The following is a 72,089-nucleotide window of genomic DNA, read 5'->3' on the forward strand; positions in this document are numbered from 1 at the left end:
ACTATTAACTAGTATATGTTTAGATTTGGTGTATTTAATAAAATAAAAAAGGGAAAACCCTAGAGATTAAAACATGCTTAATCTTGTGAGATTAATAATGTATTACATGAATTCATCTCTGTCCTAATTTTTAGGTCACAATAAAATAAATTGGATTATGTTATGTATTTGTGGGTAATACCTAGAGAAATAATAATCTATTTCTAAAAAGGTTAGTTTATGTTATAATTCATGTTATACTTTGATCTCATTATTCCTTATTGTGTTTTAAGATGCATTCCTATGTTTGTACATGTTTGGTGTGCTGTTCATTTGTACTTTCCAAATGTATTGAATGCATGCTTGCTTTATTTGGACAACGAGCAGTCCGAGGTTTCTAAGTGTGTTGTTGGAGACCTTCCTGAGCAGCAACCACATGAAGGCAAGTGTCCTCTGACCTATTATGTCCTACATACCTTATGATTTACTGTCCCGCATTACATTATTTAAACCTAAAGATTGACTAGTTTGTATTTACCTTATCCTTGTTTACCTTTTTGGTTATCATGGTTAGCATTTTGCTATTGCCTTAACTTTAATCAATGAACATGATGTGAACATTTATGATACGATACTATTATCTTGATTATGTTGATGGTCTTGTGACACTCTAGGGGACTCAGGCCATTTTCCTGAGTACCTCTCCGTAAGGACCTGTTCGTGGAGTGACCACCCGGGATAACAGTGCAACCATGAGGGTGGAATGGGACGCCCTTAGCTGAGTAATTAGATGAACCTGGGGGTGTAGATGGCTTTGCCGGAGGGCCATCAATGGGGGTCAGGGCGTAGTGCTCGCTCTGCCAAGGGGGTGCAAAGTTCATTCGATTTGGTTTTGTTAGTCACCCACCTTGGGGAGGTGTACCGCGTTTGTACGACTGGCGAAACCTAATGAGCAGCTATGCACCAGGGGAGTCTTTGTAAAGGCTACGTAGTGTATCCCCGGCCATTCACCTTGGTAGTGAAGATCGGGTCTGTACAACCCAGGCTGGAAAGGGATCACGACTCGTGGGTAAAGTGTGCAACCTCTGGAGAGTGTTAGAAACTAGTATATCGGTCGAGCTCATGGTTAAGAGCAGCCTTGGGATCCTCTTTGATTAGAAGAACTTTGGATATTCTTATGATGATGGTTAACAATGATGTTATAAATCTGATCTCTAGTATTTCCTCTTTTGAGGGAGTACTTTCGGGTAATAACTGGTTTATTACTAAAACTTGGCTCTACTACTAATAATAAATACTTGACCAACTAAAAGCAACTGCTTAACTTCAACCCCACATACAACTAGTCCACTTTAGCCAAACATGACATTTGCTGAGTACGTTGATGTGTACTCACCCTTGCTTTACAAACCACCCCACCCCAGGTTGTCCCCATTGTACTAAGTGCTCAGAAGGTGATGCTGGCAACATGGAGGACTTCGAGGAGTTCAAGGAATACGACGAGTTTTAGTTTACTTTAGTGGCAAACCCCCAGTCAGCTACCTGTGTAGGCTTATCATCTACGTTTCGTTTCTCCGCACTTTGATATTTATGTTGAACATTATGGCTATGTATTAGACTCTGTGGATGTCTCTGACATCTTGATGTAATTAAGTACTTTTCCGCTATTTATTTCAAGCATTATGCGATGATGTCCAATTATGTAATCGCTGTGTACGTGAGTTTCTGATCCTGGCACGTACATGGTTCGCATTCGTTTTACCTTCTAAAACCGGGTGTGACAAGTATCCTGGTGCTGGGCCATCTGGAGTTAATGCTGGCGCGGGGTATCTTCATACTGTTGGTCTATGATACTTTGTTGCATTGCCTTTGTTTTTTCTTGCTCTTCTTGGATTAGCTGCTTGATCATGAATTGGACTTCGCTCCTCTGCTTCTTGGCTGCGAGGGTTTCTTTCTGCCTCTATAGATGGATCTTTCTCATGTGAAGGATCTTTAGGAGGATGTGGTCTTTGGCATTAATTCCAAAGTCCTCGACCTCGAGGAGCTCCTCCTCAATGTGAACTTTCATCGGAGGGGCGCTTGTTGCTTTTTTGGAAGTGACTAATATTGGGGTGGATTGGAGCCGAAGGCTAGGCTCTTGGAGAGATTAGGCCAAACAACAACTTGGTATGGTTGGCTTTTGGGTTGGTGAATGATTGGGAAGGGGTCTCTGAGCTGCAAGTGCGGAGACTACCCTTAGGAGTTAGAGGGTTTTGGTGGGTGGGTGATGTTTGGTTTTCAGTGGGTTCGACGAAGGTGACCTTGTCCTTCTCACTGGCGTTAGCGGAGGTGGCCTTCTTGGCCTCGTCAGCAAGGGAGAGGTTGGTCCTGGTGTTCTTCTTGGGAGCCATCGTGGGCTGTTCTTTGAAGCCAGCACGATGGACACCAAATGTTGGGACTGGGGATAGTGGGCCCAAGCACTCGCGAGCGAAAGTGACAGATAGCACGGCAAAACAGATGGCGGAGAGCTCAAATGTCTTGTCATGTGTGTCCCATCCAGCTACAGGTCGGGTGTAATTATAGGGTAATTGGGGGCAGGTAGGCCTAAGTACGGTTATGCCTGCTAGCCTAAGCACACCAAGTATTCTACCCTCCTCAGAGGTTTACAAGTGGGACCACCATCGCCCGGTCGGAGGTGGGCCCTTTGCAGGAGGCCTGGACTTCGCTTACAAGGACACGTCCTTCTAGGCGAAGCACCAAAGTCGTTTGACTTCCCACCGGGAGTTAGTGCAAGGTCTTCGGTTGCCACCGGTCGGGGAACTTCGCTTGTTGACGCACATTCGTCCGCCCGTATCCTCACCGTAGGGCTTCGCTTCTGTGATGCGTTGTCTTCGTTGAATTAGCTGCTTGGGTCCCTGCCCGTGCGATCTGAGCCCCCTAGTTTGCTTTCGTCTCCCTTCGCCGGTTATCATGTATCAGAAATCTTGGTGACTGATGAGTACGAGGGGTGATCGAGGGTGGGTTCCGTCTTTGCTCCACCACTTAATCTTAAATGTGGAGTTAACATAACTTAAATGCAACCCTAGAGTAAAGGTTAGTTCATGAAATTGTCAAAGTTACTAATATTAGAGAGAGAGAGAGCGCGCGCTCAAACTTCTTTTTTCCTAATTGATTGAAGCAGTAAAATTTACACCAATTTTGCTGCAGCATTCGCTCTTTTACTCACCTCCTTGGGGGAGAGAAAAGATGAAGCCAAAGATTGAGAGAGAGAAAGAGAGAATTTGGTACAAGCTGGTAACAGCATGCCCCCTATCATTGTCGAACGAAGGCGGTGTAGACGGCACCAGCTCGCTGGGCACCTTTACTTTACTTTTCTTTTCTTTTCCTTTTCTGCCTGATGATGGCGGTCTCCTCGCCGCGTCAGTTTCACACGGTAAAGCGAGCCCCAAAGCGCGACGATCTGATCTCCTTCCTTCGGCCGGGAAGCAAAAAGATGAGAAAAGGTGCCTCTCTGCCATGGGCACAACAGCTGGAGCCGACGGCTGCGCCATGTGCGGGCCGCGTACAGTGAGCATGCAGATGCAGTGATTTTGGTTCAGTGTGAAAACTGACTGTCGTTGGTTCAGTGTGAAAACTGACTGAATGACGCATGCAGATGCAGGCAGCAGGTGAAGAGCAGAGATTGACCTGGTGGAGTCCTGGACGGACGAGGACGATCTCTCGTCTCGTCGCTTGCTGGCCAGAGTCGCATGCAGCTCCGATCCAGGTCGGATTCACTTCAGGTTCAGGTTGGTCGCCCTTCTTCGAAAACACTATCCAACAACACAGAATGTGTTAGCTATCGTAGATTTTGGTCTTAGGTTCACATATGTGCTAGCAGGATGGAAGGACCAACTCATGACTCCTTTGTACTCTAAAATGCATTGTCATGTCCCTCGAGCTTAAAAATAAGGTAGTAGACAAGACACATAGTATATCTTTTTTGGCTTGTAAAGTGACTAGCTAATTTTAGTTAAATCCAATTGTAGGTCATTTATTTCTAGCCGATGCGGGTTGTGCAGCATGACCTAGCATATTACCTCCATAGAGGGATGTTCGGTACCATCTTAAGAATATGCTTTGCACAACTTCATAATAGAGGATGTCACTAATATTTATGTTTATGAAGATGAGGCATGGTTTGGAAGTCTTCCAAGAAGCAATCATTACCATGTTGATATGAATAGAGATAATCAACTTTGGGCGGCCAACATGTGCGATCAGCTAGTTCAACAAATGCGGGACGATTGGAACCAAAGTTGATGTTTTTCTTGTTGCATGTAACTGCATTCAGACCTTATTTATGGTTTTAAGTGGTTGTTTTCAGACCATGTTTACGTTTTAAAGTGGTTGAATTTAGACCATGCATTTAGACCCTATTTTATGGTTTTAAGTGGTTGTTTTCATATCCTATTTTATAGTTTTAAGTGGCTGTATTCAGACCATGTTTATGTTTTTAAGTGGTTGTATTGAGACCCTATTTAATGGTTTGAAGTGGTTGTATTTAGACCCTATTTTATGGTTTTAAGGGGATATATTCAGACAATGCTTATGTATTTAAGTGGTTTTAAGTGGTTGTATTCAGACCCTATTTTATGGTTTTAAGTGGCTGTATTTCGACTCTGTTTATATTATTTTTCATGTTATTTTGTACATTTATCAATTTATATATGAGTAAAGGAAAAGATAAGATTGAGAAGACCATTGTGTGGGATAAGGATCAAAGCAAGTTTATGCTTGGTTGGGTTACTGACTTCATAAAAGAACAACATGTTGGTTTTAAGATTAAAAAACAAAACCACTTCAAGTGTGCGGAGGCATTGAACAGACAATTCAATATGGGGTCAATGCTACTCAAGTTGAAAGACATTATAGTCATTATAAAACGAATTGGAAGTCTGTTCACTACAACACATTTGACCTTCTATGACATTTAGATTGTATCACAAACAATGGTATTTTTGTCATAGCATAAGTGTTTGTGACGACTTAATGACAAAAACACTATCGTCACAGAAGTGCCGTGTTAAAGCAACTTTTGTGACGAACAATTAAGAAACGTCACAAATTTAATGACGATCACCGTTTTCGTCATTAAATCTATGACGCTCCAAATCATCATAAATAAGGCGAAAACGTCATTAAGTGTAGCAATGGGTCGGCTGCCACGTGGCTAATGACGTGGCGATATGACATTGCAAGTGACGTGGCAAAGTTTTATGACGAATATATTTGTCATAAATACGCTTACGTGGATGGTGATGTGGCCATAACTTCGTGACAATAAATTTTGTCATAAAATGGATGACGTGGCAGATGACATGTCAAATAAACTATGACAAAATTTATTGTCACAAAAACACTTGTGTGGTAGATGGCGTGGCAATCATATTATGATATTTTGATTCATCACTAAATATATTGAGGCCCACAACCATCCAAAACATAATGCATATATTTCACAATCATACAAAGTGACAACTTTTTCTAGCATTCACATATATTTCAAACATAATACGTCCAACACATAAAAAAACATGATTCATAATCCTTTAACCTAACAAGTATTAAGAGAACACATAATAGGGAATGTATCTGGTGCAAACCAACCCCTCCATGCACCCGTGCAAACTTCTAATCTGAACCACATGATGTTGATCTAATGGGGCGTGCAGGGGGGGTGGGAGGGGGATTTGAAAAGTGTGATTAGCAGCGGGTGGTTAAGTGTAAAATTATCCATGCCCCTGTGTCCCTTGGATCAACATCATGTGGCCCAGATTAGAAGTTTGCACGGTTGCACGGAGGGGTTGGTTTGCACTAGATACGTTCCCCACATAATATCCAGAAGTTGCAATTCCATACAGAAAGCATAAGGATAAAAACAAGTGCAAAGTTCTGTGAGATGGATCTTCAGGATGGTTGACACCAACACCTTGGCAAGTGTTGGAACTTGCTCTCTTGGGCAAGTAGATCCAACGGGAAAGTGGAAAAGAATACAAGCAAAGGTGTAACGTGAGATGGCAATAGCTCTGTTAATCTGACATCTCAAGGGCACTGTACGGGGGTATTTATAGGTACTCGAGCGACCACCCATCCCTTGTTAAAGACGTTTATGCCCTCGAGTACCCGGTCTATCCCTAGAATATTCCCACAAGAGGAGGTTATAGACTGTCATTACGGAAAAGGCTATTACAAACGCGGCCCGTAATACACTTATCCGCGCGGGGCCCGTTACAGTGGGTCGAATCCCACCTGGGCCTCCCAACGCGGTGAGGACGTGGGACTAGTAGACTTTGACAGAGCCTTCGTCTTGCCACAGAGAGGACGAAGGGGGAGCGCGCTGGTCTTCATCCGATCGACGCCTCTAGCTTGCTCGGGTGCGTTCTGTGGATGTGGTCTTTGTCAGTGCGGCGGGACAACGAAGGTATCGAGCGAAGGGTAGCGTGTTCGCTTTTGCCCCAACATTTGCCCTCCAAGGGGCCAGTTCGACGAAGTCATCTAGTGCCAAAGACGTTGCTAGATGGTGGAACGCTGCCCTCGCTCGAAGTGGTCGCGCGGGGGTTTTTGACATGTGACTGTTGATGGGCGTGTTATTGTTGGACTACGGGTTTCCCGAAGCGTCGCGTCCTGTTTATAAAAGGGGGCGTTGCGGCCGGGACTATCTCTTACCCGTTGCGTGCGCTGTGGAAACCCTAACTTTTTCAACCCGCTCGCCTGCCCTCCTGCTTTGGAAATCTGGCCCGCGTAAAGCAGACTGCACACCGCCGCCGATGGTACGTAGCAATGTCTTCTTCCTCATCTGCTGCGAGTGCGTTGTCGGTCGGTTCGTCGTTGGAGGATACCCTAAGTGATTTGATGGTGACGGAGTTGTAGCCGGGCCACACCGTGGAGTTCGGCACGTCGTGGATTTCCTCGGTTCGTGTGCAGGAGATGCAGTAGCTTGGATACTTCAGCGACGGTGTTGGGCGGGCTCGGGGCGCCGAGGAAATCCTCGAGCCTGAGGGCGAATTGGTTGTGTTCGAGGCGTTTTTCCTTGCCGGCCTTCGCCTCCCGGCGCATCATTTCGTAGTGGAGGTTTTGTGGAGGTTTGTCGTGTAATTCCACCAGTTGACACCTAATGTCGTGGTTGCCCTGGCGAAGTATGTTTGGGCGGTTGCGTCGTACGACAGTTAGCCGTTTGTGGAAGTCTTCGCCAAGAATTATTGTCTGCACTGGCAAAATAAGAAAATAGGAAATAAGATTGCACAATTTGGATCGTGCACCTTCACACCGAGGACTGGGAAGACTTCGGCGGAAGTTGTGGAAATAGTCCCTTGTGCTCTGAACAAGTGGAGCAACTGGTGGGACTATTGGTTTTATGTCTCTAGTGGGGAAGTTGAAGATTTCCCTGGGCTGCCTGTCGCCATCATGTGCTCTCACTGTTATGTGGCGTTCCCGCCGTTCGAGGTGGCGGAGGACGACGAGGACAAAGGGGCACTTCGATATGCTGTCCGCATGAGTAGTGGACGCGATCTTGTTGAAGAATTCATTGGATATTGTGACAGAACCTCCCAAGTCATTAGGCCCACCTACAGTTGTCCTTGTCCATCGGACCTCAGACAACCCTGTAGGTGCACTTGATCACTTGACAAGTTTGGTATCTGTAATATTTACCTTGTCCAAGAGCGTTTCACTCGTCACGCAGATATTACAACACATCGGAGGTACGAGTTTGCGGAAGCAGTTACAACAATTTTATTTTATATTAAAGTAGAGAAAGAGTAGTATTATTACAGACCAGTAAACATATAAGAGTGCTGGAGTAATATTATTACATAACTTGGGAGGCAAAAACCCCTCCCGATAAACAGTAAAAGTTTTTAAAGGAGGACACTTCCTCCCGAGGCTTCAGTCTTGGTTTTCCTCCTTAGGCACCACCTTGGAACAAAAGCAACAAAAATTTGCTACTTCCTCACCTAAAACAACATGGGACAAAGCCCTGTGTACGAAGTGTACTTTCACAAGACTTACCCGTCAAAATAAAAGACTCTCAAGGATATGTTGGCTTTAAGGGAGTCAAGGTAAGGCTTCATCAAGAATCAAGACTCTGTTTGCAAAAATGCTTACTAATAGTGGATCCTTAAAAATTTAATTTTATTAGTAGGTTAAGTCATTACCTGAGTCTAGAGTTCTTTCTACCCTAGTTCAAGCACTTGACCTATACTAGCCATCTTTTTATCAACCCTTCATGTTCACTGGAATGCTACGTGTATGGCAGTGATCAAGTCTTCATGTCCGAGAAGTAACGGCGATCCGAATCGATTAATACTCAGCTGAGGATCTCCATTCACACGACATATGTAGCACTTAACCCTTGCATATGTCAACTCGCCACCGGAGTTCTTAAGACCAGATCAGGTTCACGCCAACCGAGAGCACAGATACACCACCATCCAGCCTCTTGCCATGATGGGTACATGCTACTCTCGCCATCTCTCCACTCCCATTGCGTGTTATCTTATTCTGGTATTAGTCTGCCCGAGGCAAAGATTACCCATGATGAGGCATGTGACTAGTTAAAAGGTCCTCGATCAGCAAGCCTACATCGAGAAGGTCCTTAATCGACTCAGACGGAGACACTACACCGAGACTCTCCTCTCGTGCAAGTCACCCGCCCAGTCTCAACTTTATCATTTCAAACCCAAAGTTTGGTACCTGGCAGAGGTACATCTTTTCTAATGTTGAACCCATCACGGCCATGATGGATCCACCATCAAGTTTTATTTTTGAAAACATCCCACCCACTTAAAGTATCATCTTTTGTCAAAACAAAACATTTTTTTCTAGAGCAAGACTAAGCATAAGAAAAACCTTTTTATAAAACAGGGGATCAAGGAAAGGTAATCAAATTCTCAAGGAAGGAAATGCAGCAATTTGTTTAGCACACAACTCCTATCACCTAATGCATCAAGCAAGTGAGAAAGTTTTTAAAATAGCAAGAGGGTGGCAAATGCACCGGGGCTTGCCTTGTGTTGTAGGTGAGTCAGGCTCTACTCCACAGATGTCAAAATAAAAGCAGTTCCCTGCCTGAGGTTCTTCAGGTGGTGGTGGTGGTGTAGTCCTTGCTTCTTCAACTTCTATCTCTTCTTCGTTTTCTATATATAGCCATATGTAATGATGAATGCTCATGTAATGCTTTATGCAAATGCAAAGATAATAAAAGTACATTATCTTAGGTCTTGAATACAATTTTCCTTCACGGATCTCCAGGAAACTAGGGTCTTTGGAGTCAATAGTGAAGTTCATAGGGCAGAAGACTAGAGTTTTGGGTTCTAGGTACCAAACATGGTCCAAATTATACCAAACTTTACCCAAGGCTTCTAAATAACATTTAAAGCTTTTCTCAAAAGTTTGGAGATTTTTGGGATTATTAATTAATTTCTAAAATTCCAGGGGTATAGGTTTTGGCTAACTTAAATACTCCATAATTCCCTAATTGAACTAAAAATCATGAAACTATTTTTATTAAATACTATAGAAAATCAGGAGCCTAGCAAAATTGGTCTTGCATTTTTAGCATTTTTCTACAATTTTCTAGAAATTCTCTAAGTCCAGAAGAAAAAGAAAAAAGAGAAATTATGAATAGTGTTGGACTGAATCAAGTCCAAGCCGGAGCCGGCCCAGAAATGAGGAGAACGCGCGCCCGCGCCCGCTCGCGGTGCCAACTTTGCGTAGAGGCCCCTGGCGGATTGAAATACCTATAAAGAGCCCCCCATTGTTCCTCTGTCTCGCTGACATGTGCACAGAGGTCCCTCGACTTCTGTTTCTTCTCTAACTCGACCCCTTGGCCACGACGCTCTCACCGCCGACCACCCTATTGCTCGAACCAGCCAAGAATAGTCTCTAATTGGATTAATCTGGCCCTAAAGTTGCCTGCCCATGATGACGGCGATCACCGAGACCAAATCAAAGCGTTCCCGACGGGTGGATGCCGTCAAGCTCAGTTAGTTGAGTCAACAAGCATCACAAGTATGTGAGGGTGCTAAAACACGAACACGGAGGGTGGGTGCGGACCTAGGAGCAGCTAGCCGCGATGGGGTGATTCACGGTGGCGCAGTCGACCAATTTGGGCGAAAACCCAAATTCAATGACTGTAGTGGCTAATCGAGAGCAGGGATGGATGCTTTGGCTTGGCGATAACATAGCGAAGCAGACCGTGTCGTCAATTTATAAGGGCGCTAAGCGGTGGTGTCCAATTTTGAAAGGGGGAGACCGGCGGTCGAGGGGAGAGGTGAGTCACCGGCGTGAACTATTGTGGCGTTCCCCGGGGTAGTGTCTCCGGCGACGAACATACCTCCTACGGATATCTACTGCGACGTGGTAGCTCTTCTAAGCACGTGGCGCGACTACGGTTGACGGTGAACTCCGACGAGGACACCACTGTCCAATGCGCGGCAAGTGTCATAGTGAATAGTCCGGCGATAAGTCTCTACTCCTTTTGTGAGTTGAGATCTTTCATTGTCCACGATTATCCGCAAGCCACGGCGCACGAATCGTGACGATCGTCGTCAATCGCGGCGAAGGGTCACCGGCGGCGAGATTCACGGAATCTGTAGATTTTTTTTGTCACTGTACCATCAGAGGCTTCATCAGTTGGTTTGACAGAGCTTGTTTGGGGCAAATTTTCTCCAGATTTTGTATGGTGACTAGATCAATACTCTGCATCAAAGTTGTAGCTTATCAATCCAGCTCAAACTTTGTCATAGAGGTTTTAGCTAAACATCCATTTAATCGAGCTCCACAAGACCCCAAAGTTGATCCAATCTACTGTCTTTTCTGAATATCAGGGAGTTTTAGTCTGACAGCCAAGCTTTAGGCCTAATTATCTTCACTTTTTGTGTAACAACAATGCTTAATCACTTAAGCAAAGTTAGGCTCCTATAGTAGCTCTATAATCTTGATGTATTGACCTAGGGTAAATTATTCATGGATTAAAAGATATAAGGCTCCAAAGATGCCCTAAGTTCACTGAATTTCAGACTTAACCATATGAGAGGAATGGGGTGGCTTTTTGCAAATAAGCCCATTTCATAACTTTTGACTTGGAAATCCTCATATGTGTGAACCATATGTTTTAGAGGGTCCTAAATCCATCGTTTTTGCACTTAGGTCCAAAAGTGGTCAAAATTTACATATAACCCCCTAGGGTTTCAGTCTAGGGTTTTCGAGGGGTCTATTTAGGGTTTCTGACACTTCTAGGGTTTGAATGCCACTTAAGCCCATTAATGGTGATATCTTATGATCATTTCTCATGAGTTTTGAGAATTTAACTCATTTGGGCTTTATTGACACCCTAAGCTCAGTTTAGGGTTAAGTATCCTACCCTAGGGTTTCACCCAAGACTAGTCACATCAATACAACTTATTTGAAATTTTTGCCTAGTGAATGCATTCTAAGTGTAACAATCACATGATATGCTAATTCTCATGATGTTATGGTTAAGTTTTAGTGGCAGTAACACTAGGGGTGTTACAGATATGGAGTGCGGCCCTTGGCGCACGAGTGGGTACTTGGCAAAGTATGCCCTTGCAGGATGCCGTCCTTGGGCGATCAGTTGGTGTGAAGCCCTGCCTTCGCCTTGGATTTGTGGGGTCGGAACCCGGCCGCGTTTGTGCGTGAAGTGGAGGCCGAGGCCTCAAGGATTGTAGGGCGATACGTGTCGAGGACAGAGACCTTGCGGAGTTGGGATATTCGAGGTTCTAATGTTCGTTTGAACCATGTTTTTGAGTTGAACCGTCTGCCATATGGTGGTTACCCGGGAGACGACGACGCTGGTGTTGTCGACCGCTGGGGAAAGAGGGCGGACGCTGGGTCGACGAGGGCCCTTCGCGGGGAGCTGCACCGACCGCGACCACTAAAAAGAGGAAACTAAGTACTGCAGCTGAGAGGTTGGGGGGTCTCCGATCATTTTGCTATTGATTTGTTGGGAACTTGCGCGGCCCCCGGGGGGAGGATGTCTTCGCCTGAGCTCCGGGAATCTTTGGCGCGAATGCTGGAGGTTACTGGGGGTCGCTGACCTAGGAATGTTCCGATCCTCCGGGCGGCCGGCGAAGACATGTTTACATCCCGATTAGCTCGTGACTTGAAGATTTTTCCTTATGGACGGAATATTGCTGCTGTTGTATCGGCAGTGATGGATAAGGATCGCCAAGACACGACGCGGAAACGCCGGGCATTCGCGAGGGTCGGGGACCCTAGTCACGAGGTCAAGAAGGCGCGAGGAGTCGCGAAGTCTTCCGTCCCTGGCAGCAGCAAGCCACCGCCGGTTGCGAAACCCGCCGCCCCGGCCCCATCAGGCCTTCGTAGGGCGCGCAGTCCGTCGCTTCTAACTCTGGCAAGCTGCTTCCTGCCGAGGACGCACAGGAGCAAGGGACGCTAGCCCCGCCGCGGACTGCCGAGGCTGTGGTGGGTGGGGGCGAAGTCTCCATGGATGTTTGAGTGGATGACTACCTTGTGGGCGGTGTCATGATGTTCTACGCCCGTACAGGGCAGGGAATTGTTGGTGAGTGTTTTTTTGGTCTGGGTCTTTGACAAGATTATGATGAAGGGTCGGATGCTAGGCAACTGGCTGTTGTCCCGGCGCCGGTGGCGGCTGCGTCGGTCACGGCGACGGCCGAGGCGAAGGGGTCTTCGCAGGACCCCTGGTCCAAGTTTTGTGCCAGCGGCGAGATTACTTCGGCCGCCGCCGCCAAAGATGTGGCGGGCTCGGTTGCGCGGCAGCTGAAGGATGTAAGACGTCTTGGACTTCGGCAATTTGTTATTCTTACATGATTGTGAATTTGACAGAATTTTTTTTGGGCCAAGCGGCCGTCTTCGCCGAACATGTTGCGTCGGGTGCCCTGACCTTGGAGTTTGCTGCCGAGAGGCGACGACTCGAGGGTAGGATTGAACGCCTCCAGGCGCAGCATACTGAGGCGGTGCGGGACGAATCAGCCGTGGAGAACAAGATCTGCAGGATGAAGGAGAAACTGACGGCTGCGGAGGATGAAAAGGAGGACCTCGGCCGCCAGCTGGCGGCAGAAAAGAAGGATGCGAATAGGGCCTGCGTGGAGGCCCAGGCCGCGCGTGTCGAGGCCAAGCTTGCGCGCGCTGAGGCCAATCTTGCCATCCAACGTGCCGTGGAGGCGGAGGCGAACCACAGCAGCCTGCGTGGCTGTCTGGACAGGGCGGAGGCCTTTACCCGCACAGAGGTCGATCGAGCGCATGCATTGCTTGTGGACACGTACCGGCAGCTTGGTGCACGTACCGTCCCCTTCGATGCATCTAGTAAAGAAGTGGGGCTCCGCTTTCTTGGGTGGTTGCAGGAGGAACTGGAGGTGCTGCCGACGATTGTGACGGGTCTCATGTCCTTCGCCTCGCTCGTCACCTGTGAGGGGGCCGTGAATGCCTTGTCCCGTGAGGGGTGTAGGCACTTCAAAGTCTTTGACCGATTGGACGAAGACTTCGAACGCGGAATCTTCCAGGTCGAAGACCCGATGTTAAAGCGCTCTACTGGGGCGCTTTATGATAGGATGTGGGGCCCTCATGGCCGTGATATTGTCCGAGAAAGGTCCGACTGGGCGATGGAGCAGGTACGTGTTTTTTAATATGTGTTGCTATTTTTGTAGATGGCACATGATGAGGAGGTCGAAGACCTCGGGGACCTAGAGAGCATGGTGCCTCTGGCAGTGGGTGCGAGGGCGGTGATCGGGGGGCCACCGGCGCCGCCGACTGATGCTGGCGAGGGACCCGTGGAGGCCTCCGTACCGACTGTTGAAGACATTCTGGAGGCGGTCGCGCCAGCTGCCGAAGACTCGGCGGCGTCGGCCAGCCCTTCGCAGGTGGCGGGATAGTGCTAGGGGTGTTGGATGTAGGACTTTGTTTTTGTGATACTGAAACTCGGTTGCTGCGTAGGTTCTGACGTGTGGGCCTGCGCAGACAACCTCTGCTGACGTTACGAATTTTGTGGTGGCCGCTACCGTATTACCTGCTGATTATAGTGTGTTTGGTTCTGAATCTGAGTCTTTTTCGTTTGATGATGAGTTTGGGAGTCCGTTTTCCTAGAGCGAAGAATCGTCGGGTGAAGATTTGGATTATTTTGTTGCGTTAGATGCGGACGCGGCAGAGTCCTCACCGCGGTTGGAGGTTGGCGAGGTGTCTGATCTCCCCAGTGCGAGGATCGAGCGACGCCGACGAAAAGTGGTTTCGAAGCATAGTGTTGGTGAGATGTCGCGAAGTGGTACGCGCCGTCGGATGGGGTTGGAGCGGACCCGCCTTTGAGTAGATCGGTTTGGTAAACAAGATCTACTGTCTTCGCCGATTGGGACGAGTATTGGTGAAGGGGATCTGCGAAATCTTTTTGAGGGTGAGGAATTGAAAATAATGTTGTTCAATTATAGGGAGGCCGGCATCATTCCGAAGGTTGAGCCGATGTAGTATGTGGTGCCCTCACGTTGTCCGGTGTAGTGGAGGGCGCAGTTGTATTTATTTGTGCGGTGGGTCTAGTAACCCTTCGCTGAGTGTATGTAATCTACAACTTGTTTTGTAATGTGGCTTGTTGCCCTTCTTTGAGTGATGGACTTCGCATCGCGCACTTGTTGTGCTTATCCGGCTGCACCCTTAGGCGACTTTTGCGTGGAGTGTCTTTTAGTAAAAGACTTCGTATGACGCACTTGTTGTGCTTATCCGGCTGCACCCTTAGGCGACTTTTGCACGGAGTTGTCTTTTAATAAGACTTCGTATGACGCACTTGTTGTGCTTATCCGGCTGCACCCTTAGGCGACTTTTGCACGGAGTGTCTTTTAGTAAAAGACTTCGCATGATGCACTTGTTGTGCTTATCTGGTTGCACTCTTAGGCGACTTTTGCATGGAGTGTCTTTTAGTAAAAGACTTCGCATGATGCACTTGTTGTGCTTATCCGGCTGCACCCTTAGGCGACTTTTGCACAGAGTGTGTCGCACGCGAGGGTAGTCTACGCTATCTGTCGCGGTGACCTCGAATTGGTCGAATGCTGAAGACCGTCGAAGCGGTCTTTTTCGACATGGTTGCACTTGAGTTTTTGCTTTTGCGGGGGCTTTTACTGGTATATTACATGGCTCCGCCTCGTTAAAAACCTCACCCCCGGGAGGAAAAGAGTGCGGGCCGGAACAACATTGTTTGCTGAATTACAAGGGCACGTGGGCCCTGAGAGTTAAACAAAATTTTTTGGAGATTATCGATGTTCCAGGAGTGCTCTAAGTCTTCATCGGAAAATGTTACAAGCCTTTACGCGCTGGGGGATGCCTTCGTCTTGACAATAAATGGACCTTCCCATTTCGGCTCCAGCTGGCCCCGTGATTTTGTTTGGGTGGTCCGGACGAGTACGAGGTCTCCTTTGTTGAATTCCCTTGGGATGACTGCGTTGTCGCGCCAGGCCTTGGTTTGGGCCTGATATCTGTCAAGAGCCTGCAGGGCAAAGACGCGGTCTCCGTCGATGAGATCTTTGGAGGTTGGTTCATCGACATCGGGGATTGCTGATGTGTTTGTCCTGGGCGATCCATGCTTTATCTCTTGCAGTGTCATGGCCTCGGATCCATACAATAGGCGGAAGGGTGTGAACCCGGTTGCCCAGCATTCTGTAGTGTTTAGGGCCCATACCACTTCAGGTAGTTGGTCGGCCCATTTGCCCTTTTTATCGTTGAGAAGTCTTTTCTTGATGGCAGTAAAAATATTGTCGTTGGCATGCTCAACGATGTCGTTGGATTGTGGGTGGTACACCGAGGCGAAGACGGGCTTGGTGCTGATGGAAGAACAGAAATCACTGAAGTCTTGGCTGTCGAACTGTTTGCCATTGTCGACTGTGAGTTCGGACGGGACTCCAAAGCGGCAAACAATGTTTTGCCAGAAGAATTTTTGTGCGGTCTTCGATGTTATGGTGGATACTGCCCTAGCCTCGATCCACTTTGTGAAATATTCAACAGCGACGAAGGCAAACTTGAGGTTCCCTTGAGCTGTAGGCAGTGGTCCGACGATGTCCAGCCCCCAGCACTGAAGGGGCCATGTGTGGGCGATAAGTTTGGTGAATTGCGAGGGGCTACCCGAGCGAGGGGATAATTTTTAGCATGCTTTGCATGACCTTGTGACTCGATTGACAGTACAAATTATTGAGGGCCAGTAGAATCCCTATCGAATCACCTTGGCAGCGAGGGCCCTAGGTCCTGAGTGGGAGCCACAAGTTCCGCTGTGGACTTCGCGGAGGATTTCTATGCCTTCGGTTTCAGTTATGCATTTTAGCATGGGCTGGGTGATCCCCTTTTTTATAGCTGTCCCTCGACCATGCGAAGTCCCGACTTCTGTGTTTCAGTCGTTTGGCCTCGTTGCAGTCATTGGGCTGATAGTGACCTTGTAGGTACAGGGTTATTGGGGCCCGCCAGTCTTCGGCCATGATGAGAATGACAATGCGATGGCCTTCTGTGTCCTGTGTTATTTGCAGGCCTTCGGGGTTGCGGACAGCTGGTGTGCCAATGACGTGGTAGAACACATCAGAGGGCAAGGCCTCGCCCTTGGCTGCTGCTTTGGCCAACGCGTCGGCCTCTTCGATCTTGGCACGGTCGACGTGCTGCAGGGTGAAACCCTTGAATTGCTTCTCGAGGCTGCGAACGACTATGAGGTATTGCATGTGAAAGGGAAATATGCTTACACCTTTTCCTAAAACGATTTTGGTGGTTGAATTGCCCAACACAAATAATTGGACTAACTAGTTTGCTCTAGCCTATAAGTTCTACAGGTACCAAAGGTTAACAACAAGCCAATAAAAAGACCAAAGATGGGTTCAAATAAAGAGAGCTAAAGACATCCCAAAAGGCACCCTGGTCTGGCGCACCGGACTGTCCGTTGTGCCACCGGACAGTGTTCGGTGCACCACCGGACAGTGTCCGGTGCACCAGGGAACTCGAAGCTGAACTTGCCACCTTCGGGAAAATGGGAGGCCGCTCCGCTATAATTCACCGGACTGTCCGGTGAAGCACCGGACTGTCCGGTGTGCCAGCGGAGCAACGGCTACTTCGCGCCAATGGTCGACTGCAAACGCATTCAATGCGCTACAGTGCACGCCAGAGTCAGAACAGCGCCAGACGGCGCACCGGACAGTCTACAGGACCTGTCTGGTGCACCACCGGATAGCCCAGAGGCCCCACCAGTCAGAGCTCCAATGATCAGAACCCAACGGTCGGGTGACGTGACTGGCGCACCGGACAGTGTCCGGTGGCGCACCGGACTGTCCGGTGTGCCATGCGATAGCAGCCTTCCAACGACCACTTTTGGTGGTTGGGACTATAAATACCCCAACCACCCCACATTCAATTGCATCCAAGTTTTCCACCTTCAACACATTACAAGAGCTGTAGCATTCAATTCTAGACACAACTAAAGAGATCAAATCCTCTCCCAAGTCCGGAACCACTCCAAATCAAATAGTGAATAGAGAGAGCGGCATTTGTGTTCATTTGAGCTCTTGCGCTTGGATTGTTTCTTTTCTTTCTCATTCTTTCTTGTGATCAAACTCAATTGTAACCAAGGCAAGATACACCAATTGTGTGGTGGTCCTTGCAGGAACTTTGTGTTCTGTTTGATTGAGAAGAGAAGCTCACTCGGTCTAAGTGACCGTTTGAGAGAGGGAAAGGTTTGAAAGAGACCCGGTCTTTGTGACCACCTCAACGGGGAGTAGGTTTGCAAGAACCAAACCTCGGTAAAACAAATCATCGTGTCTCACTCTTTATTTGCCCGTGATTTGTTTTTCACCCTCTCTCTCGGACTCGTTTATATTTCTAACGCTAACCCGGCTTGTAGTTGTGCTTAAGTTTATAAATTTCAGATTTGCCCTATTCACCCCCCCTCTAGGCGACTTTCAGCATGAGCGCTGGGTCTTTGGCTGAATATTCTTTCTCGACTTGGCCGGCGACTAGTTTGGAGTCTGTTCTGATTATGCAGGTGGTGACACCGAGGGCTCGTAATTTGCGGAGTCCCAAGATGACGACTTCATACTCTGCTATGTTGTTGGTGCATCTGTCGGACTCCAAGGTGAAGCTTAGGCGGGCGCCGTATCTGTATTTGACGCCTGTGGGTGAAGTGATGATTGCCGCAGCGCCTGTCCCCGCATGGCACCACGCGCCATCGCAGTGAATGGTCCATACTTTCTCTGGGGACTCTTCTTGCTGTCGTGTTGGTCCCGTCTAGTCAACGATGAGGTCTACCAGGACTTGTGACTTGATCGCTGTTCTGGGTTCAAAGGTGATGTGGTACCCAGAAAGTTCTGCTGCCCACTTGGCGATTCGGACGGAAGCCTCCGGGTTCCGGAATAGTTCACCCAGACCTCTATCCAAAGTGACCCGTACTTTCAATGCTTCGAAGTAGTGGTGCAGCTTTCGAGATGCCATGAAAACTGCGTATGAAATTTTTTCCAGCTCGGTCATGTTGCACTTAGAAGCCGTGAGGACTTCAGAGACATAGTACACTGGGCTGACTGCACATGGTGAGGCCGCTATGTATATCAGTAAGGGCACCGAAGGGTCGGGACTAGCGAGGGTTGCCAGATCGGACAAGTGTTTCTTGAGCGACTTGAAGGCTGCCACCTGCTCTGGTCCCCAAGCGAAGTCTTTTGCACCGCACAATGTCTTGAGGAAAGGTAGACTGCGCTCTGTGGATTTTGAAATGAACCTGTTCAAGGCGGCCAGTCTGCCTCTCAGTCGCTGGACATCCCTGGCGGACTGCGAAGGTGTCATGATGATGATTGCTTGGATTTTTGTCGGGTTGGCCTCGATCCCTTTGTGCGACACCAGGTAGCCGAGTATCTTCCCCTGGCGTACTCTGAAGACACACTTTTCGGGGTTGAGCCAAAGTCGTGCATCCCGCATGTTAGCGAAGGTTTCGGCGAGGTCGGCCAGGTGATCCTCTTTGTTTTTGCTCGCGACGACAATGTCGTCCACGTAGGTGAAAATGTTGCGGCCCACTTGACTTTTGAGTACCCTTTTTGTGAGGCGGGAGAAGGTTTACCCGACATTTTTTAGTCCTTCCGGCATTCTGATGAAGCAGTATGTGCCGAAGGGTGTGATAAAGCTTGTGCTGGCCTTGTCTTCCTCTTTCATGTAGATCTGGTGGTAACCGGAGAAGCAATCGAGGAGGGACATGACTTCGCATCCTGCTACACTATCGACTATTTTGTCGATCCGTGGCAGGGGGAAATTGTCCTTGGGGCAGGCCTTATTGAGACTGGTGAAGTCGATACACATGCACCACTTGCCGCTTTTCTTTTGTACCATGACCACGTTGGCGAGCCATGTAGGGTAAGCAATTGGCTCGATGAAGTTGGCTTCCAACAGGTGGTGCACCTCGGCTTTGGTGGCTTTGGTTTTCTCGTCAGACATTTTGCGCAGTCGTTGCTTTCTTGGGCGCACCGAGGGGTCGATGCCTTGGTCGTGCTCTATGATGGTGCGGTTGACTCCGACCAGGTCGTGGGTGGACCAAGCGAAGACGTCCTTGTTTCGGGAGAGTCAGGAGATGAGTTTTTCCTCGTCTCGCGAGGTCAGGTCTTCGCTTATTATGATCGTTTGCTTAGGGGTGACCGGGTCAAGGGGTACCGCCTTCGTTCCGTCGTTGCTTTGCAGCTGCGCCTTTACTTTTTCGTCGGCGGCTGGGCGGGTCCCTTCAAAGCCTTCACGTTGTGCTGTGAGGCAGTGCACGTTCCGTTGCCCTAGGACGAAGTCTCTTTCAATGTTGCGCGCGGTCTGCTGGTTGCCATAGACTGTGATCACATCTTGCGGACCCGGGATTTTCATGCATAGGTAAAGTTCATGAATGGCCGCTTCAAACTTGTTGATGGAGCCCCGACCCATTATGGCGTTGTAGGGTATACCATGTCGACGATGTCGAAGGTGACCTGCTCACTTCGTGCATTGGGTGCTACACCGAAGGACAGGGGTAGCTCAATCTTGCCGACGGGAAAAGTGCCCTTCTCGCCAAAGCCATAAAGGGGGTTGTCTGAAGGCTTGAGCAAACTGTGGCTGATGCCCATGCGGTCGAAGGCGTGCTGGAAGATAATGTCAGCTTGGCTGTCGTTGTCGACCAGGACTTTGTGCAGGTCCCAGGCTGCTACGCTGCAGTTGATCACCATGGCGTCGACGTGAGGGGCACTGTGCAGATCAACGTCCCTGGCATCGAAGGTGAGTGGCACATGAGACCACCTTGTTTGTATGACTGGGCCGGTGAGGGCGACGTGGTTAACACTTCGATAGTGGTCCCTCTTCTGCCGCTTCGTTTCGAAGAACACGATAGACCCTCTGGTGATCATGTGGATGACTGCGATATGGTTGTTCGGCGAAGTCTTCTTGTTTTGGTGCTTAGGGGTGATTATGGTGGTGTGGATTTGGGTGATGCGGAGGTGGAGGCGGGGGTGGAAGGACTTGCACTTCCTGGCGGTGTTGGTACACGTGGTTGGGTGGGTGTTGGACGCGGTCGTTGTTATAGGGTTGTTGTTGTTGGTGGTGGTATGTGTGCACGACGACTCTCTAGTTGTCGGCTGGTTGTGCTCTTGACATCCTGTCCCTGGTGGCCTTCATTTCTAGGCAATCTCTTGTTGGGTGCGTGCAGTCCTGGCCGTGGAACAGGCAGTAGAATCTGCGTGGCTGCTATGTCCGTCCCCGACCTCTCCCTCTGGTGCCATTGCCATGGCCTTGGGGAAGTATTCCTGACGGCGGATGGTTTCACTGGCTGGGTGCTGATTGGCTATGTTGTGCACCTGTTGTTGGCTTCGGCTGTCCCGACCGGAGTCTGGCTGCAAAGGCATGGTCCAGGTTCTGCTGGAATGCGGAGGGTCCTTTGTCTTCCTCTGAGATTCAACCTTTCGTTGATGTAGCTCTTCGGACTTGGCGTACTTCTCGAATAGCTGGTATAGCTCTTGGAGAGTTTTAGGTGGGTCCCTGATGTAGTGGCTGTACAAGACGCCAGCCTGAAGGCCACTGATGGCGTAATGGATCGTGATGTGGTCGTCGACCGATGGTAGTAGCGACTTGAGGGTCAGGAACTTTCTGTAATATTCCCGAAGGGTTTCCTTCTCTTGCTGCTTGCAAAGTGATAGCTCAGCTAGGGCGTCAGTATCGGGTCGGTACCCTTGAAAGTTGAGCAGGAACATGTCCCAGAGTCCTTTCTAGGAGTCGATGGACAGTGGCGGTAACCTGGTGGACCAGGTCAGGGTCAGGCCTTCGAGCGTGATGATGAAAGACTTGGCCATCGTGGCGTTGTCCCCTCCAGACGATGCGATGGCAACTTGGTAGCTCATGATGTATTGTGCTGGGTCAATGCTGCCGTTGTACTTGGGGTAGGTGCCTGCCCTGAAGTTGGTGGGCCAAGGTGATGCTTGGAGCTATGGAGCCAGGGGGCTTCGCTCATCGAGGTAGTTAATCCCCTGGAAAGCTGTGACATGAGGTATGAAGGGCCCGCACTGTGGTATGAATAGATCTCCGGTTGGGACGCTCTGCTGCAGGGGCGGTCCCTACTGCAGACTGTGCTGGCCTTCGCTCTAGATGAGCGTGATTTCTTGCTCGAGCTCCCGAGCTCTCTGCTCCTCGTCCCGTATCATCTGGTGCACCTTTGCCTGGGCGGTGACACGTTGGTGCTTCGCCTCGAGGATGTCTTTCTGCTTTTGGAGGTTGTGGTTCTTGATGCGTAGGGCCCGCAACTGCAGCTGGTCTTCGACTGAGATGCCGATGACTTCACCGTCCCCTATTGCGTCTTCGCCCTCTGGTGGAGCGAAGCCTGGGGGTGGTGCTTGCGGTAGGCCTCCGGAGCTGCAGGTGCGTAGGGTGCCTTCGGGGGTGGGGTGCTCTTGGCGCTGTCTTTTGCTGACGACTTCATCTTCGAAGGCCTCTTGGAGGGTGTTGTCCGCGAGGGCCTTCCCTTTTTTCTCAGCCAGCAGCGCTGCCTTCGCTGCTTCGTCGATGGATGGGGCTGCCTTCGAACTAGCTTGCTTGGGGGCCATTGCGGGTTGTTCTCCGTAGCACGAATGATGGGCGCCAAATGTTGGAACTTGCTCTCCTGGGCAAGTAGATCCAACGGGAAAGTGGAAAAGAATGCAAGCAATGGTGTAACGTGAGATGGCAATAGCTCTATTAATCTGGCCTCTCAAGGGCACTGTACGGGGGTATTTATAGGTACTCGAGCGACCACCCGTCCCTTGTTAAAGACGTTTATGCCCTCGAGTACCCGGTCTATCCCTAGAATATTCCCACAAGAGGAGGTTACAGACTGTCATTACGAAAAAGGCTATTACAGACGCAGTCCGTAATACACTTATCCGTGCGGGCCCGTTACAGTGGGCCGAATCCCACCTGGGCCTCCCAGCGCGGTGAGGACGTGGGACTAATAGACTTCGACAGAGCCTTCGTATTGCCACGGAGAGGACGAAGGGGGACCGCGCCGGTCTTCATCCGATCGACGCCTCCAGCTTGCTCGGGCGCGTTCTGTGGATGTGGTCTTTGTGAGTGCGGCGGGACGACGAAGGTATCGAGCGAAGGGTAGCGTGTTCTCCTTCACCCCAACAGCAAGCATACTTAAGGAGCCATCTGACTACGATTAATTCTTATTATTTGTCGAAGGAGATTGGTATTTTCTGCTAAGGACTTCTTCAAATCTGCAATTTCAGTTGATTGATTAGCAATGGTTGCCTCAGATGCTTGTGACTTGGCCTTAAGTGTTTCCATTTCTTCGCGAAGTCCATCTTTTTCTTGTCTCTCAATGTCCAATTGAGACTGAATCTCTTGCATCCTTGTTGAAACTGTCCCAGTGTTGCTTCTCTTGGAGGACGCAAGACCAGCATTGCGAAGAAATTTACTTGGATCCGGCAGCACATTGGAAACAACTTATGTAGAAGACTTTGCGCACTCTCCATCTTCAACTGGTGCTGCCACCATTGCTTCCATATTGAAAGGGAATTAGGCTTACACCTATATTCCTAATTGATTTTGGTGGTTGAATTGCCCAACACAAATAATTGGACTAACTAGTTTGCTCTAGTCTATAAGTTCTACAGGTGCCAAAGGTTCACAATAAGCCAATAAAAAGACCAAGAAAAGGGTTCAAACAAGAGAGCAAAAGACAACCCGGAAGGCACCCTTGTCTGGCGCACCGGACTGTCCGGTGCACCAGGACGGTCGAAGCCAAACTCGCTACCTTCAGGAATTTTCAAGGGCGCTCCGCTATAATTCACTAGACTGTCTGGTGAGCCACCGGACAGTGTCCGGTGCACACCGGACTATCCGGTGTGCCAGCGGAAGCAACGGCTACTACGACGCCAACGGTCACCTACAGAGGCATTTAATGCGCTACAGTGCGCGCCAGAGTCAGAGCACGTGTGGGAGGCGCACCGGACAGTCTACAGTACCTGTCCGGTGCACCACCGGACAGCCAGGCGACCCCACGAGTCAGAGCTCCAACGGTCGAACCCTAACGGCCGGGTGACGTGGCTGGCGCACCGGACATTGTCCGGTGGCGCACCGGACTGTCCGGTGCGCCCGTGGACAGCAGCCTCCACCAACAGTCAAGTTTGGTGGTTGGGGCTATAAATACCCCAACCACCTCCACATTCAAGTCATCCAAGTTTTCCACCTTGCAACTACTTACAAGAGCTAAGCATTCAATACAAGACACACCAAAGTGATCAAATCCTCTCCCAATTCCACACAAGGCTTTAGTGATTAGTGAGAGAGATTTGTTGTGTTCTTTTGAGCTCTTGCGCTTGGATTGCTTCTTTTTCTCATTCTTTCTTGCGATCATCTCAATTATAATCAAGGCAAGAGACACCAATTGTGTGGTGGTCCTTGTGGGAAGTTTGGTTCCCAAATTGATTGAGAAGAGAAGCTCACTCGGTCGGAGGGACCGTTTGAGAGAGGGAAAGGGTTGAAAGAGACCCGGTCTTTGTGACCACCTCAACGGGGAGTAGGTTTGCAAGAACCGAACCTCGGTAAAACAAATCCGTGTGTCACACTCTTTATTCGCTTGCGATTTGTTTTTGCGCCCTCTCTCTCGGACTCGTTTATATTTCTAACGCTAACCCGGCTTGTAGTTGTGATTAAGTTTGTAAATTTCAGTTTCGCCCTATTCACCCCCCTCTAGGTGACTTTCAATTGGTATCAGAGCCCGGTGCTTCATTAGAGCCTAACCGCTCGAAGTGATGTCGAGAGATCACGCCAAGAAGGAGATGGAGACCGGCGACAAGCCCACTACAAGCCACGAGAAGACTTCATCGGAAGAGTCCCGCAACAAAGGGAAGGGGAAGGAAAAGAAATCCTCTTCCCACAAGTCGCGACGGAGTGGAGACAAGAAAAAGAAGATGAGGAAGGTGGTCTACTACGAGACCGATATTTCATCGCCTTCCACCTCCGGCTCCGACGCGCCGTCCGTTACCTCTAAGTGCCATGAGCGCAAGAAGTTTAGTAAGATCCCCCTACGCTATCCTCGCATTCCTAAACATACACCTTTACTTTCCGTCCCATTAGGCAAACCACCAACGTTTGATGGTGAAGATTATGCTAGGTGGAGTGATATGATGCGATATCACCTAACCTCACTCCACAAAAGTATATGGGATGTTGTTGAGTTTGGTGTACAGGTACCTTCCGTAGGGGATGAAGATTATGATGAGGACGAAGTGGCCCAAATCCAACACTTCAACTCCCAAGCCACAACTATACTCCTTGCCTCTCTAAGTCGAGAGGAGTATAATAAGGTGCAAGGGTTGAAGAGTGCTAAAGAGATTTGGGACGTGCTAAAGACCGCGCACGAAGGAGACGAGGTGACCAAGATCACCAAGCGGGAAACGATCGAGGGGGAGCTCGGTCGCTTCTGTCTTCGCCAAGGGGAGGAGCCATAAGACATGTACAACCGGCTCAAAACCTTGGTGAACCAAGTGCGCAACCTCGGGAGCAAAAAATGAGATGACCACGAGGTGGTTAAGGTTATTCTTAGATCACTTGTTTTCCCTAACCCTACTCAAGTTCAATTAATTCGTGGCAATCCTAGATATACACTAATGACTCCCGAGGAAGTAATCGGGAATTTTGTGAGCTTTGAATTGATGATCAAAGGCTCAAAGAAGATCAACGAGCTTGACGGCCCTTCCACGTCCGAAGCACAACCGGTCGCATTCAAAGCAACAGAGGAGAAGAAGGAGGAGTCTACATCAAGTAGACAACCAATCGATGCCTCAAAGCTCGACAATGAGGAAATGGCGCTCATCATCAAGAGCTTCCGCCAAATCCTCAAGCAAAGGAGGGGGAAGGATTACAAGCCCCGCTCCAAGAAAGTGTGCTACAAATGTGGTAAGCCCGATCATTTCATTGCTAAATATCCATTATCTAGTGATAGTGACAGGGGCGACGACAAGAAGGGGAGAAGAAAGGAGAAGAAGAGATACTACAAGAAGAAGGGCGGCGATGCCCATGTTTGCCGGGAGTGGGACTCCGACGAGAGCTCCAACGACTCCTCCTCCGACGAGGACGCCGCCAACATCGCCGTCACCAAGGGACTCCTCTTCCCCAACGTCGGCCACAAATGCCTCATGGCAAAGGATGGCAAAAAGAAGAAGGTAAAATCAAGATCCTCCACTAAATATGAAACCTCTAGTGATGAGGATAATGCTAGTGATGAGGAGGACAATTTGCGTACCCTTTTTGCCAACCTCAACATGCAACAAAAGGAAAAATTAAATGAATTAATTAGTGCTATTCATGAGAAGGATGATCTCTTGGACTCTCAAGAGGACTTCCTAATTAAGGAAAACAAGAAGCATGTTAAGGTTAAAAACGCTTACGCTCTAGAAGTAGAAAAATATGAAAAATTATCTAGTGAGCTAAGCACTTGCCATGATACTATTGCCAACCTTAGAAATGAAAATGCTCAATTAATTGCTAAGGTTGATTCTAATGTTTGTGATACTTCAATTCCCAATCTTAGAGATGATAATGTTGATTTACTTGCTAAGATTGATGAATTGAATGTGTCTCTTGCTAGCCTTAGGATTGAAAATGAAAAATTACTTGCTAAGGCTAAAAACTTAGATGTTTGCAATGCTTCCATTTCCGATCTTAGAAGTGAAAATGATATTTTACATGCTAAGATTGTTGAACTAAAAACTTGCAAACCCTCTACATCTACTGTTGAGCATGTTTCTATTTGCACTAGATGTAGAGATGTTGATATTGATGCTATTCATGATCATATGGTATTAATTAAGCAACAAAATGATCATATAGCAATATTAGATGCTAAAATTACCGAGCATGAACTTGAAAATGAAAAATTTAATAAATTTGCTCGTAGTATGCTTTACAGTGGGAGACGCCCTGGCATCAAGGTTGGCATTGGCTTCCAAAAGGGAGACAATGTCAAACTTAATGCCCCTCCTAAAAAATTATCTAACTTCATTAAGGGCAAGGCTCCCATGCCTCAGGATAACGAGGGTTACATTTTGTACCCTGCCGGTTATCTCGAGCACAAAATTAGGAGAATTCACTCTAGGAAGTCTCACTCTGGCCGTAATCATGCTTTTATGTATAAGGGTGAGACATCTAGTTCTAGGCAACCAACCCGTGCTAAGTTGCCTAAGAAGAAAACTCCTAGTGCATCAAATGAACCTAGCATCTCATTTAAAACTTTTGATGCATCTTATGTTTTGACTAACAAATCCGGCAAGGTAGTTGCCAAGTTTGTTGGGGGCAAATACAAGGGATCAAAGACTTGTGTTTGGGTACCCAAAGTTCTTGTATCTAATGCCAAAGGACCCAAAACAGTTTGGGTACCTAAAACAAAGAACTAAACTTGTTTTGTAGGTTTATGCATCCGGGGGCTCAAGTTGGATAATCGACAGCGGGTGCACAAACCATATGACAGGGGAGAAGAAGATGTTCTCCTCCTATGAGAAAAACCAAGATCCCCAAAGAGCGATCATATTCGGGGATGGAAACCAAGGTTTGGTCAAAGGATTGGGTAAAATTGCTATATCACCTGACCATTCCATTTCCAATGTTTTTCTTGTAGACTCTCTAGATTACAATTTGCTTTCCGTATCTCAATTATGTCAAATGGGCTACAACTGTCTTTTTACTGATGTAGGTGTCACTGTCTTTAGAAGAAGTGATGATTCAGTAGCATTTAAGGGAGTGTTAGAGGGTCAGCTATACTTGGTAGATTTTGATAGAGCTGAACTCGACACTTGCTTGATTGCTAAGACTAACATGGGTTGGCTCTGGCACCGCCGACTAGCCCATGTTGGAATGAAGAATCTTCATAAGCTTCTAAAGGGAGAGCACATTTTAGGATTAACAAATGTTTATTTTGAGAAAGACAGGATTTGTAGCGCATGTCAGGCCGGGAAGCAAGTTGGTGTTCATCATCCACACAAGAACATCATGACGACTGACAGGCCACTGGAGCTCCTACACATAGACCTATTCGGTCCGATAGCTTACATGAGCATCGACGGGAGTAAGTACTGTCTAGTTATTGTGGATGATTATTCTCGCTTCACTTGGGTATTATTTTTGCAGGAAAAATCTCAAACCCAAGAGACCTTAAAGGGATTCTTGAGACAGGCTCAAAATGAGTTCGGCGTAAGTATCAAGAAAATTAGAAGTTCAAGAACTCTCAAATTGAAGGCTTCCTTGAGGAGGAGGGCATCAAGCATGAGTTCTCTTCTCCCTACACCCCACAACAAAATGGTGTAGTGGAGAGGAAGAATAGAACTCTATTGGACATGGCAAGAACCATGCTTGATGAATACAAGACTTCGGATCGGTTTTGGGCCGAGGCGGTCAACACCGCTTGCTACGCCATCAACCGGTTGTATCTACACCGAATCCTCAAGAAGACATCATATGAACTCCTAACCGGTAAAAAGCCCAATATTTCATATTTTAGAGTCTTTGGTAGCAAATGCTTTATTCTTGTTAAAAGAGGTAGAAAATCTAAATTTGCTCCTAAGACTGTAGAAGGATTTTTACTAGGATATGATTCAAACACAAGGGCATATAGAGTCTTTAACAAGTCCACTGGACAAGTTGAAGTTTCTTGTGACGTTGTTTTTGATGAAACTAATGGCTCTCAAGTAGAGCAAGTTGATCTTGATGAGATAGGTGATGAAGAGGCTCCGTGCATCGCACTAAGGAACATGTCCATTGGGGATGTGTGTCCTAAGGAATCCAAAGAGCCTCCAAATGCACAAGATCAACCATCCTCCTCCACGCAAGCATCTCCACCAACTCAAAATGAGGATGAGACTCAAATTGATGAAGGAGAAGATCAAAGAGATGAGCCACCTCAAGATGACGGCAATGATCAAGGGGGAGATGCAAATGATCAAGACAAGGAGGATGAAGAACCAAGACCGCCACACCCAAGAGTCCACCAAGCGATCCAACGAGATCACCCCGTTGACACCATCCTCGGCGACATTCATAAGAGGGTAACCACTAGATCTCGTGTTGCTCATTTTTGTGAACATTACTCTTTTGTTTCCTCTATTGAGCCACACAGGGTAGAGGAAGCACTTCAAGATTCAGATTGGGTGGTGGCGATGCAAGAGGAGCTCAACAACTTCACTCGGAACGAGGTATGGCATTTAGTTCCACGTCCTAATCAAAATGTTGTAGGAACCAAATGGGTCTTCCGCAACAAGCAAGATGAGCATGGTGTGGTGACAAGGAACAAAGCCCGACTTGTGGCCAAGGGGTATTCACAAGTCGAAGGTTTGGATTTCGGTGAAACCTATGCACCCGTAGCTAGGCTTGAGTCAATTCGTATATTACTTGCATATGCTACTTACCATGGCTTTAAGCTTTACCAAATGGACGTGAAAAGTGCCTTCCTCAACGGACCAATCAAGGAAGAGGTCTATGTTGAGCAACCTCCCGGCTTTGAAGACAGTGAGTATCCTAACCATGTCTATAGGCTCTCTAAGGCGCTTTATGGGCTCAAGCAAGCCCCAAGAGCATGGTATGAATGCCTAAGAGATTTCCTTATTGCTAATGGCTTCAAAGTCGGAAAAGCCGATCCTACTTTATTTACTAAAACTCTTGACAATGGTTTGTTTGTATGCCAAATTTATGTTGATGATATTATATTTGGGTCTACTAATGAATCTACATGTGAGGAATTTAGTAGGATCATGACACAAAAATTCGAGATGTCTATGATGGGGGAGTTGAAGTACTTCTTCGGATTTCAAGTGAAGCAACTCCAAGAGGGCACCTTCATTAGCCAAACAAAGTATATTCAAGACATTCTAAACAAGTTTGGGATGAAGGATGCCAAGCCCATCAAGACACCCATGGGAACCAATGGGCATCTTGACCTCGACACGGGAGGTAAATCCGTCGATCAAAAGGTATACCGGTCGATGATAGGCTCCTTACTCTATTTATGTGCATCTCGACCGGATATTATGCTTTCCGTATGTATTTGTGCAAGATTCCAAGCCGACCCTAAGGAAGCTCACCTTACGGCCGTAAAACGAATCTTGAGATATTTGGTTCATACTCCTAAGTTTGGGCTTTGGTACCCTCGGGGATCCACATTTGATTTAATTGGTTATTCGGATGTCGATTGGGCGGGGTGTAAGATTAATAGAAAGAGCACATCGGGGACTTGCCAGTTCTTGGGAAGATCCTTGGTGTCTTGGGCTTCAAAGAAGCAAAATTCCGTAGCTCTTTCTACCGCCGAAGCCGAGTATATTGCTGTAGGCCATTGTTGCGCGCAATTGCTTTGGATGAGGCAAACCCTTAGGGACTACGGTTACAAATTAACCAAAGTTCCTCTTCTATGTGATAATGAGAGTGCTATCCGCATGGCGGATAATCCCGTTGAGCATAGCCGCACTAAACACATAGCCATTCGGTATCATTTCTTATGGGATAGCCAACAAAAGGGAGATATCGAGATTGCATATATTAACACTAAAGATCAATTAGCCGATATCTTTACCAAGCCACTTGATGAACAAACTTAGGCATGAGCTAAATATTCTTGATTCTAGGAATTTCTTTTGATGTTTTGCACACATAGCTCATCCATATACCTTTGATCATGTCTCTTTCATATGCTATGACTAATGTGTTTTTCAAGTGAATTTCAAACCAAGTCATAGAAATATTGAAAGGGAATTGGAGTCTTCGGCGAATACAAAGGCTTCCACTCCATAACTCATCCTTCGCCGTCGCTCCAAGCAACTCTCCAACGTTGGTATAATCTTCACTCATATGTTATTTACCAAAGGGGGAGAAAGTAGTTTGAAGGGCTTATATTTCACTCAAAGTATCCGTTTTTGGCGATTCATGCTAAAGGGGGAGAAAGTATTAGCCCAAAGCAAAAGGACCGCACCACCACCTAATTTCAAAAACTAATGATTTTCAAATTGGTATCTTATTGTGTTCAAAAGGGGGAGAAAGTAGCACCTTCAAAAATTGGTATCTCAAAACCCTCTTGAACACTAAGAGGAGGATTTTATCAAGGGGGAGTTTTTGTTTAGTCAAAGGAAAAGCATTTGAAACAGGAGGAGAAAATTTCAAATCTTGAAAATGCTTCTCAAAATCTTACTCATTTACCTTTGACTATTTTCAAAAGGACTTTGAAAATAATTTACAAAAGAATTTGCAAAAACAAAACAAGTGGTGCAAGCGTGGTCCAAAATATGTAAAATAAAGAATCAATCCATGCATATCCTATGAGAATTTCTATTGGCTCAATTCTAAGTAACCTTTGCACTTACAATTATGCAAACTAGTTCAATTATACACTTCTATACTTGCTTTGGTTTGTGTTGGCATCAATCACCAAAAAGGGGGAGATTGAAAGGGAATTAGGCTTACACCTATATTCCTAATTGATTTTGGTGGTTGAATTGCCCAACACAAATAATTGGACTAACTAGTTTGCTCTAGTCTATAAGTTCTACAGGTGCCAAAGGTTCACAATAAGCCAATAAAAAGACCAAGAAAAGGGTTCAAACAAGAGAGCAAAAGACAACCCGGAAGGCACCCTTGTCTGGCGCACCGGACTGTCGGGTGCACCACCGGACAGTGTCCGGTGCACTAGGACGGTCGAAGCCAAACTCGCTGCCTTCGGGAATTTTCAAGGGCGCTCCGCTATAATTCACCGGACTGTCCGGTGAGCCACCGGACAGTGTCCGGTGCACACCGGACTATCTGGTGTGCCAGCGGAAGCAACGGCTACTACGGCGCCAACGGTCACCTGCAGAGGCATTTAATGCGCTACAGTGCGCGCCAGAGTCAGAGCACGCGTGGGAGGCGCACCGGACAGTCTACAGTACATGTCCGATGCACCACCGGACAGCCAGGCGACCCCACCAGTCAGAGCTCCAACGGTCGAACCCTAACGGCCGGGTGACATGGCTGGCGCACCGGACACTGTCCGGTGCGCCCGTCGACAGCAGCCTCCACCAACGGTCAAGTTTGGTGGTTGGGGCTATAAATACCCCAACCACCTCCACATTCAAGTCATCCAAGTTTTCCAGCTTGCAACTACTTACAAGAGCTAAGCATTCAATACAAGACACACCAAAGTGATCAAATCCTCTCCCAATTCCACACAAGGCTTTAGTGATTAGTGAGAGAGATTTGTTGTGTTCTTTTGAGCTCTTGCGCTTGGATTGCTTCTTTTTCTCATTCTTTCTTGCGATCATCTCAATTGTAATCAAGGCAAGAGACACCAATTGTGTGGTGGTCCTTGCGGGAAGTTTGGTTCCCAAATTGATTGAGAAGAGAAGCTCACTCGGTCCGAGGGACCGTTTGAGAGAGGGAAAGGGTTGAAAGAGACCCGGTCTTTGTGACCACCTCAACGCGGAGTAGGTTTGCAAGAACTGAACCTCGGTAAAACAAATCCGTGTGTCACACTCTTTATTCGCTTGCGATTTGTTTTTGCGCCCTCTCTCTCGGACTCGTTTATATTTCTAACGCTAACCCGGCTTGTAGTTGTGATTAAGTTTGTAAATTTCAGTTTCACCCTATTCACCCCTCCCCCCTCTAGGCGACTTTCACATATCACCCTAGCATAAAGATTAAAACTTAATATAGTGTAATGCATGTTCAGGAGTCTTAACAAAGAGAAAAACAAGTACTCACTATAGCTTTCTGAACGGCTTCACTAAATCCTTTCTTCTTGCTGCAATGCATCTCCATGAAAAGATCAATTGCTATAGGTTCAACATCTTTATATTTTTCTTGCCTCTGAAATGATGTCAAGTAAATTGTGTCAGTATGGATATCAAAACATAAGCTAATAATTCATCACTTGAAAAAGCATGTCACCTTTATACTTGCCCCAGAACAAGGAAAAGACAATTGAGGGCATTCAACAAGGTTTTATCATGGGTTATTAAATGATATAAACAATATACATCAGCTAATACAAATATCTTACAGGTATTTGGCTGTAGCAACAAATAATACACATATCATATAGCTAATACAAATGACTGCAGTAGTTGTGTTGGTCTGCTATAGCTACAGTGCTCGTATTTTGCATGTTTTAGCAACAGCAACTAATACAAATATCTTACAGCTAACACAAATGGATGTAGCATGAAGAACTGGCCTATTTTTTGCTGGTTAGTATGTTGACTACAACAGGTAATACAAATGACTGCATGAACCAAATTTGATGCATACATAACATAATTAGTTTCATACCACTACATAAGCTTTTGCAATGTATGATTGAGATCTCGTGCACTGTGCAAACTGCATTTTCTCACGATTAAGTTTGTTCTTGACACAATTGTTCTGTATGGAAAACACAACCGTTAGGTAGAGAAATAGAGATAACTAGAAGCAAAGCGCGACACTGCTCCCCTGCGGCTGCGTATAGGGCACAAGACATTAGCAGCAGGCAGAAAAATTTATGTATCAAAATATGCAGACTCATGTTACAAGATTGTTTAGTTTGAAATATTAAATGCAGAAACCAAGTCAAAAAGCATTTGATAGTGAAAAAATAAAATTCTCAACAAATCAAGTGCAAAGGAAGATGGTTAACTCATCCATTTATTTAAAGTACAAATGCTTTCATACATTGTCATCACAAAGGTTGAAAGGGAATGACATCTTTTTCATGTGTCCTTCAACTTATCGAAATTTTTTCATAGATTATCAGTGAGCAAAAAGCATTTTCCCCCTTAAATTCAGCAAACACATCGCCTATCATAGGATTGGATTTACTGCCTACACAACATCGTGGATATGACATTTACTCCCAAAAGATAGTACATGGATACATTTTACTAATTTTCTAGAAAGTAATAATACACATCAATTGTAACAGCAGGAACAATATTAGCTTGAGATTATGCTATTTTTCTCTATCTTAAGGACTAAGGTGCCATTCCTATGAGCCAAGTGAAGCAACATTTCAGATGCTCCACAGTGCCATTTTTCTGGCTAGCACTTACACTATCAAAGAAGTGCTTGCTATTAATGAGAAGATTGAGATTTCCTTAAGTTATAGTCGTTTTGCCATGACATATGTTCAGATTTTAGGAAATGGTAAAAAAGAAGAAGATGGGTCTAATCTTGAAGAATTATAGCTTCAACAACTTTCCATTATTCCAAATATTTGAAGAATTATAATGAAGGTCTAATCTGGTTTATTCAAAATATACATGAGTGTCCTGATTAAATAGTCATAAGGGTGATATCATGCTAGACAGATTGGCTAATCTAGCACGTTAGGCTAAACACCCATTTCAGATTATCTCAAGTGTTATTACAATACTAACCAGTGACTCTGATAAGATTGCTAGAATACCAATTCACATGGACGCATCAACAAGTGCATATCAAACATTGAGTTATTTGCTAGGTAATATTACCATGGCTAGAAATACTAATCTTATAAGTAAGAAGGCTCAAATAAATAATATTTATGAAGTTATTGACTCAGATTTTTAAGAAATATATTGAACGGAAATACGGTGAACATATTATCACCAAATATGTGTGTAGCTTATTTGATCGTGATATCATCAAAAATATCTTTATGCCTATTGTGTATGGGAAATCCAAATTTAGCACAACTATTGATCTGATGGGAAAGATGGAATCTTATATGGTAGTAGAAGAATTAATAAGTATTACCAAAGAATGTTACAATTTCTGGGAATCTGAATATAAATATATGAAGCGGAGCTCGATTGCAAATACCTTGTGGTTTGGGGTAGACCACAATTGTACCAACTCCCTCCATTGATCATCAATCATACATGAAATGGGCGATGTAGTCCCCACTTGATTTGCAGGAACTCTGGTGACGTACATTTTTTAGCCTATACCTCAATTAGCGTTGTCCACCATTTAGCATATCAACACACGCATCTTTGACTGCCCTACTGTTAACATCCATGGTGAATTGACCCTAGCAAAGAAGTGGTGTCTTTAGGATACTCGATTGAAAAGGACAATGAACTGTAATTGAACAAATGAAGGAAAAATTGACTTACAGCAAGCTTGCTAATGTAGTCTATAATTTTACCCTCATTCTCTTTCTTCTTGTACTCCTTCCAGTGTGGAAATATTGGAATATGTTGCCTTAGTACGATCCCACCCTCTGATGCAAACTTTGCAGCTTGAATAGGTGGCTCTAGCCTTCGCTTCCCATCAGAGATTTGGATTAGAATCTTAATGCCTAACCCTCTGCTCAAGGATTCAAGTTGTTTGCCCCTACTTCTTTTCCTTGGTACCAATTCTGGTGATTAACATCATAACAGGCAAAAAGATATTAAATTACTAAACTAGCAAAAAAATCTTGTGAATGACAAAGATCAGATGGGTTCTGAAGCATGTGTGCATTTTTCTTAGACAGAGCAGAACATATAATAATTTCTAGACAAATATACAACTTCATTACTCTAGCCTTGTTCTATGTTTAATAACTTAATAATCAAAAACCAAGTACTAGTTGCATCTGTTACCTACATAGGCATTCTAGAACTAAAAAGCTTCATATACAGGACCTATTACCTACACAGACACTCTGTTACATGAAGATCTTTGTACTTAGGCTTTTTAACAATATTATAGATAACTACTACAGATCATGAGATTGATAGATTAAATTATTTGAGAAATTGTAGATTATTTGATACACTAATAAATGCATTGAATAACAATCAAATAGAAACTATATATAAAAAATCACTTGCCTTCATCTGTGATGTGGTCATTGACCTCATCTTGTATAGGAGAGCTAGGTTGTGCAACAGCAGTCATGCCTTGGGTGTAATCTTGTTCAATGGCAACATTTGAAGTAAACTGTGTTGGAGCAGTCAATTTTTGGGGGGATTCTTGGTTTGTGGTGTCTCTTGAACTGGTATGTTTAGTAGTAGTTAGGCTTAGAGAGGATTGTTGGTTTATGGCAGCACTCCTTTGCTTAGTGAATCTAATTTGTTGTCCATGAACATCAAGGGCCACAACCCTTTTAGATCCTCGTGTTCCTTGTGTAGGTTTGTCAGCAACATGAGTGGAGTTATGGCTACATACACCTTTTGCAACATGGGAATCATGTAGGAATAACACAATAATCATGTGCATATCAATTTGTTTGCAAATGCAAGTGTAATGATATATTTATATATAACATGAGGAAACAAATAGACGAATTACAAACTTTCTTACCTCCTCTTTCTCGGAGTCGTTGCTCTTCTCGCGGTCAAACAAAGACCCAGATTCCTCTGGAACATCATTTTTGCTCCTTACTATTGTACCAGTCATCAGCGTGCGTAACTGATTAATCCCAAGCCTTTGGAACATTTGATTATTCCTCATCACATTTGCTGCCCTCTGTTTCTCATACTCGGTAGGAGTGATTTCTGTATATTGATGACATGATTTCATAAATAATAAATCACTGAAAAACCAGAAAAGATATATGCGTGTACTAACCCATAGAAGCACAGTAGCAAAAAAGAAAAACTCTAAAAACATTACGAAAGAAGTAATGAAATCCAAATTTGAAAATGGATGGAATAAGCACTACATATTTTATTAGTAACGTATACTATACAGAAATATCTCTGGTCTGTTATTATTACTAGTGGCAACGCAACAACTATTCGTTGACAACTTGACATTTGAAGCGTTTAAAAAAACTGGCATGAATGAAAAATTTATGGTTGCTGGTATGTACAATACAAAACAAAGAAACCACATTTAAACTAGGTAAACAATCTTGAAGGGATGCACTTAATAACATTAGGTTTCTTGTTGTTTTTTCATTAAAAAATCTTTGGCAGTGTAATAATTGGGTTTGCAGTGTAATAAGTGGGTTTGCAAACCTTGCTAGCTGATCAAGTATAATAGAATCTCACCTAGACTTCCAAACATTATGTGATAAATTCAAATCAATAAATACATGTCATTTTAGACCCAGCGATCCCATCATACCAAATAGATCATAAAAACTACAAATGCTGAAGGAGTAAAGAATATAAAAAGTGAGGATCTCATGAATATTCAAATGTTGTAATGTACATAGATATACTGCAAACATAAAGCATGCCATCAGGCGCACTTTTATGGTTGCAAATCTGTAAGGGAGACTTTGCCACAGTTGACTATCCTTTGTCTTCCCAGGAATACCTAGTAATGTACCAAGAATTGATTCACATATATTTTTTTGATATGCATGACATAAAGGTTATGTTGTAGCTTCAAACTTGTCCAGTAAGGCAAATCCCACAAACATGACCTTTTCTTCCAACATTGGCCATCATTTGCATCCCGCTTTCTCTTGTTGTTTTGAGGATGCTTTCCTGGTTTAACATCCTTGACCCTGTCCAACTGCTACTTCAACTTAGCTTAACTAAATGCCTTTGGCTTGTCACATTTTCAACTTTCCCATCAAAGTCTTTCTTTTTTTCTCCATGGGTGATCCTTTTCAAGGAATCGTCGATGCCCAATATAGCAAATCTTATTCTGTATTCTTCTAAAGCATGGATTTTTGTCACAATGTAAACAAGCATAATACCCTCTGGTGACTCTACCAGATAATGTGCTTAGCGCTGGATAATCATGTATGCACCATAGCAACACCGCATGTAGAATAAATTGTTTTCCAGCTCTTGCATTAATAGTATCGACACCCAACCAAAGATCCTACAACTCGTCAATTAATGGCTCTAAAATACATCAAAATCCCTTCCTAGGCATTCTTTGCTAGGGATGAGTAGACACATCATGAAGTTTGATTGCTCGACACATACCCATGGAGGAAAGTTGTAAGGGGTAACAAAAACAGGCCACATACTGTAAGAGGAGCTCATTTTCCCAAATGGATTGAAACCATCTGTTGCAATACCAAGCCTAATATTCCTAGGATCTTCTACAAACCAATTGTGCTGCTTATCAAAGTCCTTCCATGACTTACCATCCGCTGGATGGTTGAGCTCATTTTCCACAACTTTCCTCTTCAACTTATGCCATTGTGCCTCCTCAGATATTTTTTGGAGGAAAACATCCTTTTCAACCTAGGAATCAAAGGAAAATGCCACAATACCTTTTGAGGACTCTTATTTTTACCTTCACCAACTTTCCATCTAGATTCTCCACACACCGGACATTCATCTGTTTTTGCATAATCCTTCCAAAACAAAACATAATTATTCGGGCACACATGGATTGACTCATATCCGAGTCCTAATACACGAATAAGTTTCTTTGCTTCATTATAAGATGATGGAAGGCAACATTGTGGGAACGACGATGATAATAACTTTAAAATTGCATTGAACGCCACATTGCTGAACCGATAAAATGACTTGATATGAAGTAACTTAACCACAAAAGCAAATTTTGTGAATGGTGAACCTGGGTGAAGTGCCTGCTTCATCTCATCTAAGACAACTGCAAACATGGACTTCCATGCACCTTCTTCAGATGTGAATAACTCATGCATCATATCTGGTAATCTATCATTAGGGTTATCTTGTTCAAACATATTCATACTACCATCCTCATTCAAACTAGGTTGTTCACCTAAATGGTCAGCATTTTCATTTAATCTGCCAGACAATAGTGGCTCCCCATGATGTATCAATGTTGTGTATGTGCTCGCCATCCCATTAATATATAAGTGATGCTCTACTTGATTTCTGTTGAGAAAATTGATTCAAACATTGTTGACATGGACATAGTATCTCCTCAATCTCAGGAAATCGATCTTCAACAAACTTCATGAAGTCATCCACCCCGAATAGGTACTTCTTGCTAAAAAGCCTAGAATTGATCCAAGATCTGTCCATCTGCCATACATTGAAATGATAAAACATTATAGGTTAAACACATAAAATATCTTAAAACTCATTCATTTGAATTTGGAAAAAACATTGTATGCACTATCCTTGCTCTTCTTAATGATAGTTTGAAATATTTATTTGATGCTGTTGTTGATCATAACTTGGAGAAATTGCATTGAATAACAGAATATTCAAATGTTATCTACTTCTGTTTTACTAATATTGCCATGATACATTTATGCAGTCTAGAATGAAAATTGACCTTTATGTTTTTCCCTTTTCTTTGTTTCTATGCAATATATTATACTTCTACCTTTAATTAGCACTTAGTAGAACCTATTGCAAAACCTTACATTGATATAACCTATACATGACAGGTTAGTGGATTCAAAAAGGTAATAAACACCACTAAAAAGAGTTCTGATGACATAGTAAGTTTGACTGTTGATATACATTGTCCATTATCATTTTGTACTTTAATATGAGACCAAATGCTGGGAAATAGGTCACTATTTGAAGCAGTTTCCCAGAATCAAGGGTATTCAGGGTTTCACATTGTTTATCGTTAATGAATGCTCCAGTGTGACTCACATTTGATTTATTTCCAAGCATAATTACCTAGTTGCGATTATGTGATGTCATTTTGTTTGCCTTTGTGTTCTTAATTTCCTGTATCATTTATCATAAGGTCTAGAATGTTGCCAATGTAGAATACGCTATCTGCATTAATTTTATTTGTTTCAAATTTTAAATGTTAAAGTTTATTTCTTGATTTGGCCCTTCCATAAATATATTAATGAACATTTGCTTCATTTTCCTAGGGTATCTTGCTTCTATTGACTCATACATGAACCTTTAGGTACTACCTTTGGTCTTTGACAGTTTGCCTGTTGTATTGTTAGACCTCACATGTTTGTCCTTTATTGTTTTTCAAGATCATCATTTGTTGAATGTGGAAGAACACGCAAAAGAAAAAAGTGATTACTATCTTTTCTACTGGTTGCATATTGCTAACACAAATGAGTACATTGATGGACAACTCTGGAAATCTGGTTGAGATTCTGATCATGTAATGATTCATGATCCTTTTCTTCGCTTGTGTATACATGTGTGTTAATCTAGATCTAACCCAATAAAAAAGTGTTTGATGTCAAAGTCTGGTTATGTGGATCAGAGAAGATTGAATGTAAGTGGTCTTGAAAGCTAGAGGTAATTATAGCATTCGATGTTTAGCCTACAGTTTTCATAGAATAGGTTTTTGATAATTTTATTAAAAATAGTCTTCTATTTTTATTTGATTAGTTTGGTTTTCTAAATACTTTGATCTAATTGTTTGAAATCTTTATTGAATGTTGTTGCTGATGGTCACTTGGAGACATATTGCATTTGATTAACATAATATTTATGTTGTGTGACTTGTTATTGTCATACCGCTGTAATATCTCTATGTTTTTTTGACAATGCAACGAAGGGCACCTAATTCTTATAAAAAGAGAAAAGGATCAGTTCTAATACAGATACATGTTGGGAGAGGCGGAGATATGAGTAGGGAAAAAAGGGGAGGGGAAAGAAAAGAAAGAAGATTACATGGGGGTGATTACATATTGCTGAAGAAATTACACCATATCTCTATGTTTAGATGCAAGTGAGTTACAAGAAATTGAAGGGATTACTCAATCATGCCACGTAATGTTCATTGAATGTATTTATATACAAGTTGGGGACAGATGGTACTTACGATGCACTAATCTTTGGATGGTTTTTTCGCCATTGTCCGACAGGCAACACCTTGCTGCAGTGAAGGTGCTAGAACAGTCGTCGACGACTTGACCTAGACACGCGTGTATCCAGCAGATCCTGCGTGCGTGCACGTGTATCCGGCCAACAGATCCTTCGTACGCGCATATCCGGCCAGCAGCTCCTGCGTGCGTGCGGTAGACATGGATGGCGCGCGTGTATCCGTGCAGCAGCTCCTACCTGCGTACGAAAGATGTGGATGGCTAGACTTGAAGTTTCCAGGGAGCATGCCAATACAACTTGGACGTTGTTTACATGGATGTAGGCCTGGACGTACATGAATGTTATTTTTGGGCTATTTCATGGATGTAGGCCCAGACTATTCCATATATGTACGTCTGGACTATTTCATTTTAGGCTAAATCAAAACCCTATTATGCACATGATATTTTTGGTGCTAGGGCTATGAGCAAAAGAGGGGAAAATCATGAAAATCTTGATAGATACATATTATGCAGTATTTATGTAAATTGTGTCGGTAAAAATAATATGGTTCAACCAAATACTCTTCAATTGAAGTGGGTCCACTCTTATTTGAAGACACTACATAGGCCAGGAAATAGATGACGTGAAATAAAGTTGTCCTTGCCTTTTCGAGTGTATAAAATTGTGATTTGACCATATGTGTACATGAGAAAGAGTTGTTATCGTAGGTAAGTTAACATATTATGGGCTAAGAATCGAGGTGATGGGAGTTGAAATCCTACAGATTAGCAAACTACTAGAGACACTTCAATATAAATAGATGAAAAAACAAAAAATAATTTAATGTGTTACATCAATAAAAATCTCATGCAGAAACCATTTAGCCTTGATGGTGGACCACTTGTTACATCAATTATATGTTATTTAATTTTAAATATATATATATATATAATACATATCAACGACGAATGAGCTTGCCACACAATTTTCATAATTATGATGTATAGCAAGTTATGACAATTTATTCTTATGACAATCCCATATCGTCATAGATCATCGTCACAAAAAAACATGTTAGCATAAGTTACGACAACTTTAATGACGACTATTAATTTTTTTGTCATTTAACTTGGATGTCTCATCGAAATCATCATAAACAGAGCAATCTAAAGACGATTTCCACTAGTGTCATCACATATTTGTCATATAAGGTCACATTTGTTGTAGTGGTTGTTGCAGCCTTAAGAAAGGGTGGTGACACTTTTGACACAACAAGGTCCATGGTACTTATATTTGAATCAGAGAAAGCTAACCTAAAGTAATACACTCTTCAATCTAATTATATTAACATTTTGTAATTATGATGGAATGTTTTATTGAAGGGATTGTTTCTCTATGCAGGATAGGGCAAGGAGGCTCCTTTCTAAACCTGTCAAGTTTTTTCAATCAGATGCAGAAGTTGTTCGTAGATAGCAGTGCTCATGGATGCTACAACTTGCATGAATGAAACTCATCCTAAAAATGACAATGACTTCAATGATGATATATGTAGTGACTTCTCCAACTATCCTCAACATGATTTAGGTGATGATTCCAACACTTTACCAACTCCTAATCATCATCCACGTAAGGCCTTGTTCGTTTGTGCCGGATTGATGGGTCGGAACGATTCCTAACCGAATTGCTTCTCTAATTTATACAAACTTTGATTAGTTGGAACGATTCTAGATGCAATCCGACACAAACGAACAAGGCCTAAAGGTGGTGAGCATAGCTCGTCAAGTTCTGGACAAAAGCACCCACAAGGAGAGGGTGTACCAGCCAAGAGAAATGTGAAACCAAAGAGTCGCACGACAAAGGTAGCAGCTAAACTCAATGCTACTTTGGTAGACTTCAAATTGATCTCAAGAAGCCACCAATTCTAGTGCCTATGCCTTTTGTTAACTCTGATGCATTATTGTGGCAAATGCTTAAGAATATGACAATTACTATTGATCAAAAGTTGATAATAGGAACATATCAAGCACACAAAGATCAAAAGGGTATGCAGGGTTTCTTATCTGCTGCATCTAACATAACATTTGAGTCATGGGTATTGAAGCATTTGAATGATTTGGACCTATAAATTGACTAGTTAAATTTTGTTGTACTTCTGATCATTATAGATCTATTATTTATGCTCATACTAATTTGAGATATTTTGCAATTGTAACAGGATGATCGAAGCAGGAAATGAATGGTGTGATGGTTCATTCTTTTGCACATGACGGTTCATAGAGATGGATGGTGGTTCTGATGGTTGTTACACTACTCTTTTTTTATTAATGTTTACATACTCTTTTGTTGAGAAATGTGAATCTTTAATGGGCTGTCATATGAACATGTAATAGAGCTGTTAAACATTAAATTTGAGACTTGTAATGAGGTTGTTATGAACCTATTATTGTGCTGTTATGGATGTTTGGACATGGTGTAGCCTCTATATATCAATATGTTATTTTGGCACTCTCACATTCATTGTGTTATCAAATGTTGTCTATGCTACTGTTCTATTATCTCTGTTGTTGCAATGTGAACTTTTTTACAAAGTGTTGGGTACCCAGGAAAGGAGTACCCAAAGCGAGGCCCATGAACCTCTCTCTAGCCCATTTACCGACCAGTACCCGTCGAGCAAGTCTATGAGGCGGGGCGACCGACCAAGTCCCCGCCGAGAAAATCTGCGAGGCGAGGCGAACGACCAAGTCCCTGCCGAACAAGTCTACTAGGTGGTGCAACCGAATAAGTCCCCATCAAGCAAGTCCGCGAAGTGGGGCAACCGACCAAGTCCCCGCCGAGCAAGTCTGCGAGGCAAGGCGACCGACCAAGCCCCCGCTAAGCAAGTCTGCGAGGTGGGGCGAACAAATAAGTCCACGTCGAGTGGATCCGCAAGGAAGGAACCCGAGCCAATGTTGTCGGCCCATGACGGCCACGACAAGACATAATGTCACCAAACCACGACCAGGCCATACCTACAGTACCAAAAGGCATCAGACAGACACGATGGAGCACCCCCACGTGCCCCACGGACATGCCCTCGCTGACTCGCGGGGCCAGTCAACTCCAGTCGTGGAAGCCTCAGCACCGAAGTCTCTACAGTGACCCATACATTGGAAAGGACGAGACAATACCACATACCGGGCATATACCTACGCATACTTGATAGTGATGTAAAGGGTATGACAGAAGATGAAGCTATACTGGACACGACCTTGCACCTTACCATAAGACCACATTGCGGGACCCGCTAGGTACCACAACGCTGGCACCAAGCAATCTATAGGGACTCATATACAGAATGGACAAGATGGAAAGCCATACTAGGGGTACAATAGCGCATGACCCTACGGACGACGTCAGGAGGACTACGCCATCTAGAGGCAGCAAGTCGTGCTCCCCGAGTAGAATACAAGTTCCCACTATAAAGTCCACCCTTGAGCTATAAAAGGGGTTGGGCAACTCTCATTCTACACACAAGCACACTAGTTGTAATACGCCTCAAAAAATACTACAATAAGAACTACACTAGACTAGGGCGAAAGCCTGAACCAGTATAAACCCCTTGTTTCAGTTCCTTGCTTAGATCTCCGTGATCCACCATTCGGAGTGAGTCCGCTCTTGCATACCCACCGAACACAAATCTATTGTCCCATGGCTTCTGAAACCATGACAATTGGTGTTCTAGGCAGGGGACCGCAAGCGTGCCAAAGCGACTATTTTCACTTCGATGGCCAGCTACTCAGCATTCGGGGGAGCGAGACATTCACTCCCAGGAGCCAGATCACCTTCGGCTCTCTCAACTTCCTCACCCAAGGGATAGGTGAAATCCGCCTCATTAGCCACAATGAGGCCAACGCCACAGGGTGAGGAAGACTAGCGACCAAATCACAGAAAAACAGCAATGACATGCAGTACCTCCTCAACCCCTAGAAAAAACATGGTTGCGGCAGCCATGATGCTCGGATCGATTCTTGAGCCAGATGAGCCTGAGGCGAAGGTGATGTATCGGAACCTCCGCAACCTGGTGGAAAGAGCTGCAGTACAACAAGCCGAGGTGGATCAGCAGCAGTGAACCGGCACGGAGTGCCGTGGCACACACACGGCCTTGTCCTAGAGCAGGGGGCGCAGGCCGCCCTGTCTATTCCGACATGTGTCCACATAAAGCATCGCATCGATGGCATCAGCGACGCTTGGCACATCCTCGATAAACAGGTGTCGGGAACAAGAAGAGGTCAAGCAACCACGCGAAAGAAGACACGCGTGCAGCCCCAGCCCGCCTAGGGTGGGACCACGCGCCTTCGGGCGTGAAATCCGAAAGGCACAATTTCCCCAAAGGTACGTGCGCCGGCCAACATCATGAAGTACGATGGCTCCACGAATCTCAGTGTGTGGCTGGAAGACTACCGACTCGCATATTGCATGGCGTGAATCAAGGACAACAACTTGGTAATCCAGTTCCTTCATGTCCATCTTGCGGAAGGGGTAAGGGATTGGCTTGAGCACCTACCTGCTGGCACCATACATGATTGGGCCGACCACCGAAGAGCGTCCGTCGGGAACCTCCAGGGCACCCACAAGTGCCCTGGTATCTCTTGGAACCTCAAGAGGTGCACGCAAAAGAGCGGAGAGAGCCTCAAAGACTACATTCGGAGGTTCTCACAGAAAAGAAATGAGCTCTCGGACGCAATCAACACTGATGTGGTGACTGCCTTCATCTATGACACCACCAATGAGGCCCTAGTCCACAAGCTCAAACGAGGGTGGCCGAAGACGGTTGCCGATCTCTTCGACATTGCAACCAAGTTCACTGATAGGCAAGGCACGCTAGGGGTGATTTTCTGCAAGGGAAAAAGCTCGCGCAATGTCGGCGAGCCCAGCGGCGAGAGAAGAGACTGGCAGGAGCACCCCGATAAACGCTTGAGAAATTATCGCCCCATGCGTGCCTAAGAAGGAGAAGCCGCTGTCACGGATCGGCCGCACATGTCGCCTGCAAAAAACAGCAATGACCATTTCTAGAAGTTGATGGACTGGCCATGCCAAAATCACAACTTTTCCATCCGCTATAAACTCTAGGAGTCCGAACTCCTGAAGCGCTTCATCTCCAAGCCACCAGCCAAGAAGGCGAAGCAGGAAGAGCCGACAGAACAAGAAGCCTGCACCAAAGAGTTTTCCGAAACCGCAGGGTGCCTCATGATAATCGGCAAGGAGAGGCATACGGAGATCGACACCACCGAAAGGTGACCCGACGGGAAGTATTCACTGCAGAGCCCGCCATCCCATGGTACCTACGATGGTCAGAATTCCCTATCATCTTCAACCGCCGCAACCACCCCGACGTAATCCCGCATCCCAGGACATACCATCTCATCGTTGAGCCGATCATGGGGTCAAAGTGCCTCACCAAGGTGCTGATGGATGGGGGAAGCTGTCTCAACATCATGTACATTGAGACCTTTGATGTTTTGGACAGTGCGTGCTCAGCGTTGTGCCCTAGCTCGATGCTATTCCATGGCGTCATCCTAAGCCATCAGGTCTATCCCCTTGGGTGGATCACCCTCCCCGTCACATTCAGGGACCTCACCAACTTCCGCACCGAACAACTACAGTTCGAGGTGGTGGATTTCTTAGGATGCTACAACGCTATCCTCGGGAGACCATGCTATGCCAAGTTCATGGTTGTGCCCAACTACACGAACTTGATGTTGAAGATGCCTGGGCCGCGTAGAGTCATCACAGCCACCTCTTTGTTTAAGGCAGTGTACGCCTGCGCGCGTGCCAGCTCCGAGCTAGTCCCGACGCTCATCAAATCCCAGGGAGGCGACAGTCTGGGCACCATCAGCGCGACTATGATTGGCCCTGATGCTGCTAGACCCCAGGAGCGAGGAGGAGACCCTTAGACGACCACAAGCATCACCGACGTTCCAAGCACGCGAGGTTCGTCAGCGGATAGGTCAGTGTAGGTGTGAAGCACAAGGGCTCCCCAACGATAGAGTCCAGGAAAACGCTACCCCGTCTAGGCAAGGCGCAATAATGTAAGATCCCACAAAAATCAATGAAAGTTAAGAATGCGCATCGAAACTACTGTCTACGCCTTGTCCACACTAAGAAACATAGAAAAAGAAACTCAGGAAACATGTGTTCTTATGAATACGAAGGCACCATGTAGAGGTTCGGTACAAGAATCCTATGAATCAATCATATAAATAGAGGAGGATGGACCATCAGCGGGAGCCTCCTTGGTTAGGGGGGCAGTCAAAAGGGACATAATGTCGAATCAACTCGCAACAACTAGGGGAAGGGGATAGACTTGCTCCTTGATGGTGTCCAGCTCCTCGTCGCTTTGGCCAACTGCGTAACCCTCAGCGATGATGACGACGTCGATCTCATCAAAGTGATAAACCATCTGACCAAGGGCGGCACCACCACCTCGGCAAACGCCTTCGTCGATAGAGCGCTCAACATGGACAGGAAGCTCCCGCAAGCGGTCAATCAAGGGGCTTCGGCTGACGGTGGGGGATACAGGTGGTCACACACCATGCCAGCAACCAGACGAAGCTCTTGGAATTCGAAGCTCCTCTTTGAAAGAAGGGCGTATGCCCGGTGCCCCACGACAACGACATTTTCGCGAGCGAGCTAGAGCTCGCGTGTTTTTTCTATGATCATTTCCCTCAACTCGTCTGTCGCGGCCTTCGCATCCCACACCTAAATGAGCATCTTGTGAAGCTCCGTGGGAGAAAAGGCGCAAAGCAATTGTAAGGAAAATGGACCTCGAGCCATTTGGCTCAAAAGTTGTTGGTGTTTGATGATCAACATAAACTATGGACTATTGTGTTTGCTATTGTTTATAATTGTAGCTCACAGGATGCTAAAGTGACTTGGACTAAGGCACTGAGGAAAGAAAGACATCAAAACAAGACATTATGAAGATCACAAGTGAAGATCAACAAGTATCAAGCAAAGTCTAAGAAACAAAGAAAAGTGTTGCTAGAGACGGACTGTCCGGTGCACTAGGGAACTGTAGCCCAACGACTAGTTCCTTGTGGCACTGGTGGAGAGAAGCCACCGGACTATCCGGTGTGACACCCGAACTGTTCGGTGTAAAAGGCTGCAGCGCCAATGGTCACCTGCGAGTCAGATCCAATGGCTAGGCGCACCGGACAGGGGCACCGGACTGTCCGGTGTGCCGCAGAGCAGCAGTTTTTTCTCCAATGGCTAGAATTGAGTTGGATCCTATATATACTCCACCCAACCGGCCATTTTACGGTGTGGGAGCCCAAGCAACATAACAAGGCATAGTATACACATTCTCAAGTGCTCATACACCCAAGTTATTAATAGAACCACTCGGTGATTAGCGTAGGTGCTTTGTGATGTGCTTAGGTTAGTTAGATCGCATTTGCGCTTGCTTTAGGTGAATCCTAGTTAGTTGAGTGAGTTTAGAAAAACCACACAACCCCTCGGCTCTTACGTGAGCCGTTGTAATTGTACCGAGTGGAGCGATAGTCTTGCGAGACCGTGACATCCGAGTTTGTGTCATGGCCGCCACCGTGTACCGGAGGGAATGAGGCCCGCGGCGTTTTTGGTCGAAGCTCGATAGTGGAGACGACGGAGAGCGTCCAAGAGGAGCCGGAAGCAGAGCACCGCTTGTAACACCCCTGGTGTTTATATTCTGCTCGACAACGAGTATGGACTTAAGCACATAATATCAGTAGATAAAACGGATGCTAAACTTTAATCATCTTCGCCTATCGCGATTTTAATATCGCATCTGTTTCTGTCTATTTAGACTCTTCCTAAGTCTTCGCGAAATTCGGAACGTAATTGTTCCAAAAATTTGCGAGTCCTGTGCCTAATTAAAATCTCTCGAGTTTGGTGCCGTTTTTATTTCGATAATCTAAAGAGCTAAAAAGGGTTCATGAAGCTTTTGGATTATCGAATCTTCGTCGCTCGCGAATTTTGAACTGTTCGAATCACGCGCGTAAGTGAATACGAAAATCAGAAGACTTCTGATTTTATAAACAATTTGGAGCCCGAGCTGTCCGAATAGAATGATGCGCCAGCTGATCAAGTGAATCGTTCCTCTCAGCATGTGATCGTTGGCGTCAGATCAAATGATCGATCACTAGTGAGGATCGTAAAAATTAGACGGAACTAAATAACAGTCTCTCTGTCTTAATCTGTTTCGTCCGTCGCGAGTTCGACATCGTTTTTATTTATCCGGGTTCTTCCTAAATTTTCGTGATGTTCGGAACATAGTTGTTCCGAAAATCGGTGCGTCCGGTGATTATTTAAAACTCATCGCTCGCGCGAATATGAATTTGGAAGCTTGACCTACTCTTACGATTTTATCTCGGGCAAATTAATTTGAACTCGACGACTAAGTTTTCGGTGTAAAATAATTTAGTCCCCTTTTTATCCCGGGAAAATTAAATTGTTCTCTAGTCGAATGTTCAAGTAGCGAACGGAATTCGTCTTAAGTCAACTGAATCAAACACAGATTAAAATACCGAAGCCGAAATCCGTTTAATTCGGTCTGTTGCTTCTCGTCTCGATCTAAATCTTTAAAAAGTGAATTAACGGTACGAATTCATCCGACTGCAGAGTATTTGTCAAATGAAATCCTATCCAATTGTTATTGTCGATCTTAATTATTTGACCCTTTGATTATTGTAAAAAATCGTGATTCAAAATATCTACGGTTCTCTGTTAAAAAAGAGAAGAAATAAAAAAATCGAAAAAGATCTTCTCTCTCGTTCCTATCTCCAGCCGCCCAGATTTTTTTCTCTCCCTGACGCGCGCCGCTCAGCTCTGGGATAAAAATCCCGCGCCCAACGTCCTTCTCCAGCTCCCTGACGCCCCTGTTCTTCGCTTCTCTGCGCGCCGTGGAGCTCCTTCCTGCACGCGCCGGACGCCAGGTTGTGTTCAACCTCCAGCCGTGTCTCTCTCCCTCGTCTTATCTTCTCTGCGCCTCGTCTTCTTCCCCTGCTGCGCGCCCTGGAGCTTCCTCCGCGCGCCAGGCCATCCCGGAGCTCCCTCCTCCCGCTCGCTCCGGCTCCTATGCGCCGCCGCCGTTTCCTCGCGCAACGCCATGCTGGACCCGGCTGAGCGTGCTCGGTCCTCGTGGGTGCGCAGCGGCGACCCCTGTGGCCTCTGCTCTGCTCTCTCTGGCCGGCCTCCCTCCTCTTCCCCAAGTCCGGTCGTGCCCTCTACTGCCGCTCGCCATGGACGCCCCCAGGCCCCAGCGGCCCTTCCTCTATCTCCCTCAAGCTCTCTGGCGTTGCTCCCTGCGTGCCCGGCCCCAAGCTCCATGGCCGCTGCGCCTCCCCGGCCGAGCTTCTCTGCTGCGCGCAGACGGTCTCCGTTCTCCTCCCTCCATCTCTCTCCAGCCGCGCCCTCCCTGCTCGTCGCGCCCTGGCCGCGTCGAGCTCCACCTCGGGTCGTCGTCTCCGAGCTCGACCCCAAACTGCTGTGCGTCCTGTCCTATCTCCCAGTCGAGGTTCCGCCGTCCGCGCTCTGCCTAGTCGCCCAGCTCAGCCTTTACTCTGTCCCTGCTGCTGCCCGCGTGTTCGTCGGTGTTTCCAGCTCGCCTGGCCGGAGTTTTCATGCGCGCGCTGTTTTCCCGAGCTCGGATTTCGCCAGCAGTCGTTGTCCTATCCGTGTCAGCACGCGACTGTGGGTGTGTTCATCGAGTTCGTTAACGCTCTCTTACCGATTCGACTGTCGTCGCTGTTGTGTGCCTCGCTGCGTGCTCGCCGGGTATCGTCTGTTGTACCCAGCACTCGTACTTGCCCCTGGCTTGCGTTAGCGCTCGCGCGCCTGCTCGTTGTCACTGCGGCGCACTCGCTCTTCATCCATCGGGCTTCGCGCGTGCTCGCGTTTGCCGTCGAGCTGTTGAACCCGTCCTCCCTTTCTCGTGACTTCGTCGTCGCAAGAGCCCTCACTGGATTCGTGTCCTCGCCAGCTCGCTCCAAACTCGATCTCGTCGTCGTTCCGTGCGTCATCAATAAATCCCAAGAACCGGATGAAGACGAAGCTAGCAGCATGATATTTACCAAGTGCTTGACAAAAAGCTTGAACAAGTTGTCGATCGTCATCCTTGTCTACGTCATGATCCGAGAAGATTAGGCGTAGAAGAAAATAAATCAGTACGCGGCCGAGGAATTCTCAATGTGGATGAAGATGAAGCGCGATTCGATGCAGCACTCACCCTATTTTTGGTGAAATGCTGAGCTGAAAAGCGTCGTCGATTTCATGGTTTCAAGTCGGATTTAATTGATGGTAAGTTGATTTGTTATTCCAGTCAACTAGGTATATAAATATATTAAATAGAATTGTTGGTCGCGATAATTGTTATTAATTTAGCATACGTATATTGTGATGTTCGATTTAGATAAATCGGTAAATCAAGTTAATTAACCTACACAGTTTAAAGAGTTAATTAGATTGTTTCTATAACTATTTTAAGTCGTTGGCATTTAATAATAGCGAGTCTAGGTTTTACTAGACCTCTGAAATATATTTTACTAAAAATGATAGTGTGTGTTTATAATTTATTCTTGCTTGATAATAAAATTAGATATGATTGAACATGAGAAATGCGCGTGCTGTAATTAGTATGTATAGTTTATTATTTTGTGATTATTGCGCGTAGTCGTATGTCGATAACTAGTGTTTTCGTATGAAAGTGTACAACGCCTCGCCACTAGGTGTTTAATTCGCTATCGCGTAGCACTATTTAGGTTTGCGATATTCTTGTTTATATGCATTCATGTGCATTTTACAAATCATTTAGGTACGTTGATTAACCACGTGAGGCGAAGAATCAAAGCCAAGTCGACCCAAGATGACGTAACAGGTGGACTACTCCGCAAGACGATGTTGATGGACGAACCTGAAGATGGAAAATCGGAACAAATGTGAAGACAAAAGATGGTCGTCAAGCAGACGTCGTCTAACAAACACTAACCTAGTGTTATCCAGGCAAGCCCCGGTGCATTTGCCACCTCCTTGCTGTTTTAAAATCTTTATCACCTTATATGATGCATTAGATGATAAGAGTTGTGTGCTAAACCGTTGATGCATTTCCTTCCTTGAAAACTTGATTACCCTTCCTTGATACCCTTTTTGAAACGAATTTTATGATGCTTAGCCTTGCTTTAGCAAACAAAAATGTTTTGTTTTAAAACAAAAGTGATGCTTCAGTGGGTGGGAATGTTTTCAAAAAGAAAATACTTATGATGGTGAATTCGTCAAAGGCCTTGACGGGTTCAACATCGGAAAAGATGTACCTCTGCCAGGTACCAACTTTGGGTTTTAAATGATAAAGCTGAGACCAGGCGGTTGACTTGCACGAGAAGGGAGTCTCGGTGTAGTGTCTCCGTCTGAGTCGATTAAGGACCGTGTCGATGTAGGCTTGCCGATTGAGGACCTTTTAACTGGTCACATGCCTCATCATGGGTAAGCTTTGCCTCGGGCAGACTAATACCAGAAAGGCCAACACGCAATGGGAGTGGAGAGATGGCGAGAGTAGCGTATACCCTCCGTGGCAAGAGGCTGGACGGTGGTGTATCTGTGCTCTCGGCTGGCGTGAACCCGGTCTGGTCTTAAGAAACCCGGTGGCGAGTTGACATATGCAAGGGTTAAGTGCTACATATGTCGTGTGATTGGAGATCCCCAGCTAGGTAGTAATCGATTCGGATCGCCGTTACTTCTCGGACATGAAGACTTGGTCACTGCCCTACACGTAGCAATCCAGTGAACTGAAGGGATGATAAAAAGATGGCTAGTATAGGCCAAGTGCTTGAACTAGGGTAGAAAGAACTCTAGATGCAGGTAACTTTACTTAACCTGACAATAAAACTGGATTTTTAAGGATCCATTATTAGTAAGCATTTCTGCAAATAGAGTCTTTGATTCTTGATAAGCCATACCTTGATTCCCAAAAGCCAGCATATCCTTGAGAGTCTTTTTCCTTAGTCGGGTAAGACTTGCGAAAGTACCCTTCATACTCAGGGTTTTCGAACCCATGTTGTTGCGGGTACTAGAATTGTGCTGTTGTGGATGGTGTTAAGCGCCGGTGGGCACGACCTTCTTATAAGTCTAAGTACTTCTTCTATACTTCTTATTGAGGATGGTCACTTAAGCTAGCATATATTTCAAACTTATAAATAATTTATAACAGTTAAAAGTTATTTCTTTGGATCACTTTTGTAATCACTCCGATCATGTACAATGTAACTTGTAAAATTTGGTAATAAGATTTCCGCTGCAAATTGTCGGTGTGTGATTTGTGTTTACTTAATCCCGCGGTCCTGGTTGTAAGTGGTTTATCCGAGGTCCTTGGGGCACTCGAACAGATCCTGTTAAGTTATCTGGTGCACATGCATAGCCGCCTGAGGTCTTTGAGACAAGGGCAGGTGCATGTGGGCCTAATAACTTGGGAGGTTCTACCACACCACTTGCGCGTGAAGGCCCACGGCTCTCTATGGAGTTACTCAACCGAGGTGCTTGGCCCTCGTGTGGGTTTCCCTTTGCGTAGGGGCACCAACGAGGATTAGTCAGAACCTTGTGTGGTTCTCGATACCTCGGTAACAATACCGTCGTCATCCACGAGAGTTTGCATCTCTACCTTGCTCTTTAGCTTCCGCATTTATATTAAGTATTTAAGTTTCAATCTTGTATTTCTAGTTAGATTGTTTAGATTGAGACATAGCCTTTGCGGTAGAGATAGCAACACTTAGACAAAACCTAGTTTGGACATTCTAGATTGTTTATTTGCATAGGTTTTGCTCTAGGGATTTATTTGTGGCCTAGTTTAGAGAAAGTTTTAGAAGTCCTAATTCACCCCCCTCTTAGGTGTCACCTATTTCCTTCAATTGGTATCAAAGCCTGGTTTGGCTCATTTGAAACGCTTTAGCTTCACTGTTAAAAGAGATGACGCTTTTTAGAGAAAGGGGATGGATACCCATAGGCCACCACGCTTCGACGGCACTAACTTCCTATATTATAGTGCTAGAATGGCTTGTTATCTAGAGGTTGTTGGTCTAGGTGTTTGGTGAGTCACTTGTGACAGGATGAAACCACCCAAGAATCTCGAGAAACCCACCACGAGTGAGGAAAAATAAATTCATTTAAATGCTAGAGCCAAAAATTGCTTGTATGAATCTCTTAGCATGAAGATTTTTATTCAAGTTTTTACATTAAAAACTGCTAATAAGATTTGGCTAAAACTGCATGATCTCCATGACGGTACATCAAATGTCCGTGAGCAAAAACATTGCCTAGTCTTAAATGAGTATAATTCTTTTGCTATGAAGGATAATGATCTTGTTAGAGATATGTATTCACGTTTGAATCTAATCATTAATGAGCTCAATTCTATTGGCATTAATAAGCTAGGTGATGCAGACATTGTGAGGAAGATTATCTCCCTACTACCACAACAAAGATATGGGAGCATTATCACTATTCTTCACAACATGGAGGACTTGAGTACAATGACCCCGACCATTGTGATTGGAAAAATTGCGACATTTGAGATGTCGCGAAAAATGGGTCTAAAAGAGGAGCCAACTTTTTCAGGACCATATGCTTTTGCATGTGATGAAAGAAAAGGCAAAAAGAAGGCTCCCACTCTAAGTTCCTAAAGTGATGAAGAGAGGAAGAAGAAAGTGTTGATGATGAAGATAATCAACCATCAACATCATCCTTCGAGGACGAAGAAACAATTCGACGCGTCGGAAAGGTAATGGGGATGACCCGCAAGATTAATCTAATGGGTGTGCCCCTGCAGGTCGAGGATCTTTTTAACATTGACCGGAAAAAGCAAAGAAAGAGAGGATGCTTCGCATGCGGGGAGAAGGGCCACTTCAAGAACAGTTGTCAAATATGGTCAAACCCACAAAGGGGAGGAGCAAAAGCAAAACGCTTACAAGTGTCAAAACATGGGATGACTCTTCAAGCGAAGATGAACCTCCAAGGACACACAGCCACCGATCCTCATCACGTTCATCATGGTCATCACACAAGTGCCTTATGGCAAGAGGTAAAATGAGTATTATATCCTCTAATGATGATAGCAGTAGTGATGATGAAGGTAAGGGAAAGCCATCCATAGAAGAGCTTGCGGAAGCCATAAAAATTTTTCAGGATGTATGCCCTAAACAAAAGGCTCAACTTAAAACTTTAAAAAGTAAGTTGATTAGCTCTCAAAATGATTATAAATGTTTGCTATTAAAATTTGAAACATTTGAAAATTTAAATTGTGAGCTATCAACTAAAATTGAGCAATTAGAGTCTAGTGCTCCATCCACAGCTATCGATGATAGCCTTATTAAAAAGAATGAAAAACTTAAGGCTAAGTTACCTAGCTCCCAAGAAGCCATTGAAAATTTGCTAGGGAAAATGGAAATTCTTAGCATACACAATGATGAGCTAACTACTAAGCTAGAAAACATTGGTAGCACCCCAGAAGTATCTTTGATTGAAATACCTAAAATTATTAAGAAAGATGCTTCTAATTCTTGCTTTGGTTTAATTGATAATTCTAACCCCTGCAATCAAATTCTTGTTAAGAATGTTGTTATAGAAACATGTTCAGATGAGATTGCAATGAAGAATGAGCAATTAAAGCAAGAGGTGGCTCACCTTGGCAAGGCTTTGTATGACAAGAAAGGAAAAGCCAAACAAATCCAACCTCCTCAGGATAACACCACTGCAGGAGTGAACAAGCCTGTGGAGGGACAAACTGTGATTTGTAGGCTATGCCACAAGGAAGACCACAAGTCTTACCAATGCAAGGTGAAGCCGGGGATAAGCAAAAGCCAACAAGCAAAATATCCAACACCTACATCAACAAAGTGGATAAAAGGCTGCTACACCATATTTGATCAAAAATAAAAAATAATGGAAAGGTGATAGCAATCAAGGCCAACAAGTAAGCCAACAAAGGAAAGGGGGCCAAACGCATCTGGGTGCCAAAAAACATTATTTCAACCATGAAGAGCACCAAGAAAGTTTGGATCCCGAGAGGGAAGTGAGAAGTCCAAAGGACAACGGGGAATTTGGAGACTTGGCAAAATGAGAATGTATCATGGGATACATCATACTTGATCAAGTTTATTGCCAAGTGGGGTTAGTGAATATTTTGGACCCAAATTCCCCACCCATGACTAAGGTAACTAGATCTGTGGTATTTCTTGTTTTAGATACGTGTATCTATTTTCTTGCATCTAGTTCTTACCTTTCATACCTAGTGCTTCATTTGGTATTTACTTTTGATTAAAAATGCATGCATACTAGGTCAATCATATGGTAGGATTGCTCATTTTCAATTCGTATTCTTGAGCAAACCTACATGGTTTAAAATGTTTAATTAAGCACGGCACATAGCTTATTTATCATTCCTAAGAAAATGATACATCAATTGGTATTTCCATATGACATATACTACAATTGATATAGTACAAAGTGGTAGAATATTTCAATTGGTATCATTTAACTTATATGTGCCAAAACTCGGATTATAGATAATTTGCCCCTCTTGATATCAAATCAATGTGCATGTCTACTACAAGTATTCAAAACCTGTATGCACACTTTCAGGGGGAGGTTACTCTATAATCTAAAGTCTTTGAGACTAATGCATGTTTTCAAGTCTATTACATGTAGTAGTCTCATTGAAGGAAAATGGAGTCCCCAGAGAAAGACAATAAGCTTCCACTGCAAATCTACAAGTATTCTTATGTCTCACAAGTCTACAATTGACCTTTAATTGGCCTTCAATTGGTATCTTTGAGACTACATTTGGCATCATTTACATGTCTTCTCCAATATTTGATTAGACCATCTCACATCCTATACTTCCCATGTTGCTAAAAATGCATATGTTGTCAAATCATTTTTTGTTACCTATGCATAAGGGAAGTTAGTCTAATCAAATCATATCTTGTTCCTCTATTTTACTCATGCTTTTCCTAAGTAGAAAATCTCTGCCAGGGGGAGTATTTCTTCGTCTCTAAAGGGGGAGAAAATTCTTTCAAAGGAAGAACACTCGTTTAGGGGGAGTAACTTTTAGTGCTTCAATTGATAAATCTTTCAAGAGGGCAAGTCTTTTTTTTGCTTCCTATATGCTTCTAATGTCTTCCTTTTTGGTGGTTGATGCCAAATGGGGAGAGGTTTTAGGGACCAAAGCAATGGAAAGTATATCAAACACCAAAACACCACCAATTTAAAATTTTGATCTTGCAAGTGGTTTTGGTCTTTTGGTCTAAAATAGGAAGCAAGTGAATTATGGAGTTAGGGGAGGCTTAAGTCCATAACCTCACATTATGGGGACATACATGCATCCTAGCAAGTAGATTGCATATTTTCATTCAAATGTTTATTATATTTGCTTGCTTTGGTTGTGTTGTCATCAATCACCAAAAAGGGGAGATTGTAAGGAAAATGGGCCCCGGGCCATTTGGCTCAAAAGGTTTTGGTGTTTGATGATCAACATAACATGTGGACTAATGTGTTTGCTAGTGTTTATAATTGTAGTTCACGGGATGCTAAAGTGACTTGGACTAAGGCACTGAGGAAAGCAACACCTCAAAAGAAGACATTATCAAGCAAAGTCCAAGAAACGAAGAAAAGTGTAGCCACAGGCGGACTGTCCGGTGCACCAAGAAATTGTAGCCCAACGGCTAGTTCCTGATGGCACTGGTGGAGAGAAGCCACTGGACTCTTAGGTGTGACACCCGGACTGTCCTATGTAAAAGCCTGCAGCGCCAACGGTCACCTGCATGTCAGATCCAATGGCTAGGCGCACCGGACAGGGACACCGAACTGTCTGGTGTCTCCACCGGACTGTTCGGTGTATCGCAGAGCAGCAACTTTTCTCCAACGGCTAGAATTGAGTTAGAGCCTATATATACTCAACCCAACTGGCCATTTCAAGGTGTGGGAGCCCAAGCAACACAACAAGGCATAGTATAGACATTCCCAAGTGCTCATACACCTAAGTGCTTAATAGAATCACTCGGTGATTAGCGTAGGTGCTTTGTGATGTGCTTAGGTTAGTTAGATTGCATTAGCGCTTGCTCTAAGTGAATCCTAGTTAGTTGAGTGAGTTTAGAAAAACCACACAACCCCTCGGCTCTTGCGTGAGCCGTTGTAATTGTATCGAGTGGGGCGAGAGTCTTGCAAGACCGTGACATCTGAGTTTGTGTCATGGCCGCCACCGTGTACCAGAGGAACGAGGCCCGCGGCATTTTTGGTTGAATCTCGATAGTGGAGACGACGGAGAGCATCCAAGAGGAGCCGAAAGCAGAGCACCACTTGCGCGTGGAGAATCCTAGTTAGTTGAGAGAATTTACAAAAACCACACAACCCCTTGGCTCTTGCGTGAGCCGTTGTAATTGTATCGAGTGGGGCGAGAGTCTTGCGAGACCGTGACAACCGAGTTTGTGTCACGGTCGCCACTTTGTACCGGAGGGAACGAGGCCCACGACGTTTTCGGCTGGAAGCTCGATAGTGGAGATGGCGGGGAGCATCCGAGAGGAGCCGGAAGTGGAGCACCACTTGCACGTGGAGAAGGTCTACGGCTCTCTACGGAGTTACTCGATCGAGGTGCTTGGCCCTCGCGTGGGCTTCCCTTTGCATAGGGGCACCAAAGACGATTAGTCGGAACCTTGCGTGGTTCTGGATACCTCAGAAAAATATCGGCGGAATCCACAAGAGTTTGCATCTCTACCTTACTCTTTAGCTTCCACATTTATATTAAGTATTTAAGTTTCAATCTTATCTTTCTAGTTAGATTGTTTAGAATGAGATTTAGCCTTTGCAGTAGAGATAGCAACACTTAGAAAAAACCTAGTTTGCACATTCTAGATTGTTTATTTTCATAGGTTTTGCTCTAGGGACTTATTTGTGGCCTAGTTTAGAGAAATTTTAGAAGTCCTAATTCACCCCCTATTAGGTGTCACCCGTTTCCTTCAATAATCAGAGGAGACAGTGAAGGATAAGAAAGGAGGGCTGACCTTCGGTCGCATCGTGCACCCTTGCAAGCTCCGAGCCTGTCTGCACTAGGCAAACCTCCACCTCCCGCGAGGATGATTTGGCTAGGTCGGCGCAAGACTCCACTCCACGGACTGATTCTCGAGTCGAGAGCCCTTGTCCTAGAGGCGATCCACGTCACCGCGAGCACCGTCACACTCCGCGCGCAAGGGCGACACCTCACTTAGAAGACAGTGGATTTCGGAGCGGAGGTCAGTGAGCTCGTGCTCTTCCTCTTCGACATAGGCAGCACTCGCACGGAGTTGCCCCCACCTCCACCTGAGCTAATCGCAGCTGAAAGGGAAATGTGTCCTTGGGCTATTTCCATATTGTTTTGGTGACTAGATGCACAACACACTTGGTGAGAACTAACCAATGTTAAGCAAAGGAATATCTAGATGGATCAAGTGTTAAGGTAAGCTCTAGACACTTAGTCAATTATTTTATGTGATAAACATTCTTGTCTAAGTGCCAGTGACTCAGCTAAGTTAAGTTCAAAAGAATCAAAGAAAGACAAAGCAAGGATCGTAGAAAAGGTGTCGGACTGCGCAGCACCGGACAGTCCGGTGCCACCCACCGGACAATCCGGTGTGCACCGGATAGTCCGGTGTGCACCGGATAGTCCGGTGCACGGTCCGCCCAACTCTCTACTCTCGGGATTTCCTGGCTACGTCGACTATAATTCACCGGACAGTCCGCGCGAGGCACCGGACAATCTAGTGTACCAGCCATGCAATGGCTACCTGCCACGTCGACCAAAGGCCAACGGTCATATGGTGCACCAGACCGTCCGGTGCCCCACAGAAAAGGAAACCAACCAATCAGGCGATTCTCTGCCGCGTCCTGTGCTCATACTGTTCATTGTCCGGTGTGCAGCCGATAGTCCGTTGCGCCCACGGACAGAAGGCAAGAATTGCCTACCAAATGGAGCTCCAACGACTCCTAGCTGCCTTGGGGCTATAAAAGAGACCCCTAGGCGCATGGAGCAGTACACCAAGCCTCCATTGAACATCCTAAGACGCCTATACTTCGCAAGCACGCATTCGGATCATTATGTTTGAGATTTGAGCACTTGTTGAGTTGTGAACTCGTTGCGCTGTGTTTGTGTGCTCGTTTCTTGACTTGTGTGTGTGTCGCTGCTTTGACTCTAGCTCTTGCGTGTGTTTCTATTCCCTCCCTTACTCTCGTGGTTTCCATTGTGATCAATATTGTAAGGGTGAGAGGCTCCAACTTATGGAGATTCCTCACAAATGGAGCATCTGCTATAAGCAAGAAAACTGTGGTATTCAAGAGGATCATTGGATCGCTTGAAAGGGGTTGAGTGTAACCCTCATCCATTGGGACGCCACAACGTAGAAGTAAGCAAGTGTTCTACTTGGCTGAACCACGGGATAAAAATCGCTATGTCATGTGTTGTTATTCGTGTTTGATTCTCTCTGCTTCCAGTCACTTGATAATTGCTCTAAGTTTAAATACTCACCTTGTGAAGAGCAATTAAGTGAAGAAGTCATCTCTTTCTCTCTAGACATAGCACCTTGGTTTTGATTCCACTAATATTTCATAACCAAGTTTTGTGCCATTTAGTGTGTTTTTTATAGGATCACCTATTCACCCCCCCCCCCCTCTAGGTGCTCTCAATTGGTATCAGAGTCGTACTCTTCATTAATGGACTAACCGCCCAAAGAGATGGATCCCAAAGGTAAGGGGATGGTGATCAACGACAAGGAGAAGGAGACACTCTATGTCAACGAGCCAAAAGAGGATAAGCCCACTAACTCAGGCTCAAGTCATAAGAAGAGGGATGGAAATAAGAAGAGGCGCATAAAGAAAATCATCTACTACGACTATGACGCCTCCACCTCTTCACCAAGGGATGACGACGACGAAGACTCTTCGTCGAAAAAGAAAACGGTTAATCAAAACTATTATTTTGATTATTCTCGCATTCCTTATAATTCGAATGCCCATTTACTATCTATTCCACTTGGAAAACCCCCACACTTTGATGGAGAGGACTATTCATTTTGGAGTCATAAAATGTGTAGTCACTTATTTTCCCTCCATCCTAGTATTTGGTAAATTGTTGAAAATGGAATGCATTTCGATAGCACTGACAATCTTGTATTTATTAATGTGCAAATACATAAAAATGTCCAAGCTACTACTGTTTTGCTAGCATCTCTATGTACGGATGAATACAATAAAGTAAGCGGCTTGGACAATGCCAAGCAAATATGGGATACCCTCAAAATCTCTCCCGAGGGAAATGACGCCACCATGATTACCAAGATGGAACTGGTGGAAGGTGAACTAGGGAGGTTCGCCATGATAAGGGGAGAGGAGCCAACTCAAACGTACAACAGGCTCAAGACCCTGGTCAAAAAGATTTGAAGCTATGGAAGTACAAGATGAACGGATCATGACGTCGTCTGACTCATGCTAAGGTCATTTACCGTTATTGATCCTCATCTTGTAAATCTTATTCGTGAGAACCCCAGGTACACCAAGATGACGCCCAAGGAAATTCTCAGAAATTCGTGAGCAGGCGCATGATGGTGAAGGAAGCGAGGTATGTGGACGATGATTTAAACGGACCACTTCCTCTCTACGAGCCACAACCCGTTGCTTTTTAGGCAACTAGCAGCAAGGAGGCGCTACCTATCACGGTGTCACAAGTGGAGGCTGCCAGGCTCAACGAAGATGAAATGGCACTTATAATCAAGCGCTTCAAGACCGCCTTGAAGGGACGCAAGGAGTATCCCAACAAGAACAAATTAAGGGGAAAGCGCTCATGCTTCAAGTGCGGTAAGTCTGGTCATTTCATAGCACAATGTCCTGATAATGACAATGACCAGGCACAAGAAAAGAAAGGGAAGAAGGAAAGGAAGAAGAACTATAGGAAGGCGAAGGGCGAGGCGCACATTGGAAAAGAATGGGACTCTGACTGCTCTTCATCTGACTCCGATGATGAAGGACTAGCTGCCTCAGCCTTCAACAAGTCCTTCCTCTTCCCCAACGAACGACACACGTGCCTCATGGCTAAGGAGAAGAAGGTACATATACGAGATACACCTAAGTACACTTCTTCTAGTGATGAGGAATCTTCTGATGATGAAGTAGATTATAGTGATTTATTTAAAGGATAAGATAGAACTAAAGTAGATAAAATAAATGAATTAATTGATGCTCTTAATGAAAAGGATATGTTCCTAGAAAAGCAAGAAGATATTCTGTATGACAAACATGATAAATTTATAATGTTCAAAAATCTCTTGCTCTAGAAATTAAGAAAAATGAAATATTGTCTTCTGAGCTGTCTACCTGCCATGATTGTCAAGATCATTATTTTCAATTGGAACATGGAGCTTAACTTGAGAAACACATGCCACCACAAGGGTGGAATGGGACACCCTTGGCTAACTAACTAGGAAAGCTAGTGGATGACTACCTTACCCGATAGGGGCAAGGGCAGTAGGGGAGTAGGCGTGTAGGGAGGTTCCCGGGTTGATTTTGCTGCGATGGCGGTCAGGCGGGGGATTCTTGCATTGTTATTCCTAGAAACTATAGCGGGTTTTCTGAAGCTAGTAGTCGTAGTGGATCCCTAGCCATTCACCTCATAAGTGTCTAAGGGCCTTGCAAACCTTGGTGACATGGGATACACGACTTGTGGGTACAGGGTACAACCTCTGTAGAGTGTAAAACTGGTATACTAGCCGTGCTCGCGGTCATGAGCAGCTCAGGACTCTCGCATGATTAAATTATGGAACTAAATTCAATTTGTCATTTGCATTACATGGTATTTATTATTAATTTTGTTCTATTATTATTCTGGTTTGGTATTTACTTACATTTAGTGACTGCTAATAAAATTTGACCAACTTATTAAAAGCAATGTTCAGCTTTAACCCCTATTATTGATCAGCCTTACACATCACATGAACTCCCACCTTTGGTGAGTTCATGCACATTATTCCCCACAACTTGTTGAGCAATGAACATATGTGAGCTCACCCTTGTTGTCTCACACCTCCCCCCACAGGTCAAGAACAGGTACCACAGGATGAGGCGCATGGAGGATGCTGTGACGAGTTCGTAAGAGGTCTAGGCTGTCGTCTCCCAGTCAACTTTGGGTTGCTGGATCGTTGTCTCCTTTCGATGTAATTATTTATTTATTTTGTACAGAACTCCTATTATATAGTAAGGATGTGATATTCGTTTCTGTACCATGGTTCATCATATGTGTGAGACTTGGTCCCAGCACATCTGGTGATTATGTTCGCGCCCGGGTCTTGGTGCCCTTGAAATTTGGGTGTGACAATCTTGTTAGTGGCTCATTGCTATGTCGAGATGGCTATAAACTTGTGTTCGAGTCCAATAAATGTATACTGTCAAAGTATGGGACATTTGTTGGAAAAGGCTATGATAGTGGAGGCTTGTTCCGCTTATCTTTGCATGATGTGTGTAATAAATTTGTGAACAATGTTATTTCGAACGAGTCGTATATTTGGCATTCACGACTTTGTCACATCAATTTTGGTTGTGTCTCACGGTTAGCAAATTTAAATTTAATCCCAAAATTTGATTTAGTCAAAGGTTCTAAGTGTTGCAATCTAAGCAACCTCGCAAGCCTCATAAGGCTGCGGAGGCGAGGAACTTGGCACCATTAGACTTAATACATTCCGATTTATGTGAGATGAACGGAATATTGACTAAAGGAAGCAAGTGATAATTTATTACTTTTATCGATGATTTTACTAGATTATGTTATGTGTATCTCTTAAAATCAAAAGACGAAACTTTGCATTATTTTAAGACCTACAAAGCTAAAGTTGAAAATCAACTTGAGAGTAAAATATAACAGTTAAGGTCTTATCGTGGTGGAGAATATTTTTCAGGTGATTTTTCTGATTTTTGTGTGGAACATGGTATTATTCATGAGAGGATACCACCGTACTCACCACAATCCAATGGGGTTGCTGAAAGAAAGAACTGTACTCTAACTGATTTGGTTAACGCCATGTAAGAGACTTCGGGACTATCTAAGGATGGTGGGGTGAGGCGATCTTGACGGCGTGTCATGTCCTAAATAAAGTTCCCACAAAGAACAAAGAAATCATACCATTCGACGAGTGGTAAAAGAGGAAATTAAATATCTCCTATTTGCACCTGGGTTGTTTGGCTAAAGTGAATGTGCAAATTAACAAGAAGCGCAAATTAGGACCGAAAACTGTTGATTGTGTTTTCCTTGGTTATGCTTTCCACAGCATTGGATATTGGTTCTTAATTATAAACTCTGGAGTACCGAACATGTTGGTTGGTCCTATTATGGAGTCTAGAGATGCTACGTTTTTTTAGAACGAATTTTCCATGAAAGCTACACATAATACGTCTAACGATGAATCAACGATACCCCATGAGCATTTTATTCTGATAGAACACACTAAGGAGTCCCATATACATAATCTTGTGGAAGATGACAATGTATCAACTCGAAAGAGTAAGAGACCAAGGATTGCAAAGTCCTTTGGTGATGATTACATTGTATATCTTGTGGATGACACACCAAGTACCATTGAAGAGGCATATTCCTCTCCTGATCCTGACTTTTGGAAGGAAGCAATAAGGAGTGAGATGGATTCTATTATGTCTAATGCAACTTGGGAGGTCGTTGAGCATCCTTACGGGTGTAAGCCCATTGGGAGTAAATGGATGTTCAAGAAAAAGCTTAGGCCTGATGATACTATTAAAAGGTACAAGACGAGACTTGTAATTAAAGGCTATTCAGAAAAGGAAGGTCAAAATTTCTTTGATTTTTATTCACCTGTGGCTCGATTGACCACAATTCATGTGCTACTTTCTCTGGCTGCCTCTCATGGTCTTCTTGTGCATCAAATGGATGTTAAGACAACATTCCCAAATGAAGAGCTAGATGATGAAATCTACATGGAGCAGCCAGCAGGGTTTGTAGCAAACAGTCAAGAAGGCATGGTGTGTAAATTATTGAAATCTTTATATGGCCTAAAACAAGCACCTAAGCAATGGTAGGAAAAGTTCGATAGACCTTTGACATCTTTCGGCTTTGTTGTGAACGAAGCAGACAAATGTGCATATTATCAGTATGGTGGGGGCGAGGGAGTAATTTTATGCCTATATGTTGATGACATTCTAAACTTGGGGACGAGTCTTGATGTGATTAAAGAAACAAAAGACTTTCTATCTAATAATTTTGGAATGAAAGATTTGGGAGAAGCTGATCTTATTCTTAACATTAAGCTACTGAGAGAAGACAATGGTGGGATCACACTTATGCAATCCCATTATGTGGAAAAGATTTTGAGTCGCTTTGGTTATAGCGAATGTGAACCTCTCCAACACCTTATGATCCTAGTAAGCTATTGAAGAAAAATCGAAGGATGTCTAGGGTTCAATTGAGATTCCCAAATAATTGGTTCACTCATGTACTTAGCTAGCTTAGCCGGTTTGTTATGACCTCTCCAGTGCTTGACATCTCGTTTGCTGTGAGCAAACTTAGATGATTTGTTTCAAATCTAAGAGATGATCACTGGCATGCTCTTGAGAGAGTTCTACGCTATCTAAAAGGTACTATGAGTTTAGGCATCCATTATATCGGGTACCCAGCAGTACTGGAGGGTTATTGTGATTCAAATTAGATATATGATGCTGATGAGATATATGCCATAAGTGGATATGTGTTTTCACTTGGAGGTGGTGTTGTTTCATGGAAGTCATGCAAGCAGACCATTTTAACGAGGTCGACTATGGAAGCATAACTCACAGCATTAGATACTACTTCATTTGAGGTTGAGTGGCTTCGTGAACTCCTTATGGATTTACCGGTGGTTGAAAAACCTATGCTGGCTATTTCTATGAACTGTGATAATCAAACTGTGATAATTAAGATAAACAGTTCTAAGGATAATATGAAGTCGACAAGGCACATAAAGAGGTGTTTGAAATCTGTCAGGAAATTGAGAAACTCCGGAGTAATAGCGTTGGACTATGTCCATACGTCTAAAAATCTAGCAGATGAATTTACTAAGGGGATATCATGTAGTGTGATAGATAGTGCATCAAGTGAGATGGGCCTGAGACCCACCTAAAGTTTATCATAGTGGTAACCTGTTCTATATGATCGGAGATCCCGTGAATTAGAATGGTGAAACAAGCTAGTGGTAGACTGAGAGGAAAGACCCTTAATAAGGTTCGTTTCAGATGCACGTCTTTCCTTACTATAAAGTAGGTTGGTGTTTACACATTAATATGTTCCAAGCGGCATTGTGAAGCAAAGATGTTGTCCTACAGAACATCTTTAGAGGAACATACCTATATGGTTAACTTCTAGTCATAGTTTATGAGATCTGGGTGGTCTTTAGATACCCATGAAAGGCTATGGAGTTTGACTTATATGCTCCAAGCAGAGGGGATGCGCTCGACAATCTAGTATTGGTAAAGAGTTTTGAAAGTCGCCTAGAGGGGGGGGTGGATAGGCGAAACCTGAAAATTATAATTCTAAATACAAACTAGATCCCTTGATTAGTGGTTAGAACAATATTCACAATTATCGAAGTATAAAACGAAGTCCTTGGCTTGCAACGAGTATTGTTTTCAAAGAGTGTGGAATTTAATCAATAGCAATACTACTAGAAATGTTAGAGGAGAATAATGCAAGAGGGCGAAGAGGAGAAACACAATTTCTTTCTTGCAAGGAGTTGCTTCTCTAAATGTGAATTTAACTTGAAGCAACACAAAATAATATTAGTGTTGGGGCGAAGGCAAAGACGCCACCCTTCGCTCGAGGCCTTCGCTGCAGTCGCTGGTCCGACGGAGACAAAACAGGTGGTCCCTCGGAGGGCAGATGTTGGGGCGAAGGCAAAGACGCCACCCTTCGCTCGAGGCCTTCGCTGCAGTCGCTGGTCCGACGGAGACAAAACAGGCCTTCGCTCGATACGACGCCAGACGAAGGCCTGCGACGTTGTCATCCCACCGAGCGGCCTCGTCCAGCTCGGAGGCCCACGTGTGATCCGGCCCATTGTAACGGGCCCCGCGTGGCCGCTGCGTGTTACGGGCCTAATTTGCAAAGGCATTCCTGTAATTACAGTCTGTAACCCTGCTTTATGGGAATATTCTGGGGATTACCTAGGTATCCGAGGGCACATGCGTCCTTAACACAAGGCGCTGGGCGCTGAGACACCTATAAATACCCCCGCACAGTGCCCGTGAGAGGGCAGATTAACAGAGCTATTGCCATCGAGCGCGAGAACCCTGTTGACGTCATTGTTCACCCTTGTTGGATCCCCTTGCAACTGAGAGCAAGTTCCAACATTTGGCACCCACCGTTCGTGCTACGAGAAAACCACCCGCGATGGCACCCAAGAGAGCTAACCCGAAGGCTGACGAGGCTGCGAAGGCAGCACTGCTTGCCGCAAGAAAGGGCAAGGCCCTCGCACTCACCCAATCCACCCACCAAGAGGCCACTGAAGACGACGTTCCCCGCACCTGCGAAGACGATACTCTCCGCACCTGCGGCCCTGAAGGACAATCGCAGCCACCCTCAGGCTTCGCCCCACTGGAGGGCGCGGACCTCACCGAAGACCAGCTACAGCTGCGCGCCCTGCGCCTCAAGAACCACAATCTCCAGAGGCAGAAAGAGATACTGGAGGCCAAGCGCCAGCGCGTGTCCGCACTAGCCAAAGTGCGGCAAATGATACGCGACGAAGAGCAGAAGGCCCAGGACCTTGAGCGGGAGATCGCGCTGATGCAGCGCGAAGGCCACCTTGGCCTGCAGCACGGGCCACCCCTCCAGCAGCGCACACAACTGGAAGACACGCGCGAAGGCCACCTCGGCCTGCAGCATGGGCCACCCCTGCAACACCGCGCGCAACCGGAAGACCCGCGTTTCCCCCAGCACGACCACACATTCCCGCACGCCGCGCCATTCCAAGGGGTCAACTATCTCGACGAGCGAAGTCCCCTGGCGCCACACCTGCAAGTGACGCCTTGGCCAGCTAACTTCCGGGCAGGGACCTATCCCAAGTACAACGGCAGCACCGACCCGGCACAATACATAATGAGTTATCAGGTCGTCGTTGCATCTTCCGGAGGGGACGACGCCACAATGGCGAAGTCTTTCATCATCGCCCTAGAGGGTCCAGCTCTCACCTGGTTCACTAGGTTGCCTCCGCTATCCATTGATTCCTGGAGAAGCCTCCGGGACAAGTTCCTGCTCAACTTCCAAGGGTACCGCCCAGACACCGACGCCTTGGCCGAACTCTCGCTCTGCAAGCAGCTGGAAAAGGAGACTCTGCGAGAGTATTACCGCAAATTTTTAACACTCAAGTCACAGCTGCCCTCAGTCGATGACCAGATCGCCATCCACTACGCTATCAGTGGCCTTCGCGCCGGCGTCCTTTACAGCCACTGCATCAGAGATCCGCCCAAGAACCTCCAGGAATTATATCAGCTGTTTGAAAAGTACGCCAAATCCGAAGAGCTACACCAGCGCAAGGTTGAGTCCCAAAGGAAGCCAAAAGATGCTCCACAGTCCAGCCGCACGTGGACGAGGACTCGGCAGCCAGACTCCGGTCGAGACGGCCGCAATCAATAGCAAGTGCATAACATCGCCAACCAGCATCCCGCTGCTGACGCCCCTCGTCGCCAGGAGTATCCCCCCCAGGGCCGCGGAAATGGTACTCGCGGTAGGGGTCGGGGGCGTGCGCAGCCGCCGCGCCAATTCTACTGCCTCTTCCACGGCGAAGACTGCGCCCACCAAACCAAAGACTGCCCAGAAATGAAGGCCATCAGAGACAGGATGGCACGGGCGCAACCAGCCGACAACCCCCGAGTTGTCGCACACACTTACCAGCAACCCCCTCCACCATATATCCACGCCCCCGCTCCGCATCCACCGCACCACGCTTACCAACACCATCAGGAAGTACAAATCGTACCTCCCCCACCCCCACCACCACACCAGCAACATCAAAACATCCCCCATGCTCCAAAGCAGGAAGACTTTGCCGATCAACCATATCGCGGAGTCATTCACATGATAACTGGGGGGTCCAGCACCGACTTCGACACGAAGCGGTAGAAGCGGGACCACTACCGCAACATCAACCACGTCGCCGTCACCGGCCCAGTCGTGCAGACAAAGTGGTCCCACATACCGCTAACCTTCGACGCACGAGACATCGACCTGCGCAGCGCCCCCCACTGCGACGCCATGGTTATCAATTGCAGCGTGGCAGGCTGGGACCTGCACAAAGTCCTAGTTGACAATGGCAGTCAGGCGGACATCATCTTCCTCCACGCCTTCGATCGCATGGGCATAAGCCACAGCCTGCTCAAGCCTTCGGACAACCCGTTGTATAGCTTCGGCGGCAAGGGCACCTTTCCTGTCGGCAAAATAGATCTGCCTCTCTCCTTCGGTGTAGCACCCAATGCCCGAAGCGAGCAAGTAACCTTTGATATCGTGGACATGGTATATCCATACAATGCCATCATGGGCCGGGGCTCTATCAATAAGTTCGAAGCAGCCATTCACGGACTGTACCTATGTATGAAGATACCAGGCCCATTAGGTGTCATTACGGTCCACGGCAATCAACAGACTGCGCGCAACATAGAGCGGGACTTCGTGCCCGGTCAGAGAAACGTGCACTGCCTCACGGCTCAGCGCGAGGTCCCCGCGCCCGCCAGCCCAACCAATAAGCAGCACGACAAGGCACAGCTGCAGAGCAACGATGGGACCAAGACTGTCCCCCTCGACCAGGCCACGCCCAAGCAGACAGTCACTATCAGCGAAGACCTCACTTCGCATGAAGAGGAGAAGCTCCTCTGCTGCCTATCCAAGAACAAAGATGTCTTCGCCTGGTCAGCCCTCGATCTGGTCGGGGTCAGCCGTTCCATAATTGAGCACAGCTTGGGAATCGACCCTTCGGTAAGACCAAAAAAACAGCGGCTTCGCAAGATGTCCGACGAGAAGACAGAGGCCGCCAAGGCAGAAGTGCACCGCCTCCTGGAAGCCAAATTCATCGAGCCGATGGCTTACCCCACATGGCTCTCCAATGTCGTGATGGTGCAGAAAAAGAGCGGGAAGTGGCGAATGTGCATCGACTTCACCAGTCTCAATAAAGCCTGCCCAAAGGACAATTTCCCGTTGCCGCGGATCGACAAAATAGTCGATAGCGCGGCCGGATGCGAAGTCATGTCCCTCCTCGACTGCTTCTCCGGTTACCACCAGATATACATGAAGGAGGAAGACAAGGCTAGCACCAGCTTTATAACACCCTTCGGCACATATTGCTTCATCAGAATGCCGGAGGGACTCAAGAACGCCGGGTCCACCTTCTCCAGGCTTACCAAAACAGTGCTCGAAGGGCAAGTTGGCAGAAATATATTCACATATGTGGACGACATCGTCGTCGCCAGCAAGAGCAAGGAGGACCATCTCGCCGACCTCGCCGAGACATTCGCGAACATGCGAGACGCACAACTCCGCCTAAACCCGGAAAAGTGTGTTTTCGGCGTTCGCCAAGGCAAAATATTGGGCTACCTGGTATCACACCGCGGTATCGAGGCCAACCCAACCAAGATTCAGGCCATCATAGACATGACGCCTCCGCAGTCCGCCAGAGACGTCCAGCGCCTGACAGGCAGATTGGCCGCTCTCAACAGATTTGTCTCCAGGTCCGCCGAGCGAAGTCTCCCCTTCCTCAAAACACTCCGTGGTGCAAAAGACTTCGCCTGGGGACCAGAGCAGGCGGCGGCCTTCGCCTCATTAAAACAGCACCTGACAGAGTTGGCCGTCCTTACAAGCCCCGACTCTTCGCTCCCCCTGTTGCTCTACGTCGCGGCTTCGCCGCATGCGGTCAGCGCAGCACTAGTGCAGGAGCAGACAGTTGAGGGCGTGGTCAGGCAGTGCCCCATTTACTATGTCTCCGAAGTGCTGACACCGTCCAAGTGCAACATGACAGAGCTGGAGAAGATTGCCTACGCAGTCGTCATGTCTTCGCGCAAATTGCGCCATTACTTCGAAGCATTCAAAGTCCGAGTCACCTCAGACAGGGGACTCGGCAAATTGTTCAGAAACCCGGAGGCATCGGTGAGGATTGCCAAGTGGGCGGCCGAACTCTCCGTCTACCACATCAGCTTCGAGCCCAGGACAGTCATCAAGTCACAAGTCCTGGCAGACTTCATCGTCGATTAGACTGGGCCAACAACACAGCCAGACCCGTCCGCAGAGAAGGTTTGGACGATCCATTGCGACGGCGCATGGTGCCATGCGGGGGCAGGCGCCGCTGCAGTCATCACCTCACCAGTCGGGGTCAAGCACAGATATGCATCACGCCTCAGCTTCGCTCTGGAATCCAACAGATACACAAATAATATAGCAGAATACGAAGCAGTCATCCTCGGCCTCCGCAAGCTAAGGGCCCTCGGAGTCACCACCTGCATCATCAAAATAGACTCCAAGGTAGTTGCCGGCCAAGTCGAGAAAGACTATGCAGCAAAGGACCCCGCGCTCATGCAGTACCTCGTGGCCATCCGAAGTCTCGAGAGACAATTCAAGGGATTCACCTTGCAGCATGTGGATCGGGCCAAGAATGAAGAGGCCGACGCATTGGCCAAGGCTGCCGCCAGGGGCGAAGCTTTGCCCTCCGACGTGTTCTTTCATGTCATCGGCACGCCAGCCGTCCGGAGCCCCGAAGGGCTCCAAATAACCAATGACAGCGAGGGCCACCGCATAGTCAACCTTATCATGACCGAAGACTGGCGGGCACCAATAACCCTGTTCCTACAGGGGTACTATCATCCAGCCGACATCAGTGAGGCCAAGCGCCTCAGACATCGAAGCCGAGACTTCGCACTGATTGAAGGCCAACTCTACAAAAAAGGGGTCAGTCTTAAGTGCGTCACCGAAACCGAAGGCATCCAGATCCTACGCGAAGTCCACAGTGGCACGTGCGGCTCACACGCAGGGCCAAGGGCCCTAGCTGCTAAGGTGATCCGCCAAGGTTTTTACTGGCCCGCAATGATCTGCGCCGCAAATCGGATCACAAGGTCCTGCGAAGCCTGCCAGAAGTTTTCTCCTCGGTCAGGTAGCCCCTCGCAGTATACAAAGCTGATCGCCCACACATGGCCTCTCCAGCGCTGGGGCCTGGACATTGTCGGGCCCCTGCCCACCGCTCAGGGGAACCTTAAGTTCGCCTTCGTCGCTGTCGAGTACTTCGCCAAATGGATCGAGGCAAGGGCTGTTTCCACAATAACATCAAAAACTGCCCAAAGGTTCTTTTGGCAAAACATTGTTTGCCGCTTCGGCGTACCGTCCGAACTAACAGTTGACAACGGCAAGCAGTTTGACAGCCAAGACTTCAAGGATTTTTGCTTCTCCATTGGCACCAAGCTTGCCTTCGCCTCAATCTATCATCCGCAGTCCAACGGAGTTGTGGAACGCGCCAATGGAAAAATCTTCACAGCTGTCAAAAAGATGCTCCTCGATGAAAAAAGGGCAGATGGACCGATTTGTTACCCGAGGCGGTCTGGGCACTAAACACGACTGAGTGCAGGGCGACCGGGTTTACTCCTTTCCGCCTTCTATACGGATCGGAGGCCATGACCCCACAAGAAATAAAACATGGGTCCCCGTGAACAGTTCTGTCAGCCGTCCCCGACGTGGACGAGCCAACTTCAAAGGATGTCATTGACGGAGACCGAGTCTTCGCTCTACAGGCCCTAAACAAATACCAAGCTCAGACAAAAGCATGGCGCGACCACGCAGTCATCCCGAGGGAATTTAGCGAAGGGGACCTCGTACTCGTCCGAACGGTTCGGACAGAGTCCAGGGGCAAGCTGGAGCCCAAGTGGGAGGGCTCCTTTATAGTCAAGACGAAAGCTTCCCCCAGCGCTTACAGGCTCACAACGCCAAACGGCGAA

At 45.8% G+C, this 72,089-nt stretch overlaps 1 protein-coding gene and 2 pseudogenes across 3 annotated transcripts; 2 read left to right on the forward strand and 1 right to left on the reverse strand.

Moving 5' to 3' along the window:
- Positions 1-3,121: 3,121 nt before the first annotated feature.
- LOC103654508 (uncharacterized) lies at positions 3,122-4,509 on the forward strand. Of its 3 annotated transcripts, XR_002268876.2 has the most exons (4): positions 3,126-3,525; positions 3,614-3,746; positions 3,839-3,910; positions 3,987-4,509. XR_002268876.2 is itself a non-coding variant. In XM_008681337.3 (3 exons), the coding sequence occupies exons 1-3, from the start codon at positions 3,205-3,207 to the stop codon at positions 3,901-3,903; spliced, it is 519 nt and encodes a 172-aa protein (XP_008679559.2). In that variant the 5' UTR covers positions 3,122-3,204; the 3' UTR covers positions 3,904-4,509. The 3 variants fall into 3 exon arrangements, 2 of the variants coding, with proteins under 2 accessions (XP_008679559.2, XP_008679558.2); XM_008681337.3 differs by having other exon boundaries at positions 3,122-3,525; positions 3,839-4,509; XM_008681336.3 differs by lacking the exon at positions 3,839-3,910 and having other exon boundaries at positions 3,141-3,525; positions 4,127-4,509.
- Positions 4,510-22,596: 18,087 nt separating this feature from the next.
- On the reverse strand, positions 22,597-38,161 carry LOC103655858 (uncharacterized; annotated as a pseudogene).
- Positions 38,162-40,279: 2,118 nt separating this feature from the next.
- Positions 40,280-42,186, forward strand: LOC103655859 (uncharacterized; annotated as a pseudogene).
- Positions 42,187-72,089: the final 29,903 nt, after the last annotated feature.

This window comes from Zea mays, chromosome 4, assembly GCF_902167145.1.
Source record: "Zea mays cultivar B73 chromosome 4, Zm-B73-REFERENCE-NAM-5.0, whole genome shotgun sequence".
NCBI lineage: Eukaryota > Viridiplantae > Streptophyta > Magnoliopsida > Poales > Poaceae > Zea > Zea mays.

Coding starts and splice junctions, on each gene's coding strand:
- LOC103654508 (XM_008681336.3), top strand. CDS start 3,205: ATGAAGCCAAAGATTGAGAGAGAGAAAGAGAGAATTTGGTACAAGCTG. Junction 3,526..3,613: donor CCATGTGCGGGCCGCGTACA/GTGAGCATGCAG, acceptor TGACGCATGCAG/ATGCAGGCAGCAGGTGAAGA. Junction 3,747..4,126: donor CGGATTCACTTCAGGTTCAG/GTTGGTCGCCCT, acceptor ATGTTTATGAAG/ATGAGGCATGGTTTGGAAGT.